The 72,089-nt window shown below is 40.6% G+C and overlaps 2 protein-coding genes across 3 annotated transcripts; both read left to right on the top strand.

The window, feature by feature from the left end:
- The first annotated feature begins 3,909 nt into the window (after positions 1–3,909).
- On the top strand, positions 3,910–7,220 carry LOC147889209 (SNF1-related protein kinase regulatory subunit beta-2-like). The gene is made up of 4 exons (XM_087391762.1): positions 3,910–4,897; positions 5,263–5,429; positions 5,602–5,764; positions 6,431–7,220. Exons 1-4 carry the CDS (start codon positions 4,607–4,609, stop codon positions 6,758–6,760), a joined length of 951 nt encoding a protein of 316 aa, XP_087247888.1. The 5' UTR covers positions 3,910–4,606; the 3' UTR covers positions 6,761–7,220.
- Positions 7,221–28,705: 21,485 nt separating this feature from the next.
- Positions 28,706–55,390, top strand: LOC147889208 (P-loop containing nucleoside triphosphate hydrolases superfamily protein). 2 transcript variants are annotated; one of them, XM_087392085.1, is made up of 11 exons: positions 28,706–29,307; positions 29,455–29,847; positions 38,879–38,979; positions 39,161–39,283; positions 50,215–50,302; positions 50,450–50,541; positions 51,827–51,931; positions 52,074–52,183; positions 52,393–52,480; positions 53,025–53,060; positions 54,918–55,390. In XM_087392085.1, the coding sequence occupies exons 1-11, from the start codon at positions 28,872–28,874 to the stop codon at positions 54,999–55,001; spliced, it is 1,656 nt and encodes a 551-aa protein (XP_087248211.1). In that variant the 5' UTR covers positions 28,706–28,871; the 3' UTR covers positions 55,002–55,390. The 2 variants fall into 2 exon arrangements, with proteins under 2 accessions (XP_087248211.1, XP_087248212.1); XM_087392086.1 differs by lacking the exon at positions 50,215–50,302 and having other exon boundaries at positions 39,161–39,287.
- Positions 55,391–72,089: the final 16,699 nt, after the last annotated feature.

Genomic DNA, 72,089 nt, shown 5'->3' with positions numbered 1-72,089 from the left:
TACCAAAGTTGTATGTGGTTTGGATATTATTTTCATGGTTGGGCAAGCGTATTTCCTTATTTTTTCCATACATCATGCATAACTACTAAAAAACATGCAAGGGTGCGCTACTACCATATTTGTATGTCTCTGATGGATAAGATACTTTGAAAATGCCTTAATGTGAGTACTATACATGTGATACTAAATGTTTATGTGTGTATGAGCATCATTTGCATGTTTGGGAATGCACATTTCCTTTTTTTCCCCATACATCATGCATACATGTCTTAAAAATGCATGGGTGGGCTATTACTATATATTTATGACTCCAATTGGGACGATACTTTGCAAAGGCATTAATGTGACTAATCTCAATTTTCTTCCGATTACTAATGCGGTTTGGATATAACCTACATGGCTAGGCATGCAAGTTTCCTTTTTTTTTTTCCAATACATAATGCATAATTATTAAAAAACATGCATGGGTGAGCTATCCTTATATGTGTATGTCTCCAATTGGTATGATACTTTGCAGAGGCCTTACTACTATGAGTAAGATCCATGCGATCCCAAATTTTGATGGGTTGGAATATAATTAGCATGGTTAGGCATGCATATTTTCTTAAATTTTCCATGTGTCATGCTGCTTAGCTGTTGAAAAACATGCATGGGTGGGCTATTGCCATATATGTAGGCCTTTGATGGGTATAATAGTTTGTAGAGACCTTAATGTGAGTAAGATCCATGTGCTCCCAAATATTAATGTAGTCTGGATATCTTTTACATGGTTGAGCATGTATATTTCCTTAGTTTTGTTTCATATATCAATTCCTTGTTTTCTTTCATACATCATACATATCTGTTTAAAATTATGCATGGATGGATTTCACCATATATGTATATTTTTTATGGGTACGATACTTTTCAATTCATTGAAATATTCATAAAAAAGCTTTATATATTGGAATTGCAAGTTGCAACTCCAAGCATCAATAAAAATTATGACTATTTCATCTATTAGAATAATGTTTGTATCTCTATACAAATGGGTTATTAAATGTACAAATAAGCTAGCAATGTACTTCATAAGTGATAAGTTTCAAACGTATTATTGTCATTAACATTTATGATAACATAAACATTTGTATGGCCAATGCCATGCACTATTGCTATATAAGTTCTAAGTTCTTTAAATTGTTAGATTGCAAATATCCCTCTATGTTTCTTATAGTGGTGAACCTTTCTGGTCACATTTTATTTTTGATACTCTACATGTTAACTGAGATTCTTTTCTAAATCCAATCTTATTCATAAAAGATATGATCAAAATAAGGATACATAACCACCACTGACATATGTGCATGCATATCTACATGTGCACATGTGTATGTGCATGCATAAACACACTCACACACATTTGCATGGATGCACACATTTATGCACGTGTGCATATGTGCATGTGCACACATAGGAAAACAACTATATCTCCTTAGAGAAGCTCTCCCAAGGGCACCTTAGGGTTTCCTTCTTATGTATTTAGGCTTAAAAGAAGGACCCTTTTATAGTTGAGGCCCTTTATAACTATATAGTCATTGATGTGCATGGATACCTTTAAAATACCTTGTTTATAGTCATGCATGTGCTTGGATAAGTTTTTAAATCCGTCATGTATGGATGACCCCCAAGTTTTTGAAACTCTACTTCCATACCAACACATGGATGGTATAGTGTTAGGATTCAGTCTTAAATATTTCCTTTGATGAAACATAAATAAGTGCCTAGCTACACAATCTCAAAGTATTTTTTGTGGCATGTGTGATAAATAATGTATATAGAAGTATGTGAAGCACATTGATGAGATGGACATGCAATTAGTGAGACTTTGAGATCTTTGCAAAGAGGCTTCACTTTTGAGTTATGCCAGCTATCCCATATCCATATATTTTATAGCGAATGTGATTGCATTTTTTTTAAATTTTATTTTTTGCACATGTGATTGCAAGTTGGGGGGTGCACACTCATGGATTATTTATAGATGATGTGAGTTTTGAAAGGATAAAAACAAGGGGGACAACATTGAATTATTGAATGCAAACAATTAAGGCATGATTGATAATGCTTGATGAGGCCAATCAAGTGTAATGCCTAATTAGGCATGAACAAGGTCTTGTAGATTGGGCGTTTTTTTAAATGCTTCTAGAATTCTCAAAATCTCGTGGTTGGAGCATTGACAATTACAATTAAGTGAAGGGGAGGACATGACAATATTGTATTTGATGATGCCTATCCAGTGAGGTGCATAATTAGGCATGAATAAAGTCTTGTAGATTGCACAATTGTTTTTTCATGCTTCCTAGAATATACAAAACAATGAGTCTCTTATGATTGGAGCAAGGAGAACTATGTGGAGATGAAACCGAGGACATGAAGTCAAGGATAAGTATGAGAGCTTAAGGTCAAAGGATAAGTATGAGAGCTTAAGGTCATAGGGCAAGGATTTAATTCATAGAAAATGATTGGGGAAATGAAACGTATGTAGGTGAAATAAAACCATGCAGGTCTAAGAATCCAATCACCTAGTAGAATTGAGGAAGGCAAAACATTAGATGGTAGTGCTTTATGGAAATGAGGATTATCTTAGCTATGGCTAATCAGTGCTTGCATTCTTGTATACCTTGTAGACACTGAACATATCCCATTTTTATATGCCTTTTTTCCTTCTTTTCACCTTTCTTTCTCATAATTATGTGGAACTCTCGGCAACCACTAAAAAACCGTGTCACAATCAAACTATCATTGATGAATATAAATCCTTATGCTGGTTGAAATTTTCACCATGAGAAGCATGAGGTGTAGATTCCAAGGAGAGCTTATGGAGAATCGTGGTGTAGTTGGCAATGAGGGATTAGAGATTATATATTGCAAATTGTATATTGACTGTGCTTATGACGTAGCACTATCAAAGGCTGAGCCCTTTGCACATGGGTAGGGTGTTGTAAAACTAGGAATAGGGCAATGAGTCATGGCAAAGAAGGCTCAATGTGCTCCCTTTCTAGGGTGTATAGGATCGTGGTCAAAATTCAATGCAATGTTGTGTATTGATTGATACTCAAGGGATTAGGCTCGGTGCTAGGGTTTTAGATAGCACTTAGTGAATGTTTAAGAAAATGGTGGATTTGGTGTGAAATGTGGGCATGCAGGAGAGGTGGAAGGAGGTAGTGAATGGAGACAGAGTCGGAATGATAATAAAAACGAGGGGCCCTAAGTCTAGAATGCTCACTGCTAAACTCGTCTCAAAGCCATTAGTGCATTTAACCCCCGCTCGACGTCAACCAATCAAAGCATCACACCTATTTTAGAAGCAAATCAATCCTAAAAATTTCGAATTTCTGCTTTACAAAATGAGAACGATTGCTAAGGCTGCCTAGAGGGCAGGCCAAAAAATTCCAATCGAAAAGTCACAAAGGAGTTTCAATACTTCATTGAAGCACTACCTCTGAGGAGGAGTGCTAAAATACTTGATTATGTGGAACCACTCGAAAATTTCAAACATGTATGTGTGTGCATGCACGCGCACACACACTTGTGAACACATGTAGGTTGCTGATATGATATTATGAGGGAGTTGGGGGGGGGTTCTAGGGGAAGAGGTGTATTGAGAGGCTCTTATCCGAAGTCTGATGATATGATATTATGTGGGGAGGGGGGCCGGGTTTCTAGGGGGAGAGGTGTATCGAGAGGCTCTTATCCGAAGACTGAAAATCGAAGAAGTTGGGAAGTGAAGGTTGTGGAAGAGGCGGGAGGTGGGCGAGAAGGGAAGGGAGTGCGTGTGGGAGCAAGGGGAAGAGACAATTAAATGCAAGGAGTGACGAGGGCAGAAAGAAAGAAGAGAAGAGATGAAACTTGAAAGGATTGAGGAGCTGACAAATTGAGTAGCCACGTCCCAACTCGTCTTATGCATTATCCACAACAAAAACGACCCAAACTTCAATATATTCTTCCCACAAGAACACTCTTTGGGTCAAGAAGATGAAGATGGAAATGGAGATGAAGAAGGTTGATGAGAGATGAAGATGGAAGGCATCTTCTTCTGCATAGTTTTCTTCTTCTTCTCTTCTTCATCTTCATAGCCTTTTTGTTCATCATCTTCATCTGCAGAGTCTTCTTGATCATCTTCATCTTCATAGTCTTCTTCCTCTTCTTCTATCTAGTGTTCTCCTTCTTCTTCTTCTTCTTCTTCTTCTTCTTCTTCAGAGTCTTCTTTTCATCTGCTTGCACGCATCCCAGCTCAAGAAACCCTTCTTCTTCTTCATCTTCACATCTTCGTCGTCCTCTTCACAGTCTTCTTTTTCATCTCTCCCAATATCTGCTTGCAAGCATCCCAGCTCAAGAAACCCATCAGCACAGCCTTTCATCCCACATGCACAATCTCCCTCCTCCTCCCGCCCCTTTTATCCCACATGCAACCTCCACTTCTTTGCAGATCCACAAGCATATTCCACATACAATCGGAAACCCTTTAGCTTTATACCCATTTGCAATCTCCACGCAGCTCCTCCTCCTTCATGCCCCAGAATCTGCCTCTTCGCAGCGTTAATTCTCACCTCAGAATTCGCAATCCGTGATGGGTAATGTCAGTGCCAAAGACGGTGTCCCTGAAGACGCAGCAGCAGCAGCAGCAGCAGAAGTCGATGGATCGGTAGTTTCCAATTCCACCCCAGATGTGCATTTCGTTTCCGCAAACGTTAATGTTCCCGTGCGCTATGAGCAGATCCCCAGTCACAGAGCTCATGCAATCCCCCCTTACGACAACGGCGGGCCCGACACCTATTTGGGCTCCTCCGATTCCATGGCCGTCACCCCATCCGGTAGTCCTGGCAGCGCGGCTCGCTCACCTTCGATGATTGTACCGCAGGTACCTTCGGATCTTTGAGAGGGGAGGTAGATAGCCAGACTCTCCTGAATTGCCGTCTGTGGAGGGCTCAAAAGAGAGATCCTGTAAACGAGAACGCGGGATCAGTTGTGCTACGCGGTTGCTCTTTCGTCGGAAGATTTTGGGGATATTCCCGCATTTTCCTACTTCTTGACGGAGAGTAAAATTGATATCGGAGAAAAGCCAGCTTCTCATGCTAGTAATAATTTTTTTCCATAGTATTCAACAATGCATCGCTCCTCCAATTTGGGTTTTGATAGGCGTAGGTTGTTGCGACAAGCAGCTTTTTCCTGATTTCTTGGTATCGAGACCATATGATTTGTTTTCTTCTCGACGATCCCTGGCAGATTCCCCAGTTCCCGGCATATCATGTGGATGAGCTAGGGCGATCATGGCCTAGTGAATCTAAGCAGAGTCACGATGACATGGAACCTAACATTGCTACCTTGATTGAATGGAGTCACGGTGGCAACGATGTCTCTGTAGCGGGATCTTGGGATAATTGGAGCACGAGGTGCCATCTCTTGTTCTCAGATATGTTCTTTGCTTGACATTAAAAGATGTTCTCATACGCAAGAAGAGGCTATCGTCTGGTTCTCGCATTCCATCATGGATGAAAAGCTTTTTTACATTACCAAAACTCGCAGGTTAGTTTTCTTATGTATCCTTACGTTGCATGCGACCAGGATTCCGTTACATAAATCAGGAAAAAACTTCACATTGGTGAAGTTTCTCCCATCAGGGGTGTATCATTACAAGTTCATCGTGAATGGCGAGTGGAGGCATTCACCAGATCTGCCCTGTACGTACGATGAACAGTTGAATGCCAGTAACGTCCTTGATGTACAGGTGAGTCTAGTCTCTCGAATATTATTGAATGCAAATAATTTCTTGTTTCTGTTACACATAGCATAGTAGAGATTCAAAGTTCACGTGGGCAAAACGGTGAAGTTATGACAATTTCAACCAGGCAAGTCCTGAACTCAAAGATCAAATATTAAACTCTGGTGTCTAATGACGCTTATTCCTTAGAGAATTCCCCTATTGTTTCGACTCTTTTCCTCAGTGACAACTTGAAACCAAAAGAAAGTCATAAGAAGAAAGAGTTCTTTGGGTCAGGAAGCGTCATATTTAGAGCAAGCTGGGAATTAAAACCACTGGCAAAGTGCTGGATGGTATTGCAGTACCTCAAATGCTTCCACTATCATGCGGAATCATGGGAATGTGCATCTGTGAGCATGTCAAAGAGTGTTAGGAGACGATGGAAATGGGTGAACAGGGACTTTAGCGTTGTGCTTAAAAAGATGCACGGAATATTTTTTTGGCATGTTACAGGTATCTTGCCGGTAGCTCATTTCAATAGAATGGCAATGAAAAGGTAGATAATTGAGTGTGCATTGACCTCAAAAGGTTGTCCCTCTTTGCATGTTACGAGGGTAGGTAGAAAATTGACTGTTGTGCATCACAATCTGATGGAAAGTATTCTAAAGGGGCTTTCTGTTCGGATGTTACCAGGATTATGTCCCAGAGAACATTGATGGAGTCGCAGAATTTGAGCCTCTGAGTTCACCTGAGACTAGCTACGATAACCTTTTTCCTAGTCCAGAAGACTATAGCAAGGATCCTCCATTACTGCCTTCTCAATTGCACCTTACGACACTCAATTTAACACCACCCAACTTAAATATCCCTGCCAGCACCTCGATTCGCCCACAGCATGTCATCTTGAACCATCTTTTTGTGGAGACGAAGAGGACCACATGTCCAGTGCTTGCTCTTGGCTTCACCCAACGCTTCCGCTCTAAATATGTCACCGTCATCCTGCACAAACCTCTTCACAGATAGGCCTGCTGCAAGAGAACTCTGTGAGTCTAAGCGACATGGTGCTCAGTATCAACTGTAAAATAGCATATGCCTGGCAAATCACATCTTCATGCCCTGCATTCTGATGTTGTGCATACTCTGATGGATCTTTTGAAAGCACAGTATTCAGCCAGTAGTGCTAATGTGAAGAAATACTCATATATTCTGAGAAATTTTGAACAGAAGCCTTTACAAACAGCGATATGTTCTGGGTTTGCAGCGTTTGTATTCTAATATTATTAGGAATCAAGCACACAATACCCCAATCCTGCCTGTTGAGTCTTTTCATCTTTAGGGATGACTGTTCCACACAAATTAAAAGACTTAGATTCTAGGATGTCAGTAGTATGTTTTTGACAACAGTTTCCCTCTTCATGCTCTGCATGTGGATCTGTACTGCCTTTCCTTTGCACACTCATGAGTATTGCCTTGTTCTGCACCCTTCTTCTGCACTTATTAATATACTCTCATGAGCTCATGATTTTTATAAAAAAAATTATTTGCAAGAAAGAGCACGTGATTTTAATAGACATTCTCCAAAATCTGAGGTAAAAACTTGTTAACTTGTTAAATATTTATGCAGGTCCTTTGCACTGTGCATGTCTGTCCCTCGCTTTCACACTTTTTGATATGCACTTATGTCCTGGTGATTTTGAATTGTGTGTCTGAAATTTGAAGCAAAGCCTTGTTAAAGACTGTTGCTGGAATTTTTGTACAGTCAGTTTTGGTTCTTTGATATATCTGAGCGTGTGAGTATAAGACACAGATGCTCTTTCCACTGCTTTTTCTGTTTATTGGTTACACTGGTATGCAAGTCAAACTTTAGGTTTAAACCCATTGCAAGAGAGCTCTTTCCTCTCCCAAAGATTTACTTCAAAGAGCTGAAGACTGCCCTCTCTTAATGTTGCAGTGATTTCAGTTTTGCCATGTAACCAGTGCATAGGGTCACAACAGCTAGAGCTGTGGCTTAAGTGGAGCACTAGGCTGAAATCGGATTGAGAAGATATTGATAACTAATTTAAAGCTTCTTGAGGGAATGAACTTGAAAATTGTAAGTACTATTTTAATGCTTCATGCTTTAGGTGAATGGTTGCCAACATCTAGAGAAAGGGTAATCAAATTTCAGGTGTGATTTATTCCCTACCCTAAATATTTTAAGCTCCTCTTTTTTTCCCTGAACCTATCCTTTTCGCAATCTTCCATCCCTTCTTTAACAGCGGTTTGTTTATGCTAACCTTGATGGTTGTCTGGTCAGAATTGGGACTCACAACTTTGAAGAAGTCATCTCAATGTATAGGTTGACTGTAACCAAAATATGTGCTTCTGATGCAAGTTATGAAGTCAGTAATGAAGTCTTATTTAGTTTGAGTACTCATAGCAACCCTAGGGTACGAGCCAATGAGCAAGAAACAGGTTTTTTGCCAGCAAAATGTAATAGTCAGACTTTGATATTTAACAAGGGAAGGAGGAAGAGGAGATCATGATGAGTTCTCCATAGCTTTGCAGATAATGAGTAAGTTTCCCATTGTATCTTAACGTAGAGAAATTATTGGGGCAATTGAAGAACATTACAAAGACATGATTATGGGAGCAATTGAAGATGTGGCCTATAAAATAGAACCAACCTCTCTTTGTACATAAGGTATAACTTAACCATCTTAACTGATAACTTGTTGAAAAGAGTGAAATTTGGTGAGGGAAATTGGTCTTCTTGGAGATGTCGGCAACAATCTATCCTTCTCCTTGTAGATGAAGCCCGAATGAAGTAGCATTATAAGGCTTTGGAAGAAATTTGATGAAGCTAAGAAATTTTCAAGCTAAACCACTTTGTGTATCTATTCTACCTAATACACACGGACCCAAAGAAGAAGAAGAAGAGCTACCACATTTTAGAAAGAAGGATGCCCTATACTTTTGTGGATCGTTTGATGATCTTTGAGGAGGCGGTAAATAGACAAATGAAGGTGGAAAGACGAGGCTTTGTGAGGGGTGGAGATGGAAGGTATGGAATCACTGAAACTTCTCGAGCTCACTGCTATAGATGGGTGGGTTCTTCTTGATGGTAGCGTGTCCCAACTTGTTATGATGGAATGTGCCTGACTGTTTTTGTAGCCTACTTTGTGGGTGTAGAATATAATGGGAAATGCTAGCAGGAGGGAGATCCATCAATCTCTATTCAATTCTCTTCCCTACACTTTGTACGTTATGCATTCTCTAAATTCTATCATTTTTGACACCGATGTTTTAGCACAATTATTTGGAATTTGATTATAGGAATGAGAGAACTTGCTAATGCTGCACTCAAAAAGTTCTTAAGCAATTTTATCTACATGAGTGCAAGCCAATGCCATGTCCTATGGAATGCAACAATCTCATACTACAAATTCTCATAGGTATAGATAGCTTATTTGAAGCTTGATCTATTTCACCATATTAAGGCCAAGCATCGCTTACTCAATTAATGTGCTTAGTTCATACAAAATACTAAAAAGACTCATCTCGTTAGAGCTAAAAGAGTCCTTAGATATTGGAAAGGTACATGGGGTTACGGATTATACAAGTTACAACTTTTGACTTTCATGGATACATTGATATTGTTTGGTTAGGAAGCATAAATGACATAAGATCTACTCAGTCTTTGGCAAAGCAAGTAACAAACAACAATGGACTTATCATCAACAGAAGTAGAATACAAAGGATCAACCAATGCTATGTGAAGGAGTTTGGTTCAAAAGTCTTTAATCAACAAGTGAAATTCTTTCCATATAAACTAAATGCAATATGATCAATTGGCTAATAACCCTGTGTTCCCATGCCATAATAGTAGCACATTATCAATTCATCCAATAAAAAGTCATCAATGAAATAATAGACCATCTTCTCTATCCAATAAGGAAATGGGTAGCAAATATATTCAAAGGTGGAGGTGAAGTTCATTATGTTTTTATAAATTAAAAAGAAAAATAGTAATCCAACATTTTGTGATCCTAACACTTTCAAATTGGTCATGGTGAGGTTAAAGACTTTAAGCACCAACTGGAACAGTCGACTGCCAATTGCCAGTTGCCACAGATGGTTCACAATTAGGGAAGCAAATATGAGCTATATTCTTGCTCGCAACTAGCTTGTAACTGTTTCACTGGAACTTTTAAATGTGAGATTGACTCTCCAGCAAAAGTCACCCATTGATGATGGAAGTTTGATCATGTGGTCATGTGGAGACTTTTGGTAAATGCTCAAAGGATTTGCCAATCCTCAAGTATTATAGGAAATGTTATAGGAAACATTCTCATAGAAATTTTTCAATAGGAGGGACATACTCGCAACAAAGGAGAGTATGAGCTACTATTATAGGAAATGGTTGTTAGCACTAGCCTTAAGGAAACGGTAATAAAATATTTTGGTTTTGCATTGATGCTATACTATTGAATGCCACATAGTTATTAGGACTGCCAGTAATGTAATTGTGTTGAGTTTCCCTAAGGGCATCATTAACATGCATTCTAGACCCACATAGTTATTTATAGTTTCCTCCTTTTCGTGTTGCAATGCACAACTTTGCTTTTGTGAGCACATATTGTCTCTCTTTGGAAAGGGGCAATACACCTTGTGCCTCTTTGTTTTTTGGGTTGCAATGTATGCCTTTGCACATTTTGTGGCCAAATTTGAGTGTAGCCTTCCTTTTGCAACCTTTGAGATTGCTTGACTTGTTTATCAATAATAAAAAGGGAAATGGCATTGTTTGAGGCATCCTATGGCCCTTTTAGTATTATAGCTAGTGAATATATACAACTTCACCCCTTAGGGTTAGCGTTTGTACCTATGCCCTGCATAATCCTCTCTAGACGAGTGCGGTTCATGCCATACCTAACAGTCCCTCTTAAATTGTTAGGTATAGCAATTCATGCCATACCTAACACTCCCCCTTAAATTGTGTTGGAGAACTAGAGGGTGCATGTACAAGATATCTTTTTGGATTTTTGGGTCCATATAGTAACAACAAAATTTGAAAAATAAAAATTGAAAATATCCGAATAATATGAGCATGAGCAATAGTGACTATGCAATGGAAGTCTATATATTGAGCACATCTTGAACAGTGCATATGATGCATTTTTGGCCTTGCAAGGTCTAGGAATATAGTTAATATTGCTGGCTAATTAGGTTTAATTTTTTGAAGTGAGCTCAATTGGTCAAGGGTTAGTGGTAGTTTCATTATATTGGACAATTTTTAGGGTTAGGTTCTTGTTTGTATTTTAGTGGTAGTTTAATTATATTTGACAATTTTTAGGGTTAGGTTCTTGTTTGTATTAGGGTGTATTGAGGGCATATATCTCTCCACGGCTGTGGTGTTCTCTCCATAGCCTCTTCTCTCCACGGCCGTGGTATTCTATGCCCTCTTCCTTCTTGGTGACGATGTTCTACACCCTCTTCCATCAATGGTGCCTGCCTTCTTTCTCCTTGACCTTCTCTTCTTCATGTTGGCCTTCCCGCTCCTTTTCTTTCACACCATTTAAGTGTTGCTAGTCCTAATTTAAATCTTGAATCCAAGTGTTTCTTGCTTGACATGGTAATGCTATGCACGCCGCTTGAGTCGAATGATTGTATAGTGGTTATTTTTGAAGAATATGGCAGCTTGTACATTTAATGGAGTGGTTTTTTCTCTATGTATAGACCTACGTGCTATGGTGCAACATTTATGATGTGTAGCATGTTGCACCATTATTGATGTAGCAGCAATGTATTTCAAATGTTTGGATTTGCATGCTACCTTTGCATCTTTCAAAATTCTTTTTTTGGGCTTGAATGCGCCATTAGCAGATTTCACACCGTATGTAGAGGTCACTGTGCAATTAATGCATAATCCTCCATGGCTCGTTCTAGTTTAGGTTTGAGTTTGGCTCCTTACAATCAAGCATCTTTTTGACATCCCTTTTTCATGGTTTCTAACACTTGGTGAATGATAGGCTGAAGAGGGCTTCTCTCGTGCTAATTTCAAAAATATTTCTTTACTTTACTATGTATATAGTTCTAGAGCTAGATACAATTAGAGTCTAATCATCCCTTCATCGGATGAGTAATATTTTTTGCTCTTTTGAATGCAATAGGGTGGAAGAAGTCATTATGAGGGTTGGTCATATCAAGCAGTTCATAGCTATTCTAATTCAACCTAGGTTGAGCACAAATCTCATTTGTGCATGTATTCCTCATTTGTATTAATGATCACTAATTATAAAATCCCCATGCTTGTGAATCCATCATTCATTCTAGCTTCCTAGCTGTATGTTTTCAAATGCAGCCTATCATTTCCATTTTGATATCAAGATGCCTGACTTAGAAGGTGTGCTTGCCTTGCGACCTTCAAAATTATGCTGCTTTTGCTATCTTTTGTCAATTTGGTAGCTTACTTGAAATTAATTTCTTTTCTTCTTTTTTATTGTGGCTTTGCATACAACTAGGGAGTGTAGCTAGTGATAGGTTGTGTGCTTGCTATTCTACTTTAGTGATTCTTAAGTTCTATATGATTCTGATACGAGTTCTTGCATTGATAGAGCAAAATTATACCAAGAGAGAAGAAATTCAAAGCTCATAGTTTCTTACCACTATGGAGTCGTCATGCTCGATCCTTCCTCTTTGTCAATGAGGTTGGATCCAAGGGTCTCCTATTGTCCGGATTGAGATGTGGAGGCTTCTTCTGCTACATCAGATAGGTTGGAGTAGATTGATTTGTTTGCATGTTTGATTCTGGCCTGTGTGAAATCAAGAACCTCTTTTGTTGAATCATCTCCTCCCAAAACCCCAAGCTCTTTCATAGTCATGTTAATCTCGTATCCACATAGGACACCAAGAGCTTCATTCTCCCGAAGACTAAACATAACCTCGATGTCATGGAGAAAAAGGTATTGTTCCCCATTAACAAGAAGGGGAGCAAGAAACCATATCATTGTTGCGGGGTCAATAGAGGTGGTGCCCAAGGTAGATGGAATTTCAAAAGTAGAAGGGGGTTCAGGAGGTCTTTGGAGCACTTCCAGGGCCAACGCAGCTTCCCACTCCTCAACTTCTTTATCAATGGGCTCTTCATTGTAGATGTTGGCCTCATCTATAGAAATAAGAGGATGGGCAATGGTAGGGATAGGGATAGGGCTTGAGGTCAAGGCCTCCTCTTCCATTTGTCCATCCTGGACAAGGAAAATAAAGGTCATTCTCTAGGAACCTATTTCCTATGTTTCTGATGACTCCACATGCTAGGAGGTCATTGGTGTCCACCTCCCTAAACCCTTGGGGTGTGAGGTGGGTTCAAAAGTGATCTAAACACCTCACAAAACTGGCATCTGGATTCAACAAGTACTTCAATTAATCAATTGGGACCCATCTTTTTGTAGACTCATCAAGTTGATATGCAAAACTCGCGATCTAGTCTCGGGGTCCCAAGTAGGTGCCTAGGACATCTATGCTCTTATCAAAGACTAAAAAGAACTCCTCCTCTCTATCAACTAATAGAGTATGGGAGATAAAGTCGTGAAAGGCAAACCTAGCAGAATCCATGGTAGCTTGGTAGCTAGGAGAACTATGGCTATAATAGTGCAGCTTTGAAATTAAAGTACCTTTATAACCTATATTTACCCAAATGTTCTAAATAGAAATAATAAAATGGACAAAACTTGACATTGACATGAAACAAAACCATTTAAAACATCAAAATAAGTTGCACCACTATGAATTGGAAAATGTATAAATCCACAATTGTTCCACCCCCACATTGTTTACCATCTTCAATATTGTAGCAGGGACAAAAGTGGCACTATGCATGTGCTTCCTTGCGCGCTTGCCTACCTTTTCACCATTTAAGGTAAAATGGGAGGACTCAGACATGCCATCCTCCATGAGCAATAGGTGTTCCCACACGTCTGCACGTCCCTAAGAGTCCAGTATGACTTGATGGTCTCACCTTAGGGCCGGTACTAGCGAAGCAAGAGGAAGCCGAGGTCGCAACGAAGCGAGCACCAATGGAGCAAGAGGAAGTAGAGGTCACAACAAAGCAAGCACGAAGAGAGCCCAACGCCACTCCAGCAAGCGGCCCCACGCAACTTGACCAGCAATCGCCTATCGGCAGCTATGGGTTGGCCAACAAGACAGCCATGGGGCTGGTAACAACGGAGCAAGAGGAAGCAGAGGTCACAACAATGAAGTGACCATGAAGAGAGCCCAGCGCCTAGGGCACCAACTCCCTTTAGTAAGAAAACCCATCAAAATCTTAATTATGAGATGAATTTAACAATATGCCATGAGTAGGAATTATTCAAATTAGCATGGTTGTGTTATACACTAAAAGAGCTTCAAATATGTCTTTACACCTTGAAATTTGGGTAACACATGAAAAAGTTGAATTAATTTGAAAGGAGATGGGTTTTCATATTTTAGTGTATTTTTTGTTTTACCCCCCCTCATCCAAAAGACCTCCCCCAAGGGCCTCACATATTATGAAAAATATGTACAAATCTTAAAATCTTGAATATTTTTCAAGGTATGTACCTTATATTTTGTGGGTGGGGGGACATTAAATTTTCATATTTTTCCCTTGCATATCTGAAATTTCTAAAGGAAATCCATGCATATTACATATGGACCTTGTCCCCCCATACCCTAGATTTTGAATGAGGGTAGTAACATATTACATATTGAATTGACGCCCCAAGGCCTAGCGCCACTCCAGCAAGCCACTCCATGCAACGTGACCAAAGTCAATTGCTTGCCCAGTACGAGGATCGCCAGTTGCTATAGGCATTCCTATGGTGATAGTATCGCCCCGAGCACTCAGATCCTCAAGACAAGGGCAAAAGTGTACAGAAGGAGCCCATCACGGTGGACGACCTCCCGGGCGATGAGATGGTCACAATTGGCCTCCACTTAGGAGCTCAAGCTATCCCGGCAACCCCCGCTGTGCCCCAAGTCTCAATGGGCTTTGCCCCTCTTCCTACTAAGAAAGGTCTATGAGGGGCTTATCTTCAGCTACTGCTGCTACTGGTATTTCTAGGTGCATTCTTGCCTGAGCCTCTCTACTACCTCAACCTCCTTTTTCTTTGTTTCCTCTTCCTACTTTTGCCATAGATTTACCTCTTGTTTCTAAGGAGCTTCTTGCCCTTGTTTCCTTTTTGGGCCTGGTCTTCCTAAGCTTGTTGGCTTTGCTTTGTTCTTCCCTCTTCTTCTTGGGCAAGGGCTTTGTGGATGTGAGACGTAGTGTTGTTAGAGCTGATGGTGAAGTCATCTACAAACTTTTATTGAACCGACGATTGGACGTGAAGCAAAGAGAAGCTGATTGGAGCTCCACCAAGCAAGCAAGCAAAGAGTTGCAAGGACAAAGGACATACGCTTTTTTTCCCATATTTTTGTTTTGCTTACTGTTGTATATGGGTTTTGTTCCTCTCATAGAAGTTTTCATATAGATCCAAGAAAAAATGTTATGGCAATATAAGGAAAATGGTAGATATGCATTTCCCATATTTTCGTTTTGCTTGCTTTTGTATATGGGTTTTCTTTGTAGAAGTATTCATATAGATCTAGGAAAGAATGTTATGCCAACTTAACAGATTAATTGAATTTGATGAAGAGTGATAGATCATTGTATGTTAAAGCTCCATGAAAAGGATAATAAAATATGATTGCCTATAAAACATATAGCATTATCAAGGTGAGCTAAGAGTACTGATGATTGAATAATCCAAGAAACTATGTTGTGGCAACTTAAGGCAATAATTGAATTTGATGAAGAGTGCTATGCCATTATATATTAAAGTATCACAAAAAGGAGAATAAAATATGATCACCTATATATTATATATCATTATCCAGGTGAGCTAAGAGTATTGATGATTAAATAATCCTTCTCCTTTAAATATTGAAAAAAAATACTTCTTTCAATTCTCAAAGGAAGCTAAGAAAATATTCAGGTAATATAAAATTGTTCAATTGAATTAAACTTAATTGGAGAAAAGTAAAGAGAAGAAAAACTATAGGGTTGGTTTAGATAACATGATGACATTCTTGCTAAGCAAGAGGGGGATACATGAATGTTAGCTAGAACTCTAGCTTTGAGCCTTGATAATTTATTTGTAATGTTGTGATGTAGAAAATGTCTTGCATGTATTTTCTAGTTGCAGAGAAAAATACATGCATGATCATTACTAGCTAACCAAGTTAAATAAAAAAATTTTGAAGTGTGAGTAGACAATGAGGTACATATACTCTTCTACTGGCCACAGAGTAGTACGTGTCACGTATTGCTACTCACATCATAAGGAAGTAGTCTGTTTGTTATTATTTCTTAATATCATACTTGTATGGGATGGTATAGATATTGAGGAGTATGACATATAATGCTTGGACCCATACCAAAGTAACATGAGTAATGAAGGATGCTATAAAGTAGTTTTTAATTGGTACATGGATAGAAATAAAAATTATATCTCATAAGTTCTAGATTGGCTAAACTCATTGTGTCTTGCCATCTTGATGATGATACCTGAACCATAATGCATTGTTGATCACAACCTGAAAAGAAATATTTATGTCAAATATTTGCTCAAGTTTAAGAACCATATGAGATATGATGCTCAGTAGATGCTTGAGCGATTCTTTCAAGCTTTTGCAGACCTCATCAGTTCTTACAATCAAACATGCAACTGAGGTTAGTTGTAATTCAAGCAAGAGGGATGTTATAAATTGTATTTTTGATGTCTATTGCTATGGATATTATTTTATTTTACTCAAGTGTGGCTATGGAAAACTATGTTATGGGAGCACACTAGACGTGATGGGTGTCCTAAGGGATACTTTGTGTGGTTTAGTTGGGGATGCCTAGCTAACCTGTGATGTGAGTTGGTCCTCAGTCTTATGGGTGATTCCATGCTAATATCGATGTCGCTAGTCTTATCAGTATTATGTTTGATTATTGTAAATTGAGCACAACTATATTGGGATCGATTGAATCAGTTATTCATTCAATTGATTGTTAATAACTAAAATAATTGGTGGCTTGACTACAGGTTATGGAACTCATGGTGAGGATTGGAATTAGTGTGAGAGTACCAATTGAGGAGTCGCATGGTGCATAGCATATGGCCATAGGCCAATTTTGTATTTCATTGATATTGTAAACCTTGGGCAATATTTTGTAATAAAAGGCATAAACCATTTTTGGATAGAGTGAGCCCAAAGTGGCTTTCTAAAAGTAATCCCCTACTTTGGGTAAAAGGATGCTTTTGGACATACTATTTTTGGCTCTTTGCCTTGGAATATGCAACTATAAATACTCTAGATGGGAAGCAAGAGCCACCATTTAGAGGGGGCAGATTGGACCCCATGCTGTGTTGCTCTCTATTTCATCTTTGTCTCTTGTTCCCTTTTCTTTATTTCATGGTTTTCTTTGTTCTTTTGATCATGATTTTAGTGACTCATAAATTTGTGGGCATGGCTAATCCTTGTTTTGGTAAAATACTAATTGTCTTATATCTTGATTTGACTCCATTTGTGGATTGAGGTGTTTGTTAGGATTGTAAGCATTTTGTAAAGATGACACCAATGGTTCCCACAAACGTAATGCACATGAAAATGTCACAAAGAATGTAGGCAGACCTCATTGCAAAAGCTTCTTTACATAACTTTTCTTTGTGATTTAGTATAGGTCCGAAGGCTCTCAAAGTCTCTATACCCTATCCTTGATTTTAGAATTCTTTCAACATTTGTGTTGTTCTTGATATCTCTAGCAATGATACTATGTTTTGTAGCATTCCTTTTCTTAATCATACCCATATATATTGCATTACTTGTTGTATCAAGACTTTGAATGATTTAAAAATATATTTGTAATGTTGTGATCAAAATTACAAGATTTATGCATTATTTTCCATTTAAGAATGCCTAAATATGTTATCTTAACATTGCTAGCAAATCTTGGAGATTCAAAGTATAGTTGGAAAGTTCAATGCTTCACTGTGTTTTGCCTTGGAAGACTCCTAGGGGCTTATGATTCTCTATCAGTGCCACATACGCTGCTTCTATGTCACAATCAATGATTTATTCAACAATTATTGAATTGTGTATTAATTTATCTATTTCAATATCATCTACTTCAGGAGTGATGCTATTATGTTGTTGTCATATTGGATCTTTGTATTGTGATTGGTTTACACTTTGTATAATACCACTCATTCTTAATAGTAACATTGTTGACTATGTACAATGGTGTTTTAATAAGTGCATCCCATGCTTTCATAAGAGTGTATGGGTAAACTTTTCCAATTTCACAAGTAGATTTGTATTCCACTTTCTTCTTGTCCTATCATTGTTGAATCTTCATCATCTCCAAAACTTGGCAAAATACATTGTACTTTTCTTGTATCTCCTAATACATTCACTATGCTTCTAGTTAAGCCAAATTGCCCTGCTGAAAGTCATTTCTCTAATTTGTGTAAATGCTATCCTTGGAGAAATTAAATGCTCTTCTATGTCATTTAACATATTGACATGACTTACCACATAATTTACTCTTATTTTGTGTAGGTGTGAAGTATTTTGGCAAAATAACTTTTTGTATTATGCTTTTACATTCTTACCAAATCCTATGTTCTTTTGCATTAAATATTTGATGTAAGGTTCCTATTTCCTTATCACCCATTCAAAATTTTCTTTTTTCACATATATTAAACACCATTATTTCATAAGCGAAACAACTATATGAAGACGTGTCTTTTATTTCTTTGATATATTTTTGCACATACTTTGAATAATCACCATACGTCGCTATGTGTTTTTGTTCATCTACATTTTCATCAATGGAAATCATGCACCTTTGCTTCTTTGTACTTATGGGTTTTTCAATCGCTCCATCCGCTTGTACATTACTTTCATGTGAAATTTTTGTTTGTGTTTGAAAGTCAACAAGCTCGCTTCCCCAACAATAATTTCATCCCTTTGCTTGTAGGATGTGCCTAACTTGATCAATGTCATTACTAGTGTTGCTACCAGTAGTTGCTTTCCATCTCCTTTATTGATCAAGTTCTTACATTTTTCTTTGTACTTAGAGATTAAATGTTTTGAGTATATCTCGAGGACAACGCTAAAAGGTGGTAATCTTTTCATTCTAGTGGATGGTTCAAAAGTTATGGTGTAATCTATGGTTTCCCCATCATTTCCTAGACTTTTACCACACATTGAGAACTTTGTCACACTTATACAATCACCTGTTTTAAAGACTTCCACAACACAAATATAATATAGGTAATTGATATAGATTTCAATGCATCCAATACCCACCCTATTAGCAAGATCACCATTCAAACATTTTGGATAAGTTACATTAAGTCCCCAAGTTATTCAAGACCTTTCCATCAAAAATACAATTTTTAATAGTAAGATCGATCTTCAAAACTTTATTTACCTTAATTGCAGCCAAGTCCTTCTCTTCCCCTACCCAATTCTCTACCTCATGTAAAGATGGAAATGGCATTGACTCTTTAGATCGAGTGCAAGGTGATCTTTTCTCTTTCACAATCACAACTCTAGGTTTCTTCTCATCTACAACCTATGTATCATACAAGCTTCTTTTCATTGAGGACCTAGTGTTCAGAGAACTCCTCACATCGAGAGGTGGTAAGTAAGTGAGAAGAGATGTCAAAAGAGAGGGGTTGTATTGTTTGCATTTATAGGAGAGGACTCATTGGATATGACATTTTCCTATTTCCATCATCAACAATTTTATCTATTCATGTGATAATAATCACTATCACTTGATGTTAATTAAAAGAAGATAAGCAACATGTTTAAGAAGGCATTAGTTGTTCACAGACTAGCAAAAATTATAGTACAATAATGTTAGAATAATAATTTTTAATTGTGAGACAAAGCTCAATTATTGATTTACCAACTACTATGAACTAGTAAACTGCAAACTAATTAAGTTAATAACCCAAAATTTTCATGCCACCCAAAATCCTCCAAGGCTATCAGCTCCTACAAATCCCTCTTTGACTCCACTTGTAAAAAGGCCTCCTGGTCCTACTCCGTAAAACCTATGTTAGATGGATCCCAAATGCTCTCTAAAGAACCGGACCTTGAGAGGCAACCTCGTCCAAAAAAATTGACCATCCAAGCAGTGGGGGGTTTAGGGGGGGTCAACCCCTCCCATCATGACTCAGGGATCGATGTGTCAATCTTGACCACCATAATACCTACTCCTCTCAAGTAAGAGTCCTTGTGCCCTAGCCTTTGTATCCTTAGGGAGCTGTCTTCAAGAGCCAAAGGATCTCACTAGGCCACTATCCCATTGTGCACATCCAATGTGTGTTCTCTACCCTAACATCCATCCATTCGCATCTTTGACATCTGCATGCCAAAGAATCAATTATCTCTTGAATTCCTCCCTGTAGGAAGGGCTGGCCCGAATGAGTCCCCCTAAAACTTTGCACCATGCCCTCATCAGGCTCCTCGTGAATGGGGATCCTCCACCTATGAGTGATGCCTTCGAGAAGATCCACCTATAAGTCTACTACCACTGGCACCCTGCCTAGGGGGTGATCTTGAGAAGTACCCTATAGAGGAGCTTCCAAGGCTCTATGCCTGGTGTGAGACCATGAACCACCAGCTTGCCTAGGAGGGACTGCTGACTTTACATCTATGGGTTTATGATGCTCAAACCACCACTCGACTATGGAGGATCACTATCTGCCAAGCCACTCTAGCCATGGTGTTCCATGTGCCATCCAAACCTACCCAGAGAAAGGTACGCACAAATCTCTTGAGCTATCTCATGTAGTCCCTATGGAAACACTAGTAGGATGCCATATATTAGGACATAGACCTGGTTCACCACCAATGTCTACCTACAAGGGAGAGTTTGGCAGAACTCCAATATAGAAGCTTGTGCCAAACGCTCTTAAGAACTAGGGCAATTTGATGCTCCATCGAGATATCCATCCCCATCTGACACCCTAGATATCCTGGAGTCTACCCCTGTGGGATCCACTTGAAGCCAAGGGTTGCCTCCTAGTCTCGGATCTCCTAGACCTCCTCTATGCCTATGAAGAAGGTGATGGATTTGGTCCACCTAGTGTGTGCTCTTGAGGCCTCATAATAAATGGCCAAGGTGCCCTTGACTATCACAAGGCTAGCCATTGATCCCTCCACAAACAAAGTTGTGTCATCTGCAAACTCTGCATCCAACAACTCTTCCTCCTGGTGGATCGGGAGTCGCATGCCGAAGAGACCAGTGGCACTGACTTGAATGCTTGCAACTATGTTTTGGATTTCACGGGTGATGACAAATCATTGCAGGTAGGAATCGTCAATTTTGGGGAAAGAGTTTAAATTGGATTGAGAATAGTTCTGAGCTAGATCCAGTGTTTGCTCTCCCAAAAAGATATTCTTAGTTCACACTATATAGGACCAAAACATAAGAGCTACTAGTCATGGAAGTAAGATTCCTTTAGTGTGGGGTAGTTGTTTAAGCAAGTATATGCATTCCAATTTTAGTATCTTCATATTGTACTATGAATTTTTAGTAGAACGTAATTTTTAGTAGATTCATGGGTAGGAAAGATTGATAGGCCCACTAAGGAAACTTTTAAACTTATGAGGAGAAAGAGAGAAAATGAGTAAGTCCCTCTCCTTAAGAAGCAGATCATACTGAGAGTGCTCTCAATGAAAGCAAGAACAAAAGAGGGAGAGAGAGAAATAGAGAGCCACACAAGTATTGGTGGGTGCAAAACCACCCTAATCTTCTTTTTCATTCATTTATATATGCATTTGAGTATTGTACATAACCGGGGTAAAGGCACAGTGACCTTTAACCCCCACAACCTCCCACTTAAAGGACAATGTGCCTTTAAGGGAGAACAACCAGTGAGCATACTATCCAATGCCCATTAATACACAACGATACTCAAACCGCTGACTGGGTAGACTCTTCGTCAGCATATCTGCAGGGTTATCATCTGTATGAACCTTGACAAGCTCTATGCGCTTTTCCTCAAGTACCTTGATGAAATGGTACCTGACCTCAATGTGTTTGGTCTTTGCATGAAAGACTGGATTTCGTGCTAGCTGAATAGCACTCATGGAATCACTATGCAATGTTGGTACACCTGTATGAATCCCCAAATCTCTCACTAGCCGATCAAGCCATATAGCCTCCTTGCAACCCTCTGTGGTTGCAACATACTCAGACTTTGTGGTAGATAAAGCAACGCACTTCTGTGCACGAGACATCCATGACACTGCACCACCTGCAAAGGTGAACACATAACTAGAAGTGGTTCTCCTACTATCCACATGCCGTGCACAATCTAAATCTGTGTACCCAAGTACACGCATGTCTCCTTTACCAAAGCAGATGCACATCTCCTTGGTACCCTTCATGTACCTCATGATGCACTTAACTTCCTCCCAATGCCTCTTTCCTGGATTAGCCATATACCAGCTAACAACTCCCACTGCAAATGCGATGTCTGGTCTAGTATCTATCATAGCATACATAAGACTCCCAACTGCTGATGCATAAGGAACCTTGGCCATCATGGCTCTCTCCTCATCTGCTTTGGGACTATCTGTATGACTCAGTTTCACATATGGAGGCAATGGAGTACTCACTGCCTTCCCCCCCTCCATATTGAAATGCTGCAATACTTTTGTAACATACTCCTTCTGTGAAAGCCAAAGGAGTTTCCTACTCCGATCACGTGTGATGCGCATACCAAGAATATGACCTGCAAGTCCCAAATCCTTCATATCAAAGGCCTCATGCAACTTGGCCTTTAATGCATCTAGCTCATAAGTATTCTTGCTAGCCAATAGCATATCATCCACGTATAGTGCCAGGATTATCAGGCTATTATCCTTAGCCCTTTTAATGTAGAGGCAGTGATCAATTTCACTCCTTCTAAAACCCTGGGACCGAATGAAAGCATCAAATTTTTTATACCATTTTCTAGGCGCTTGCTTAAGACCATAGAGACTCTTCTTTAGGTTACAAACTAAATGCTCTTTGCCCTTTTATTCAAAGCCTTCCGGCTGCACCATGTAAATTTCCTCATGCAAATCCCCATGCAAGAAAGCTGTCTTTACATCCATCTGCATAAGCTCCATATCCTCTGATGCCACTACTCCAAGCATGCATCTAAGTGTGGTCATCTTCACAACCGGAGAGAATATCTCATCAAAGTCCACACCCTTCTCTTGCTTGAACCCTTTAGCGACCAAACGGGCCTTGTACCTAGGCACATCATCACCTGTGACCTTCATCTTGTAGACCCATTTACATGGCAATGCTTTCTTTCCATGTGGCAAAGAAACCAAGTCCCAAGGCTTATTCTTCATAAGTGAACTCACCTTTGATTGCATAGCATACTCCCACTTGCGTTGATCCTCGTCCATCATAGCCTCTCTGTACCAAGAAGGCTCCCCGCAAGCAATAAGCATCACATAGTCTACCCCTGGAAACAAACCTATCAGGCGGTTTAGACACTCTAGATGATCTTCTCAAGGGCATTTCAGCTTGTTGTCCCACCTGCATATCAGCCACATCTTACTTTCCACCGGAGTGCGAATGATGAGCAACATAGAAGTTTTAGGACCTCCTGAGTCCACCAGAACTGATAGATCTGCAAATGGTTGCTCCAAACTTGAGTTCCAACACCCGGGCAGAAAAACGCAGAAACTGACACAGTGAGTCAGAAATCCAATGAAATGATCCCAGATTCAAGAATGAAGGTGTTTCCAAGCTCTTGAAGTGAAGTGGACATCAAAAGTAAGCAATAGTTGCCTCTACAAGTCAATACGGAGTCTCTGTCGTCGAAGAGAACATGGAAAAGCTTTAAAAACGACTTTTTCTTTGAAAACACTTAATAGGCTCTCAAAACCACTTCGCAAAACCAAAGTGACTTTTCCAAAGGTTCCTCCAAGGTCTCTGCACACTCGAATGCAAGTAAAGTCACCCACAAAGCTTCCCACAGAGCTTCTCCTTCCTCCCACAAAGCTACTGAGCTTCCAAGCATTCATGCACACTCAACTAGATCACCCGGGCTCTGATACCAGTTGAGAGTGCTCTCAACGGAAGCAAGAACGGAAGAGGGAGAGAGAGAAATAGAGAGCCACACAAGTTTTGGTGGGTGCAAAACCACCTAATCTTCTTTTTCATTCATTTATATATGCATTTGAGTATTGTACATAACTGGGGTAAAGGCACAGTGACCTTTAACCCCCACACATACTATAGTCTCCTCTATAGAGGAAAATATGAGTTTGATAAAGTATCACTTTCAAACACTCTTGTCCTCTAAAGTGATACCAAATGAGGAGGTTTAGAGAGCCATATAATTATGCCATGTGGCTAGAGATAAAGATGTGGAGAGATTTGATATGGCTTATCTTGAGAAGCCTTTAACTCTAGAAGAACTAAAGTAGGTAGTAAATGGTGGCTGATGGGGAAACACTAGGAGAGGATGGGCTGCCTGTGGAATTCTATAAAGCTTTTGGGACACTGTTGGGCTTTATTTGCTTTTACTATGGCAGGAAAGCATGCATAATGGAGCTCTACCTTCTCATGGTAATGAAGGAATTATCAAGCTCATACCTAAGGTGGGCTCCAAAGAAGAGCTCATAATTGGAGACCTATGCTTAATTGCAGTTACAACATCTTTGCTAAAGCTCTGGTCCTTAGAATACAAGGGAAGATGAAAGATTGGATCTTGGTAGAACAAAAAGGATTCATAAAGGGTCTCCATCTCCTTGAGACCATTATAAATATTTGGGAGGGGTGTGAATATGCTAATGAGACAAAACAAGACATCTGCTTTCTGAAGGTAGACTTTGACAAAGCTTATGACAGGCTAGAGTGGGACTTTCTTTTACTTTCTCTATAGGATATGGGCTTGGGGCCTAATTTTGTCTCCTTTGTTCAATTACATCCCTTTGAGATTTCCTTCCTAGATCTGGCTTTTGAGTAGCCAGCCAAGGGAGTCAGCACAGCAATTGCAAAAAGCAGAGGGGCAAAGGGACAACCTTGCCTAATCAACCTCCTCAAGGAAAAGGATGGCTCATTACTCCATTAAAATAGAATTTGGCTGAGGCATTTGTAAGCAATTTGTTAGTCATGTGTATAGCAAATCACCGGTCTTGATTCGTTAATTCCTATTGTGCTATTTTTTTGTAGCTATGGGCAATATTTATTAAAAGGTAGTATTATCAATGTGCCTACAAATACCAATGTCATACAGACTATACTTTCACGGCCAATAGATGACACAATGACAATAAGCATAGCAATAAAGTGTAAACTTGAGTACCAATCAATTTATACAAGTGGGTACATTCAACCATATCCTGTAATGAAAGCTTTGCATATTCTTACTCAAACACCACTGTACAAAAAGTACAAAGTTGAGATTTTAAATATATGGATCTCACAATATTGTCTAAAATATGAAATAAACAAAACAAGTCAAACATATAGCTACCAACAACAAGGTAGTGATGATAATATTGATAGCTTTAATGAAGATGCCACCGATGCTTGTACAGATACACTTGTACATTTTTCATAGACTCGAGTGAATTTTTTGACACTACATCTAATATTATAACAATAGCACCTTCACAAGAATATGATCCACTTAGATTTTTCAAAGATGAAAATTGTGAAGAATTAAACTTTTCAAAATTATTATATGGCAATGAGAGAGCAATAACAACAAAAGAGAAACTTAGATTGAAAATTTGTGTCTCTATCCAAATGTATTTTGAGAAGTAGCTCATATTTCTTCTATCGATTCAACTTTGAAATTTCTAGCAATTTCTTGTGCATTTGAATACCATATGGCAACGTGTATTTTGGTATTTTGTTTTTTTTAAATTTTTTCTTATAGCATTCATTGTAAATTTTGTGTGTACCTTTTCACTGCATGTTAATTGTATTTGTAATTCACTTTCAAGGAAATTTATCTCTTTTGAACAATGCTCTTCAATTGAAAAGTAAATGATAACCATTTGCAGCAAAAGCAAGTATGTATAGGAGTTTCTAAAATCTCTTTTAGGTAATTTATAATGGCTTGTTCATCACAATCATAGGTGATATTAAGAGAAGGCTCAATTTTTCAAGATATTGTTGTTAGATATAGGTTTGTTTTAGAGATTTTTATTTGTAAGTATTTTTTCTTTTTTAAGTATGTATTGTAAATGTTTATAACTATAGGTAGGGTGTCATGTTTAATTGTGAGTGTTCTTTTAAGAACATTTAGCATATTTGTAACTTAGAAAATTCTTGATTTTGCTGGAATAAAGAATTAAACCATTGTCAAGTCCATGATATACAGATCCTTTTATGTTGTGTTCGTTTGATGCTGCTCTTAGAAACACTTGGTGGCTTAACATTTCTATGTACATTTTCAAGGTTATTCTGTTCTTGCATAGTATCTATGCTCTAATAAGCTTCGTTTTGCTTCATGTCCAATCATCGGTCCAATAACTCTAGAGAGTTAGTAGATGACTTCACCATCTAGTCACCACCATCGTATGCTTAACTATGTCTACTAAGCTACCAAGAGGAATTGTCGATTGTTGTCGAAGAAATAACATGCATATAGTGCATATATTTGTCTGCATCATGTGTGCCTCTTGATTCTTGATTTAGTCCCATTGCTCTCTTCCAAGTTAAATAGCCTTGGTCTTCAACCTCAAAGAATCCTTGTTGCAACTTTTGTACAACTTCCATACTTGAAATCACACGATGCTACTTGACTTCAAACATCCTTCACTCTATAAAAATATGAACATGTTCTATCCTCATGCCCTTAAGATGAAGTCTCATATATGGTCGTGGCTCTCCATCTTCCTATCCAAAGATTGCTTCTACCAATTCATGGATAGCAGGCAGTGGAAATAAACACCCATAACTTTCTTACTTGAAGTTAGAATATAGTAACAACCACTCAAAATAATTGGTGCATACATTTTGAACAAGCTAGCATGGGCCGTTCTCATCAATCGTGACTGCAGCATTGATTTTTCAAAACATCTTTGATAACTTTTGCATATGAACTCAAAATGTAACAATCAAGTGGTCAAAATGATTGGGAATGATTGTCTCATGAAAATCATGTCTCTTGCCTCTGATACCAATTTTACCAAAATAGAGATTAATTATGTCCACAAATTCATGAGTCACTATAATCATGATCCAAAGAACAAAGTAAACCATGAAATGAGGAAAAGGGAACAAGAGACAGAGAAGAAAGAGAGAGCAACACATCATCCAATCTACCCCCTCTCGGTGGTGGCTTATCTAGAGTATTTATAATTGCATATTCCAAGGCAAAGAGCCAAAAATAGTACATCCAAAAGCATTCTTTTCCCAAAGTAGGGGATAACTTTTACAAACCCACTTTGGGCTCACTTTATCCAAAAAGGGTTTATGTCTTTTGTCACAAATATTGCCCAAGGTTTACAGTATCAATGAAATACAAAATTGGCCCATGGCCACATGCTATGCACCGTGCGACTCCTCGATGGGTACCCTCGCATCAATTCCAATTCTCATCAAAGTTCCATCACCTGTACTAAAGCCACCAACTTATTAGCTATTAACAATCAATTGTACGAATTACTGAATCAATTGATCCTAATATAATTGCACTCAAAGTACAATAATCAAACATAAAACCATTAGCACTAGCAACATCGGTATTAACATGGAATCACCCACAATATTGACCATCTAACATGGCAACTCACATGTTAGTTATGCATCCCCAACTAAAGCACACAAAGTATCCACTAGGACCCCTGCCGGGTTCGGCGTGCTCGCATGGAAGAGTTTGCCATAGTCACACTTGACTAATAATAAAACAATATCCATAGACAGAAACAATATCCATAGACAGAAATATTAGAAATACAATTCCTTAACATAGCAAGGAAAAACCCTACTTTGCATGCTTGGTATTCTGTTCACAACCTCCAACATACATTATCTCTAATCTTAAAAGGCCCATCATTAGTTGAAAATATTTTACATTATTTTTTTATCAAAGAGTTACAGAGCAGAGGTAGACAACATGAACATGGAATTATGTGGGTGAAAGATGCTCCTAACATTTGATAAAAATTTCTTCTATGAAATTATGAAAGAAATTCAAACACATAAGCACACGTCGACATGTACTAAAAGACATAATAAAATATGTTGATTTCAATATCTTGAACTTCCACTAAATGAAACAATGATACTTACCCCTTTGCAAGGGAAATATTGAAAAAATATCAAGGACTACATACAAAAATTGAACAAGAGACGAACAACTTCTCCTCTGAAGTTAATATCTCATTCAATGAATGGCTAACTCATGTACATACATACAAAAATTGAACAAGAGATGAACAACTTCCCCTCTGAAGTTAATATCTCATTCAACGAATGGCTAACTCACGTACATAGAGACTTGCAATTGTACTTACTCTCATTACGGTCACACAAAACAAAACCAACATTGATCCTCATATGAGACTAAGACATATTCACTACCATATTCAATAAGAGAATTAGCTTCTTATAACCATCAAACATGGACAAAGTGAAAACTTTAACGTTGAAAGAGACATCCAAAAAGAGAAGGAAAGCTTCAATGCCACTACCACATGGGAAAACAAAAGCAACTTTCCCCTCTCACGTAAGCTTCTTTAATGCCCTTAATACTTCCCCTTTCCCCTCTCACGTAAGCTTCTCTCCCTCCCCCCTCTTTAATGCTCCCCCTCACCCCCCTTACCCTTAATTAATACTCCCCCCTTAAGTTTAATTATCCTTTATGCCCCTCCCAACACCCCCCCTAACTAATTAATTGATTTTTCACGCCGGGACAGACCATTTCATTGCATACAAGGAAACATTTAGAAGCTTCCAAAGGCAAGCCTTAGTTATGGCTCTTCCCCAGTTTCTAGGGTTTTAGCAATGAGTGAGAAGACGATGTTGGAAGCTAGTCAGAAGAGTGATCTGCATTGCTTTCTGGGTTGAACAAATTTTAGGCAGATTTTTCGAAGAGATGTGCAAGCCATGACTGCAGCAGCAGTTTCGCTTTCCAAGTTTCGTTGTTTAGGCGAAGCGGTCGCGATTGCTGGAGCTGCATTCGGTAGACATCTATCCTTCCCGCCATTTGGGCCCAAGAAGATGGCTTTCCCATCCTCCCACCCCACTGGATTTCTTTGTGGATGGCACCGTAGCAGCTCCGATCGTTGCTCTCCTTCCGCAAGGCACGACCTGGGGAAAATGCTGAAGATTGGCGCCTCTCAAAGTCGTTGCACTGCACGTTCAGTTTCTTCGCCCATATGCAGTTTTCGGGCATTTGACTTCCGCCGGAGACAATTATACGCCACGTCAAGCATTCGAATTGGCAGGAAAACGTTAAGCAAGAGAAACGATAGAATGACTGTCAAACTAGGAGCGAAAAGCACGGCTTTAAGGAGTCGCGATTTCGAAGGGATTTCAGCAGGTATGACTTTCTACAGTTGCCGTCGAGGTATATAATCCTTTGAACAAGCTTAGTACTAAGCTCAAACGATGGTCCTTTCACATAATTTCCTTAGTTTTCAAACAAATAGCTTCTGCTGTCGTTCCAACACACAATTATTTTATGCAGGTAATCTACAACAAAAAGGAAAATCAACTAAGAGATCAGTTTCAGTTCGATCCTCCTTGAAAGTCAGAGCCGGAAGCTCTTCTGCGCAGAAACAGAGTTTAAAACCATCTATGACAACAACCAAGTCAACTTCCGCAGGCAGTGATTCCAAAAAGAGTCGAGATAGTAAGCTATCAACGAAAAGAACAAGTTCTGCACCCACTAATTTCAAGAAGGAAGAGAAGAAACCTTTCCAGTCACGAAAGAGAAGCGAGGAGGTCGTGGATTCTAAAGACAGTATCCAAGCCACGAATGCTGAAAAGCAGAAGAAAGGGAAAAGGATAATGCGGGTGGATCCTAAAGACAAAACTTCAAAACGACTTTCAGATGGGTACCCCCTACCAGGAGAAGAAGGTACCGATCCCCATTTTGGGTTGAACATATCTGAATGATATGCATTTTGGAAGAGCTTATATGTAAAATCACATTCCGTTATAATCGTTCAATTTTAACGGGGACGAGCTTTTTGCAAATTGTCAAATGTATTGCTGTTTTTTAGCATGAAAATGTGTTGGTATAAGAATGCATTATTGCTAATTTCCGTCAGCATGGCAAGGACGTTATTCACTTCCACCTTGCTCCTGATGATTAAACATAAATCACTGAGAGAACAACTCCAACATTTTGGAATATCCCTCTCACAGGACATGGTGGCAAGAGTCCCTATACCTATTGCATCTTGACCGCATAACTATAGGGACTGTACGAGCGAACGCTTCTCTGTAGTGTCGGGGGTGTTATTTGCCAAAAAACTCTAAGCACCTACTTCGTCATGGGTTGACTTCTCTCTATATCTTTGAGTGTCACTTGTTTTCAATAAGAACAGAGCTCCCTCAACCTTCCCATGGATTCATGACGTATCTTCTATGAGAGACTACGATTTCTTTTGGTTTTTGCAAGGTTTTCCCAAAGTCTATTGCTAAAGTTCTCAAATCTTGGCATGTGGCAGCTCGTTTTTTTGCTACCGTTCTTTCCAAAGGTCTTCATAAAAGGGTCCTATGACAAGTCAGCTAAAGAGTTGACTGTGTATTGTTTGCCTTCTATGGTTTCTTTAACTCATTTCAAAGGACTTGTGAGAGAAGAAGAAGATAGAAGAGAAGCACATAAAGAAGCAATTTTTCATTGAGCCCATTTTTTCAGCTGAGTCGGGTGATCCATAGTGCGGCACATCCCTGATCAATGTATTGATAATTTGAGTCATATCCTGATATCCGTGAGTCACTAACAATGGAAGCTGCCACTGTAGTTTCTTGGGCATCTCATCTATACGCGCCCCTCAGTCTCCAGTACTTGCATAACACAGAGGTTACATAGTCTCTGTGATGTCGTGTGGCCACAGTCTCATGTACTGTCTTTATCTGAGGCCTATGAGCTGAGGTCGTGAGCTGACCCATGTACTGTGTGGCAGAGGTGACTTGTAGGTGCCACTTCACTCTGGTGAACTATCCGGATGGTTCATCATTTTATTGCTGTTAAAGCTAACTTGCATGATAAGGCAAGTATTGGGTTCCAAGATTTAAAGAGTATCTTCAGCCCTTGGAGCAGCCTCTGTGCCTTCCCTCTTCTGGCCCTGATCAGCCTCAGTCCCTTGGCCATCAGTTCACCCATCTGTGGGAGAAGTACATGCAGCCCGTCAGCCGGGTGTTGGACAGCAAATGGAGCAAGGTTTGGGTATTGTTTCAGCAGCTCTTTTCAGTTATCTTTTACAGTTTGCACAGCTCACTTCTCAGCTCTATATTTCAGTCATCTCTCAGCTCTCTATAGAATCTATTATTCCTAGCTTTCACTCTCTCACTCACGCAGTAACCCTGCATCCCGATGGACAGCACAAGTCTCTTCCTTGCCTTGTAGAAGTGCCCTACATTGTTAGTGTGGACAGCATCAAGGTCTCGGTGTTGGTTGGCGTTGCCTCTTAGGTCTTTGGGTCTACAATACGTGTGCATAGTGTACTCTTCAAAAGCACGTTGCCATGCTCTCTCGAAGAGTGTTATTTGTGTTTCTTAGTTCTTTAAGTATAAAGCAAATTCTCCCTTGATTGGGACCCAATGGGTTGGCGACTCCATTCTCTCTTTACTCTTATCTACTTTCTCTCTCTATAGTGCATAACGCTAATTCCTCACTAAAGGTTTAAAGAAGGTCTTGCTGTGATTACACGATTAGATTATCGTTGCATGTTACATTGGTATCAGAGCTTCGGTTTGTATCTAGCTTGACTACCGCAAGTATATGGTTGTGTTTAGGTCCGGAAAGGACACACAATCAAGTGCAATGGAAGGGTCGTGCAAAGAAGTCAACATTAAAGACTATGAAGAGGAGAAAGGCAATAAAAAGGATACGCTTCCACCAAGTGCTCAAGAAGTGATCTTTTGGAGTAGAATCGGGTCCTTCTATAGCAACTCGAAGAACATTCATCCGAGCTAGAAGAAAGCAGAAGACAGCTAGACCAGAGAAAACAATGTCTGGAGGAAAAAGAAGTTAGAAAAGCCGCTGGCAGAAAGAGGAACCATCAGATTTTGAAAAACTGCTCTTAGTGATGCGTGAGGGACGTAGGAATGAGGAGGCACTACGACGTGTAGAGCTCGCCTAGGCAGAGAGGCAACAAAAGCTAGTTTGAGAGGCGATGCTTCTCCAACACAAATAGATGTTAGCCACTATGTAGGCAAGTTTGAGCGTAGCAACAGTCACCGCCACAGCTTTGTCATTGACAAAGTAACACCACTCACCCAGTTCACTCCAAATTTTGTTAAGTATGATGGTAAGTGTGACCATTTAGCTATTCTTCAATTCATTCATCAGTTTGTAGCTCGTTCTCTGTTAGCGCGGATTCAAGATGAGCAAGACAAAGTCCACCTAGAAGCCGCTCATCCTACCGGTGAGGCGGTTATTTGGTGACAACATTGGGCTAGTAAACATGCGAACCCAACAACTTTTAAGACGAATTTTGTTTGGGCAACGTTTGTTACCGACCTCAAAGTTCATTTTCTACTGCCACAATATATACTTAACCTAGAGGATGAATTTTCTCGTTTCTCTCATAATGGTTTGCTTGTGTTGATGTACAGTAACAAGGTCATCACTCTAGCGCAGTAGTTGGACGTCTCTGAGAGCCACAAGATGAAGCAATTCATTCGAGAATTGGGCACTAACATCCGGAACTTCAACTCGCCTGATTACGAGCGAACGCCGACTCTCGTCCAGAATCAAGAGATGATGTTGAACGGGGGAAAGTCAAGCAAGTCTAGAAGGGTTCCAAAGTCCCGCAGCAGTCAAACAACATAGCGGATGAAGATCAAAAGAAGGACAACCAGTACCAAAAGAAAGACGGCTAGGCTTTTGGTCAAAAGAGGAGTCCAAGACAAAGATGACTCCTGATGAAAAGGCTAAAGCGGCATTACAAAGGCTATCTATAGTCCGACGAACAGAAGCGGTACCACCAAGAACATCGTTGCTTTCATTGCCACCACATCGCTGGGCATGGCAAGAAGGACTGCCCTAAGTGGCTTGCCGAAAAGGTTGCGAAACGACCTGCTTCTTTCGTCGCCAATGTACTGGCTCTTCTTGCCCCGCCACCAGCCTCAGCTACAAATGCCATCTTGCCTATTTTGAATGCCGTCCCCACGGTGGTCTTTCAAGGTAAGAAGGAGGGCAATCTCTTAGACCAAAGAAGGCGCTCATTCAAGTGTATGGAAGAGCTAATGGGCATTAGTTCATTGTCCTATTTGATATGGGGAGTTTAGAAGATGTCATCTCCCCTCAGCTTGCCAAGATAGTGGGGTGCACTTTGGTGCCTCACGAGCTTGCAGTGCACAGGTTCACATCCGGCTTGCACACACACATCACGCATAAGGCAATCCATTTTACATTTTCAGTTCAAAAGGTCATTTTTACACGGGATTTCAATCTGACACCTTTGATGGGGTGCGGCATGATCCTTGGGATTCAGTGGTTCTGTGAGCATGTGGCGATGCCTGATTGGCGGCAGGACACCTTCACTATTATGGAAGGTTTACCTGAGCCCGCTGTGATATGCGGTGATCGGAGCATAATAGGGATTCCGTTAATATCTCATATTCAAGCAGGTCGTGTGAGAAAATGGGAAGCAAACAAGTGTGAGCAAGATGGATAGTGACCTGAATGTACTGAATGAAGTGAAGTACAATGAAAGAGATGAGGGTTTTGTCTAAGTGACAAAAGCCTATCTAATCACTAACCGTAGTTAGAGATTAGACTGTAGTTAGGGGGAAAAAACCTCTAAGAGGGAAAAGTGCCCTTAACTTGCTTATTACATTACATTGGCCACTGCCTAGAATATAATAATAATTCTAACACCCCCTGCAGTGCCAATGTGGTGTACAAGGTAGTGATCAATCACCAAAAGGAGATAAGTTTAGGGCACTGTGAAATGCCTCAAACTTCTCATGCGGAAGTGCTTTGGTGAAGATGTCTGCAACATTGTCATACATAGATCATACTGATCTTCCCTGCATGCAACTTCTCTCTGACATAATGATAATGAACCTCAATGTGCTTGGTGCAAGCATGAAACACATGATTCTTTGCCATTGCTATAACACTCTGACTATCAGTGAGAATTGGAGAAGGACCCTCCAATAAGAGACGAAGATCAACGAATAAATGTCGCAGCTAAACACACTGAACTGTCGCTGTGAAAGATGCCCTGTACTCAGCTTCACATGAGGAAGTAGCCATTGTAGATTGCTTCTTGCTCAGCCAAGAAATGCAAGCTTTGCCCAAAGAGAAATAATTACCACTGGTGGACTGCCTGGTATCATAGTCTCCAGCCTAATCCGAACCACACACGGCCCAATATTCAGTATGCAGTATCTCAGGTGAGTAGATATATGCACAGCCCAGAGACAACACATTGGCAGGTTGTAAAACGCATCTTCCATTATTTGCAAGGCACAAAGTCTTTTGGTTTGATGTTTCCCAGGGGGGGTGACTTGCAGATGCATGCTTACACTTGGCTATTTTCCCATCTTCGGAAGCGTCAATGCTAGTCGACGGACCACCAATCGACTCTACTGATGTTGTACAAAGAAATAAAAAGACTTTCTGAGTTTTTTGAACTTCCATCATGGAGACTAACTGTAGGCCTTGAGGCAAATCCTTTTCACCTCTGCACATCATTCATCATGAACTGATAAATGTGCTTGTTCCAATCAATGGCTGTATTCTTCTTAGAATGCATGATTTTCCTAGGGCTATATGGATGTGAGAAAGCTTGGTCATTTCAAAGTCCCCAGCTTCTCCGCATAGTCGTGAATTCGAAGCTTTCCATTTGCCATACTGATTGTATATGCAGAGTAAAATTGACTAGTTTTTAGTTTCAGGCTCTTCATAAGCTTGGAGTTAATAACATTGTGTGTTGATGTACAGTCAAACAACATAATAACATCAAGGTTAGCCACCTATCCTTTCATTTTAATTAACTCCGTATCGCTAAAGGTTGTATAGCCCATTGCTATGGGCTTAGATTGAAGGTTATCAGGTACACTATTCACTAACTTGAGCAACAGTATACACAATAACACCGGTATTGACCTTCTGAGAAGATCCAGCTAGATGAATTTCCATTGGGTTGGCTTTGGGACTTCTCTCCATTTCTATGTCACATTCAAAGACTACCCTCTCCGCCATTCAACGTTCCTTGTTTTGTGAATAATCTTTCAAACTAATGAGATTGAAGGCATTCAAAGCATAAGCCTTCTCTTCCCACTTTGTCTTTTTGTTCAAGAAGAGGATTTCGACCAAGTTTGGGCTGCCATTGGGGTTACTTCATTTTTCACTCCAACGATGGTAATTGGTTTTTGAAGAAGCTCCATTCGGCTTTTGCCTGCTTGGCTTGGCCACTAAGCTGTGGGTGGGTACTCATGCCACTAAGCTGTGGGTGGGTACTCATACTATGCCCCTACCTACACAAACCCACTTGGCTTGCCTCTAGCATTTGCATAGTTTACAGCTATTGCTTCATCTAGCGTGTTCGCATACTTAGCCCAAACTTCCATTTTAATTCTATCATTCAGTCCAACTCAATTTTTCTGTCATCCTGCTTCAACATGTATCCACTTGCTTGGTACTATTTCTTTTTGTTTTTCAATAGTATGCTTATTAAGAAATGAAATGTTTTCCTTCTGTTCAGTTACGGACAATGGGGACTAGGTCTAGCATTTGAGGGTGGACCCCCTTGCTTGGGGTTATGGGCATTAGTGACCCACAAGAGTGATGGCCTCTCTTTGAGAGGGACATCTAGAAACCACACCCCACCTGAGTACCCAAACATGGGACCAATCAAATGCACAGATTGCATACCGACCTAGGAACCATTCAAGAGAATGTTCCCTGAGCTTTGGGTGTGGGCCTGGCAGCATGCCAGACAAACAAATGAGCTCAGTATGGCTCAGTTATGACCTTAGAGTACGTCAATAGATAGTCTAAGCTGTTAGGAACCCGTGGGTGCGATCAGAATTAAATTCTGACAACTTTGAAATTTTAGGGTTTTTGGGAGTGACGTGGCAGCTGACACGTGGCAGACTGCCACATGGAATCTGAGCTGGCAGGTCAGTCCACGTGTCCCACACATGTGGCAGCATGCATGGCAAGTGGCAGGGCATGCAGGCCAAGTGTTTGGCCCCAAATCTGGTAGATTTAGGGCAAGTGGTGGGCTGTCCTCTTTGGGACTGCAGCCCACCAAAAATCTGGGACAAGTGTCCACCTTCCACTCTAGGTCTAAGGGGGGGGCTGAGCCTATAAAAGAAGGCCTCTCCCCTTCATTCCTCACATGAAAATTTCGTCACTTTTCTTCTCCCTCCTTTTGGATGATGCAACAGAACCTCTCCAGCTCCTTGGGTGCAGCCAGCTTCTCCCCAGGCCATTCTCTCACCTCAGCAGCACTTTCTCTCTCTACAACAGCACATTCTCTCTCTACAGTTCCAGCCCCTCCTCTCCAGAAATCTGCCCCCTCTCAGCTCTTCTGGAACAGCAGCAGCATCCTCTCTCCTTCACCTAGCCTGGAGCAGCCACAGCCCCTTTCTCTCTCCTGCTGCAGTCTTTCTCTCTCTTCTGCAGAATTTCTCTCTCTACTGTTCCAGCCCATTTCCCTTGCAGAAATCTGTTTCTGTGCACCTCTGGAACAGCAGCAGCTCCTCTCTTACATCTCCTCCCTTGGGATCAGCATAGGCACTCTCTCTCTACAGCTATCACTCCATAAAAGCTTTCTCTCTCTAGCCTACAGGCTGTTTTTCTAAGCTGTTCTCATTCCAGCCCCATTTCCACACTCTCCTCACCCAAGGTAGCTTCAGAGGCATCAAGGACTTCATCTACAAAAGGGCCAAGTCACGAAGGGAGCCTGTATTGTCAAGTTTATCTCATTTACAGCACTATTTCATGTTGTTTCTACTATCTTTCTAGAAACTAGTGTTTGTCTCTAATGTTGGATGTAAGTGGTGATTGTTGCAGGCTTCTTCCTTGTGGATTGGGCAAGCCAAGAGCTGAAACCTGAGCTTGGAGTCCTCCTTTTTGTTGTCTACCTTGTACATATGCTTTTGAGTCTTGTATCTAGGTCCTAGGTTTTCACTGAGTTCATCAGTTTGGAAGGTGCATTGCACCTTGGTCTTGTATCTCCATTTTCAAGAATAAAGTGAGCCTGGATAAGGGGGGGGCCCCGTCTTGGCCCCTCAATCATATTGCATTCTCCAATGATGTCACTTTGTGTTTAAGCTGTATAAGTCTTAATTCCAGCTTAATTGCAAACTCTTAAGTTCAAGTAGATGTGTTTGGCAACTCGCAATCATCTTATATGCAACACAACCAAAAACTCTGAAATGGTCCACTTAAGGCTTTCTTCCATGCCATGCCTCATAGGGAGTGATTGTCTTCAAAGCCTTTGTGGGAGCCCGATTCAAAATATAGTTGGCACACAAGAGGCCTTCAAGCCAAAACCTGTGAGGCAACTTCTCCCTTGTAAGCATGCATCTATCCATCTCCATAAGAGTGCGATTGTTCCGCTAGCTTTGCCATTCTGTTGAGGTGTAAGCCTCACTGTAAGCTGATGCGTGATGCCTTTCTCCTTCAAAAATGCCTCAAACTCATGAGACATATACTCCCCCCCTCGATCTGTGCGAAGTGTCTGCACCGTGAGTCCTGTCTCATTCTCAACCATAGCCACAAAGTGTTTGAAATGCATAAACACTTCTGATTTTGCCTTAAGACCATAGACCCAAATGTAGTTGGTGAAGTCATCTATGAATGTAACGTAATAAAGATAACCCCCAAAAGTAGGTGTCCTCATGGGACCACAGACATCACTGTGAATAAGCTGTAATTTACGTGTAGCTTTCACTGCACCATTCTTCTTGAAAGGAAATCTATGCATCTTGCCAAGGATGCAACCCTCACATGCATGAGGAGGAGGTGACTCTAAAGGAGGCAATGCATCAACCATATCATGCCTCTGAAGTGTCATTAAGTTGCCATAGCTCATGTGTCCATACCTGGCATGCCATAACTCCTCATTCTGCATTGCAGCGGTGGGAGTGCTAATTGAAAATGCATGATTGTATCTTTTCTCATATAAATCAAGCTGAAAAAGACCCGATACAAAGTGCTAGATAACATCAAAGCATAGTCATTCTCTTTGTCTCTGACTGCACACTTAGCATCATCAAATACAACTTGAAATCCTCCTCTATTAAGAGTTGACATTGAAAGCAAATTCTTCTTTATGCCTAACACATAGAGAACATCTGAAATTCTAAAATCTATGCCATCAGTGGATGTGAGAATAATGTCCCCCACTCCACACATTGAATAAGAAGAATTATTTGCACAAGTCACCTTCTTTTTGGTAGGTGGAGGATGCAAAGATGCAAAAAGACTCTTCTTGGAAGTGACGTGTTTTGAAGCACCACTGTCAAAATACCAAGTATTCAGTGTCTCATTGACATTGAAAGAGCATGCATCCTTTGAAGGATCATAGCTGCAAGTCAAAGAAGCATAAGGGTCATCATCATTAGTGGTTCTGAACTACCCACTGAAAACTCCTATGGACTCTCATGGGCTGCATTTTAATGGGATCATCATGAAGACCCTCTATAAGCTTGAAAGATTGAACAAATGGAATATTTATTGTAGTTTTGAAAAATGATTTCAAGATATTAACTCACTTTGACGACTAGGAAAGTGATGGCATAGGAAAGTTGAAACAACTGTTTCATTTTTTGTGTATTTTCTAACATTCAAGTTTGACTAGTTATTTGGTCTAATATGCACTACAGATTTATGCTGAAAATAATGAATCCTTGTGAGGTAGCTTTCTTGTGTGTTATTTGTGATCTCACAGATTCTATTTGTATTATGCGTGCAGTTGTAGAAGAGGAAACTGCGGACAACTCAGGCCTCTCCAAAAGTGCGCAGTTTAGAGCTATTGAACCAGCCCCAAAACTGTTGCTACATATTGAGAGACATGTACAATCTCTTTGCATTTCCCTTTTGATTACTAAATGCAGTGTTACAAATATTATAGTAAGATTTGAATGAATTTCTTTTTGGTACCCATGTAAATAACCTCCTTTTGGTTGCAAACTAACGGCACCATTAGATTTTAATTTTTGCTCATGGATCTTTGTTATATAATCTGCTTTTACAGATGCTTGGTCGAAGACGTCAAAATGAGTGGCAGAAAGCTGGTTATGATGTAAAAATAACGCCGGCTCCTCTGGATAATGCTCCTCATGAAAAAAAGAATGAGAGACAGCCCATTCAAGAGGAAGTAGGTTTGTGTTTCTACTTCCTCAACTTCAAGCAGCAAAAATATGAGTATGTTAATTAATCTAGGTTAACTTTATACATCAAGCTAATTCAAGGTAAATGTAGAGTTACTTTATATATTGTTTTAGAGGGATGTTTGTATTTTGTAAAAAACGGGCTATGTTTATTTTCAAGTACAAAAACCAAGATCCTAAAAATGGAAATTTAATGCCTGCTGGGACCTTCTGGTTACAACCTCTACAAGGGTTGATGGTGCCATTTTGTACAATGTCTCCATTATGAAAGGATATACCTACAAAGCTAAAACTCCTTCAAACGTCTGTTGGATCATGCATATAGTCCTTCCATAATCAGACAAAGCGCCCTTTATATTTGTGTTGGGCGTTGTTACTGACCACATTGAGCATGTAGCCTCTGTTCACTATAGTGAGGCTCTCTGAGTTGAGTTGAGGTCAAAAGAGTGCTTCTTTAAGCTGGAGGGAGTTATCCCTTGTATTTTGGTAGGGCTCTCCATTATATTGGCCGATGTTGCATTCTCCATTTTTATCTGTGGGATCTTGCTTTTTGCTTTGTCATTATATCGTCAAAGGTTGGAGATGTAGTTCGAAACAACAGTTGCTAGACAATATCAACAGAGTTAAGTAGTAAGTACACAGAGACCTAGCTTATTGCAGGAAGAGATGCACCTTCTTATTCATGGAATAACATTAAACTAAAATACATCCAAAGGCAGATGAAGGAGGGTCAGATAAAACATGCAAAAGTTTGTAATGTCTGAATTTTTGTAGAAGACTTTTCATAAAGGACTTTTAAGAGTGATTATGGACAGATGTCCAATGTAGCATACTGATGGACAGACATATCAAGGACTCCCATCAGTGTGTGCTTCAATATCTTGCCTCCATGGTGATGAACTTGCAGTTAGTGAAAAGAACAATTGGGTGAAGAATTGCAAAAAAAGCAGCAGCACTAGCTCGTCAATGGCGGAGTCGTAGCGTCTGAACCAGAGAGCAAGTTTATGATTTTGTGCGAATTTTCTCCTGCAACATACAAGTATGTACACATTCAAGTTGTTGCTTTGATAAGCAAAGGGGTTTGTGGGCAGAACTTTGAAGTTTGAAGGAAGAAACTTCATGGATGGAAATCAGACTGACAGAAATCCAACAGACGGAATGGTATTTTTTCCATCAATGAAAAACAGCAGTTAGCAGAAAATCAGCTTTGCAAGGTTATGTCTGCAAACAAGCACGTTTTTGAGAAGCATCTGGAGTAATATTCAAGGACAAATTTGCTAAGGAAGATTTCTCTGTTGTGTTTTGCTCGGGGGTTGTAGAAGGAAGTGCAAGATTCAGCCATTTTACCTTCAGCTACATGTAATAGCAAGACCAGGGAGTAATTTTTTTCCTCTAGTTTTTTGGTAATAAGAAGAAATGTAAGTTTTGATTTGTTGCGACAGAAAAGAACACATGAAGAGATTAAGCTATAGAGAAACGATAGGGTTTGCAGTGGAGCGATAAAAAATAGACGATACTCAGACACAACTGAAGAACGGAACTCAGAAAACATAGTGCCTGTTTGGTAATATGAAAAACTGAATACAAGAACCTCAAGCCGTCGTGTCTCAAGGACCGTGGCTGAGGTGAATGAGAAAGATGATTCCATGTAGAGAAACAGCAGAAAAGATAGCAGCAGAGGGAGCGAAACGCAGTCTTCCGTGTAGCTCGATGATGACGAAGATGATGAAGAGCTGGAGCTGCCCTAGAGGTAGGAGAGGATGGCAGCAGATGAAGAGGAGAAATGTGGAAGCTTGTCAGGCAGCAGTCAGGAGCAGCAGCTGGAGGTTCAGGGCTAGATCTGAAGGAGAGGAATAGAGAGACAGAGGAGTTGGGGCAGAACTGGAGCAGAGGAGTAGATCTGGAGTAGGAGGGGCTGCAGCAAAGGATGGAGGAAGTGAGGAGCAGCTGTAGGTCCAGTCCACTGAGAGTGAGGGGGTAGGGAGTCTTTTATAGGCCTGACCTAGGAGGTCGGCCAGCTGGTCGGTGGGGTGGCCAATTGGTCAGCGAGCTGGTCGGCCAGGTCTGGGTTGGCCAAACCAGTTGGTCGGCCTGATTCTGGCCGACAGCATGGCCTTGCTGGCTGCTGGTTTGTTTGCCCCTAAATTGGGGATTGTAGTTGCTTAACACCCCCTCTCAATTGCCAATTTGGAGGGGTAGACATTGTGTGCTTGGAGCTTCGTGCAGAGATGTCGACGGTGGCTATCCCTGCGAAATGCCCAAGAGATGCAATGCAAAAATGCAGAGAAGGTCACAAGAGGAGTGCCCTTGCAAGGGAATTGTTCACTTCCTCAAGTGCCTTAGTTACATGTATGATCATCAGAAATAAGAACACTGTGAAGCGCGAGAGAATAAGCCACCCCCTCTCACCGCCGAAAGGTGGAGGGAAAAGCAAAGGTAAAGAGCAAATATGTTGTAGCAGCACTGATAATCCAGAGATGGTGGGATTCCGCCAAAGGAAGAGGTCGTAGCTGAACAGTGAGCCAGTGTGTGCCCGATCTTGGACCTCGGGAGAGAGGAGTCTACCCCACCTCCATGCTGGACAAGATTCGAAACAACAGTCATCAAGACACATCTGAACAGAAAGGGTCCCGCCTAGGGAGAACTTGTAGATCCTGGAAGTCGATGCCGATGGTGGTAGAGGTGAAGGATCATGACCTCCTTGTTCGAAGGAATGAGGAGGGAGGGATGGGAGTAGAAGATGGAGGTTAGAAAGGGAGGGATGGGAGTAGAAGATGGAGTTTAGAAAGGGAGGGAGGGATGGGAGTAGAAGATGGAGTTCTCTCCCATAGTGCGCAGCGGAATGAAGAGGAAACTGATATGTTCATAGGAGTGATGCTCCCCGTACCTATGGCCTCCATGAAGAAGCAGGATCTTTAGATCCCTAGAGATCTGGGGTCTTTAGATCACCATGGCTCTGATACCATATAGAGAAACGATAGGGTTTGCAGTGGAGCGATCAAAAATAGATGATACTCAGACACAACTGAAGAACGGAACTTAGAAAACATAGTGCCTGTTTGGTAATATGAAAAACTGAATACAAGAACCTCAAGCCGTTGTGTCTTAAGGACCATGGCTGAGGTGAATCAGAAAGATGATTCCATGCAGAGAAACAGTAGAAAAGATTGCAGCAGAGGGAGCTAAACGCAGTCCTCCGTGTAGCTCGATGATGACGAAGATGATGAAGAGCTGGAGCTGCCCTAGAGGTAGGAGAGGATGGCAGATGAAGAGGAGAAATGTGGAAGCTTGTCAGGCAGCAGTCAGGAGCAGATCTGGAGCAGCAGCTGGAGGTTCAGGGCTAGATCTGAGGAGAGGAATAGAGAGAGAGAGGAGTTGGGGCAGAACTGGAGCAGAGGAGTAGATCTGGAGCAGGAGGGTGGAGGAGGTGAGGAGCAGCTGCAGGTCCAGTCCACTGAGAGTAAGGGGGTAGGGAGTCTTTTATAGGCCTGACCTAGGAGGTCGGCCAGCTGGTCGGCCAGCTGGTCGGTGGGCTGGCCAACTGGTCGGCCAGGTCTGGGTTGGCCAGACCAGCTGGTCGGCCTGATTCTGGCCGACAGCATGGCCCTGCTGGCTGCTGGTTTGTTTGCCCCTAAATTGGGGATTGTAGTTGCTTAACATAAGCCTCGTGTGAGTTTTAATAGATAATAGCGAGTTCTAGAGAGCTCCAATACTTTACTGAGGCTGGTCGTGAGCTGGAGGCTTTACATCTCAGCTCCAATAGGGGTTAGTTCTTGAGAATTGTAATGGAACTTCTCAAGAATTTCATTATAGACAAGTCAACCAGCCAGAGATAAAGTTAGTTGAAGCACCATGGTTTGCCACCAATGTGGAATTTGATACTCGGGCTATATTTAAAAAGGCACTCAGATTTGGATATCAGAAGAGCTCCCTCTGAATCAGCTTAAACAAACAGCCACAGAACTCACCAAAGATAGCTAAGGAGGCGGGCAAAGTTCAAACTTATCAGGAATTCAAATCTAATCCGAAAGAGTCTCAGTCTTAAATTGATGCAATGAAAGCCATATTATGTTAGTCTTAGAAAATAGTCATGCCATTATAATAATGGTGGAAATGCTTCATGCTCTTCCATTTTGGGAATCTGATATACAAGCTACTTATTGGTTGTTAGAAATGAACCAAACTGAGGGTATGCACAGCGGAAGACTGATATAATAGCCCAGGAGCTCACACTGTGGTGGTGTGGGTGGCATCACAAACTTCCTTAATGTGCTTCACATATATGTGCAGATCAGCAAATAGACAATTCTCGAGAGAGATATAGGACCAAGAAAATATTTCTGTCCAATGACAAAATACAACAGTGGGCCAAGGTCCCACCAAACCCTTGTCCTTTGTCCTCACCAAAAGATGCTGTCTTACTACATCCGAGACAAGATCCCTGAGTCTGCGTGCTCCCTGATGAGCGTATGTAGACCTTAGTCTCCGTGTCTAATCCCCCAATGCACCTTGCAGCCCTGAGTGTCAGCCTAGGTGTGCAGTTTGAAGAACGAGACTTTTCGAGAATGCAAATGTGTGCAATTCATGCAGAATTTGAATGCCAATTGGCCCTTTAATGGGGAAGGGCGCACTCGTGAGAGTACTTGTTTCTATTTTGACCTACATGCAAGGTGTGTGAGAGACGGCGAATGAATGCAAGGTGAATGAGAATTGCTACGTGAGATTCACAATGAAAGGGTGATGTCCTTTCATTAATGTCCCTTTAGATCACTCAAGTTCCATCTTCCCATTTACACCTACCCTTAGCCTATGACCCATGTATCTACCATTCAATGCACCTTAATGCACTCTTCCCTTCCTATTGCCCCTAGAACCTAGACACGTGTGTGCACATTTTTATTAATAGAATAAGTATCACATGTCCAAATTTGATGCCGTTTGAAGCAATGGCTCCAACTCGACTAGTCCTATCTACTCAGATGATCCACCATCATAACAAATCGGTCAGTGTCCATCATAAATACAAATACATGTTACACCATTGGCGTATAATATATAATAATGTTTTAATGTCTACTAATCACGGATTAGTGATTTCTCTTGTCACGACACTCCCTCCTGCTTGAATGGGCAGAAGTCCTCTTCTAGATCCTCTCTTGTATCTTTCTCTTGTGTACGCTTCTCTTTTACTTCTGCATTTGCATCTCCTCTTCATAATCTGCAAATAATCTTCTCTTGGTAGTACACGATCTCTTTTGAATCAAAACTTAAATCTCATCTTCAAGTTCTGGTTCCTCTTGATGCTGAATATTCAAACTGTAGAAGTACCACTGCAGTGCCTCTTCAATATCTCTTCATACTCAGAACTCTCTTTTGAATACCAAGCTGCTGAAATCTCTTTATAGTAACTTGCTCAATAAGCTGAAACATATTTTGAACAAGTGGTTGGTATTCAAAAGATGTTCTCTCACCCTCAATGTGTTATTGAACTAGGTAGACCTTGGCCATAGTTGATTTTGTGATGGAGAACTACTTAGTCTATAGAAACTATACACCTTCAATCTCTTTTTCCAACTCTTCTATTTCAGCCCTATTCATCCTATCAGACGCTCTACACTCCCTCCTTAACAGAATTGGTTTTGGCAATTTTGGCTAATAGAGATACGTGTGTGCACATTTTTATTAATAGAATAAGTATTACATGTCCAAATTTGATGCCGTTTGAAGCAGTGGCTCTAGCTCGACTAGTCCTATCTATTTAGATGATCCACCACCATAACAAATCGGTCGGTGTCCATCATAAATACAAATACATGTTACACCATTGGTGTATAATATGTCATAATGTTTTAATCATAGTTACCAGGGAATGGAAACGTTCCGAAAATTCGGGTGTCAGAACGGGAACGTTCTGAGAAGGGGGAACGAGAATCGGAACGCCACGTCATACATGACACGTCATCATATGGCTTAAAACTATGTTAGAAATGAAGGAAACTAACATTTTACAGCTTTAAACTTTATATACAAGCTCTAAAATACCCATTTGAAACTTTCAAAGAGCCAAATAAATAAATAAATAAATAAAATAAAATAATTTTTTTGGACGTTACGGGGCCGTTCTGGTTCTGCCCTGCTTCTTGGAACGGCGTTCTAGATGTTTCGGATGTTGGAATGCCGTACCCTGGTAACTATGGTTTTAATGTCTACTAATCACGGATTAGTGATTTCTCTTGTCATGACATGCAGCCTTTCTTCAAGCTTTGTCTATAGTACACAGACTGCCTTGGTCCTCCTGGATGTAGGCCCCAAGTCTGCTGCTTCTCTGCTCCAAATCTACTCCCTGAAGGCTGCCTTGGTGGATGCGTAAATGAGGCCTTGGGGCCTCCCTTTTATAGCGCTGGGATGCTGACACGTCCCCGCACTCCTGAAACCTCTGATCTGCAAAACAACCACACACCACGTGAGATCTGAGCAGGCTGCTCACCACCCCAACCATGATCCAGGATGTATTGTCTCATAGAGATCCTTTAAAATGGCCCATGTCTTCACTAACGTGTCAGTCATCTGGAAATGAGGAATTACTGAGTTTGCCGTTGTCCTTATGATCAAGGCCAGGGCTTGGGCATCTATATCCTTCCATGCTTCGAGGTCATCTGCATCTACCGGTGCAAGTATCCTCCCCTTGTTGTCCAGCACATCCTCCGGCTTAGCATCCGTTCCCGTTTTCAGCTTTCACAATTTTCGAGTCACTAAATGACTCTGGATCTTTACCTTCTAGATAGGATAGTTGGTCCCTTCCAGTTTCCCTAACTCTCCAAAGTTAGGATGGTGAAAGGGGGAACTAGGAGGGAAGAGTAGTGGATGGAGAAGCTTTTGCTTTCGAAATTGACGTTTCTGCTACTATCACACAACAAATCCAAAAACTAACACCATCGTCTATAGACAAGAACCCTTTGTAGACCTCCAATCGTGGAAGTCGATTCCCTAGAGCCTAGAATCAAGGTCGTCCTTCTGCAAGGTCCTTGCCTTCAAGTTCCCACACTTGTGAGCCTCCTATGTGGGCTCTGATATCGTGTTAGAAAATCAACCAAACAAAGCGTATGCATAGCGAAGACTGATAGAATAGCCTAGGAGCTCACACAGTGGTGGTGTCGGTGGAAGCACAACCTTCCTTCCTTAATGTGCTTGACGTATTTGTGCAGATCAGCAAATAGACAATGCTCAAGAGAGATATAGCACCAACAAAATATTTCCGTCCAATGGACACAATATAACTTTGGTCCAAAGTCCCACCAAACCGTGGTCCTTTGTCCTCACCAAAAGATGCTGCCTTACTACCTTCGAGAGACTCCTAGATCCCTAAGCCTGCATGTTACCTGATGAGGGTATGTAGACCTTAGTTTCCGTGTTCGATCTCATGCACCTTGCTGCCATGAGTGTCAGCCTACTAGGTGTGCAGCCTTTTTTCAAGCTTTGTCTGCAGTACACAGATTGCCTTGGTCCGCGCCTTGGTCCTCCTGGATGTAGGTCCCAAGTCTGCTGCTCGTCTGCTCCAAATCTGCTCCTTGAAGGCTACCTTGGTCGGGGCCTCCCTTTTATAGGGTCGGGATGCCAAAAAAAAACCCAACCCAGAGTGGGTTTGTACCGACCCCTCTAGACGACTTGCTCTCTGCTCCCCACCAACCTGTGGCGCTCAGAAAACTAGGCCTTCTCGCCCTTGCTTCTATGCAGGGGTCCAATCCCCTGGTCTGTCCATAACGTGGCTTGGTTGTAACTTGTGTTATGTTAGCCATAATCACGGAAGCCATGGCGTGATCAAGGTGAGGCGAGAAACCAAGAGGGCTTGACAGTGCAATGGTGGACAAAAGAATGTTTGTAATTCTTGTAGGTTTGTAGCATCTGGCATTCCAATATGGCCCTTACCTTTTCAGGATCCATGTGAATCCTTTCTTGGGATATAATTCTTTTGCAAAGAATTCACATTTGGCTTCTTTTACAAAAAGAGAATTATCTCTAAGCAATTGGAACACTTTCCTCAAATGTTCAAGATGTTTTTTCCTTGTTTTACTATTAGATGAGGATATCATCTGGGAATACTACATCGTACCTTCATATGGGATGAACCTCAAAAGAATAGCTTTGAGAAATTAAGAGTGGCTATAGCGTTTGCTTCTGTCTTATAGGTATTGGATCCCAATGAACCATTCGTGGTTGAAACAGACGAATTGAGAAAAAGAAGCCGAATCTATCACGCACTCTCCATTGGAAGAGGCTTCGAAAGAGAATCATGAGCGACAAGCTGCAGCTGGAGACGATGTTCGTGTTTCAGCCAGCTTCAAAGGTCATCGTAGGCCCAAGCAGTCGTTTCAGCCAGCCAAGCACCACAAGTCGTTGCTGCCGCTCAGCACCAAGCTCACGGGCCTTCAAACTCTAGCTCGAGCTCCTATTGTAGGTCGTAAGTCTTGCCTCCACTGGCTATCGTTTTCAGTGGAAAATGCTTGTAGCTGTTGAGTAAGAGATTGGCTTTTTGTGTTGGGGGTTTTGGTGTGTGATACGAGGAGACCTTGGGCTGCTACTTCACTCTCTGATCCCAAATGAGATCCTTGTTTTTTGAGCTTTGTTTCTGAATTGGATCACAGTTTTTTAAGGGATAGCTTGGCTTTTGTTATCATTAACACATCCCGAATGTGGTATGTGGATGATCACATTGTTGCTCTGATGGGTAAAAAATCTTCATGGCTCACAAGTAACTAGCCTTGATCTTTGATTACCTAGTATATTGATGGGTATTTAAACCCATAGGATCGCTATTCAGGGTACTTGAATCTTTAGAATTCCTAAAGACAGGTAAATGTCCAAAGTTGTCTCCTAGGTATTTTGGACCATTCATGATACTTAAGAGAATTGAAGAACTTGCTTACAAATTAGCCTTACCAGAGGGATGGAGAGTACATCCAGTTTTTCATGTAAGTAGGCTGAAAAGGAAATTAGGAGATGATGATAATCTCATTGGAAATGAAGTCCTAGTTGAACTCATTGAACCTGCTACTTTACCACATGAACTGGGAAGAATTTTAGACAGACAAGAAAGAAGAGCGCGACATACAATATGGCAAGAATGTATAGTTAAGTGGAAAGATAGACATGAAGATTAAGGTCTTTGGAAAGGACACTTCGTATCCAAAGAGGGTCCACATGGCATGCTGGGCATGGGGGAGACCTCTAGAGAGAGGGCTCCACATGGAAAGTAGGAGAGAGAGAAAAAGTGAAGGAACAAGGTGGCGGAGGGGAACTATTCGAAGACGGGGGCTTTGAGGGAGCACTCAGATCACGGTTGAGTGGAAAAGATTTGCAAAAAAGCCCTCTATGATGTTATTGAGGTCGTAATAGGTTGGTTGGCTCCAACCATCCCTTCTAGCCTTGTCCATGGCTGACCCAACTCGTGGCTGCCCCGCCATGATTTCACGCCTGCTTCCAGGCCTGTTGTAGGCCATGAACCTACAAACCTGTCCAACGCAGGTGCCTTTGACTTGGGATTACCCCACCTGCTTGCTGCTCTAGATTTGCCTCCTACTATGCTAGATCTAGGCGCTGAAGACCTCGCCATCTATTTACGTACAGTTGCGTCATCTGTTGCAGCCTTCAATTGGTCCCAGAGATGGGGAGGTGATCTTTCCAATATTGGTCCCGTAGGTCTTTTTGGTCTTCCATAGATGTTACTAGAGCTCTCTCTCTCTCTCTCTCTCTCTCTCTCTCTCTCTCTCTCTCTCTCCCCCCTTTGCACGGATGGAAATGTCTATTCTCCAAGGTGTGTGTGTGGGGGGAGGGAACCGTGGCTTTGAGTGAAGATCTCACGCTCTTGGAAACACCCTGTAGGATCTTAGACAAGGTCTTGAGCTTGCACATTCATGACATCCGTTGTTTAAGAGTGGAGCATCATGGATATAAATTTCATCTTGTGGGAGGCTGCTAATTACGCACGAGAGAAGTTGCAATCCCTTGCAGTCCTCTTGGATTTGGAAAAGGTGTAAATGGGGTGGATTGTTCCTTTCTAGAAGGAATGTTGCAAAGACTAGGCTTCTTAACATGATGTATTAGTGGATCTCAAACAGCTTTAGTAGGCTACTCATTGTAGGCTACATAGGAGAGGCCTTTTCATCCACGCTTAATGTCATAGGAGGCAGGGCTGATAAGGATGTGCCTCTTCATTTTTGAAGACAAGGAATTTTGTACTTGAAATCTTGCGGATGACACTATCCTCGTTGTGGAGGGCTCAACAGCTAGCGTGGAGGGGGTAGATTCCTCTGGAGACAAACTACTTAGCTTCTAGTGCTAGTATTTTAAGTTGGTGGAAAATTTCCACTAGATATAAAGGGCTCTCTCACTTGGTGGAAGCCTTTTTGTTCGATGGGTCCCTAGCCCCTTGGCTCTTTTACTGAAAATTGTCATATTTTATGTATAGTTTACGTAGAAAATTTTCAATCTCTAAAGTTTAAAAAAGTAAAATAATAGTAATGATCATCATCCGTTATTCTTTTTCCTTTCGCTTTTATATATCGTAACTTGTAAGGTTGGATATAGTAATAATCATCATCCGTTATTCTTTTTCCTTTCGCTTTTATATATCGTAACTTGTAAGGTTGGATATATTCTACTCTTGTGAGGGATGTATATAGGCATGATCATATATTTGGAAAGATATCAAAGTGTTTATGTGCATGTAAAATGAAGCGGTTCTTGACAGTACAATAATGGGCTATGTAATTCTGTATTGTCTTAACACAGAATAATGTTTTTCTTTACAGAATATAGTAGAGAAATTTATTATTTTGCTTCAAACCCTAGATCCTGTTATGTATTGTGTCAAAGGGTTGGAGATTATTTGTCTAACTAAGTAATGGTTGCTTGATTACAGGTTTTCAGGCATAAGTTAAGATTTGCAGCTGCTGCAAAAATATCCTCCTCTTTTCCACCTGTAGATCTTCCTGAAGTGGCATTTGCAGGTGCTCTACATAATTATATCCAATCCTATAGGACTTTTTTTTATCAGATGGTTTGAAGATTAATTTTGAGTCTCTTTGGTTTTTGATTAAGCTTTTGCTATCGACTTTAGCTGGTCATATTTCATAAAGTTGGTTTTTTGTCCTTAGGAAGGTCAAATGTTGGAAAATCATCGCTTATCAATGCTCTCACAAGGCAATGGGGCGTTGCACGGACTTCCGACAAGCCTGGGTTGACCCAGGTACTGTATTGTTTATTATTTTTTGCAATATCTTTGAAATTCAATGAAAAAGAAATATCATGAGTTCATAGGAGTGGCTCTTGAAATATAGATGTGATGTCCACACGAAGTATAGATGTGATGTCCAGGTCACAATTGAGAAGTTCCTTGTTATTCTTGAATCTGTGTTTGCGAGCAAAGCAAATAAATATAAGAATAGATGTGGAAACCACAAAGGCATCAAGGTCCAATCGGAAGAAACCCAGCAAGTAGTCTAATGACTTTAAAATGGGGCACCTAATTCGATAGGAGCATTGTGATAATCCAATCTCGAACCAAGCTTCTCGAAGGGTGAGAGACCAAACTCTTTTCCTTTCAAAGTATCCCTGTGCTTTGTAGTGGTGTTCGGTTGAAAGCTATCAAATTTGTCTTCCATGAAAGAAATGATTTTTCTAGCTGGTTGAGATGGAAGGGGATCAGCTGAATCCATTTCACTCGGCAGGATACCTACTCCCATCTTTTCCCATTAGGTTACTTTTTGTTTGAAGCATTTGACACATCACTCTTTGTGTTTTGTTTCTGAAATTTTCCTTCACCATTCACTGCTTATTGGCATTAGAAGTGTTAAAAAAATCAGAGACTCTTTGCTCCTCTTGGTACCGCAACCCAGCAAACTCATGAAATGCAATGGAAGTACCTTTGAGTGAAACATTCAGTGCTGTACAAAAACATTACATACAATGGAGCCAAGTTGGGTTGACGAACTTCTTGTCTTCTATGGTTTGACCATGCTAGCAAGCATATAGGCTCCTCTTTGTTGTATTGAAAATCATGTAAGCTTTTGGATGTTAAAGACAGCTTTGGTATGAAGACATTATATAAATGAGCTATTTTGTTCTCGCCATGTGGACTTTTTGCAAAGTGTTGAAGATTTTGAATGATTAGCTCATAATGTTAAAAGAGTTACCTTTATTTCCAACATTGACCTTCAAAAGTTTTACATCAACCCCGGATATGTCATTCTTTGCTTATGGGAATAGTCACCAAGTGTCGTCTTGGAGCACATGTTGCAGAATGGGATCCAACATGTTGCAGCCAATATTTATGTGCATAGAGGTTATGATATATACTCGGCCAATTCTATTGAGGGGTCATTGTATGATGTTTACAAGAATTGTGTTTATTGAAGCAAACAAAAGTATTAAGTGTTTCCTATGGCTTTATGGTTCCTTTCATCTTCAGAAAGGATCTAGGTGAAGTGCATTTCAAATACACAACTAAGAGTTTTGTTTTCCCCATCACACAGAGCATCAATTTTTTCCGGCTTGGAGGTCGAATATGTTTAGTTGACCTTCCAGGATATGGCTTTGCATATGCCAAAGAGGAGAAAAAAGATGCGTGGGAAGAACTTGTGAGTTTGTTCATCTGTGAGCTTTAACAAGAATTGTTATTTGTTCGTAGCTGCAACAAGAACCATGAAACTTGACCATTCTTTTGACACAGTAGAATTTTCATCTGTTTTTTGCTTGTGTATGCTTGATGCTCCTTTTTAGGTGAAAGAATTTGTGAGCACGAGAGCTGGGTTGAAAAGGGTTTGCATTTTAATAGATGCCAAATGGGGCGTGAAGCCTAGAGATAAGGAGCTCATCGAACTTATGGAAAGGTACATCAAGAATGCTCCCTAAACAGAGTCTGCTGGTTTTACTTTTATTGTCAGTGTTTTCCTGATGGACAAGGTACTTACAGTATTCCTTACAATTTCTTGGGTCTTCATGCCTACCATTCTATTATTGTGAACATACTCAAATAGAGGGCATGGTTGTCAATTGCGAAGTCTTGCACTGACCTCAAGATTTGTATGGGTGTGTTCAGTGCCAGTACAAAGTATCAGATAGTGTTGACAAAAAGTGATACCGTTTTTCCCATAGACCTTGCTCGCCGTGTCACACAGATTCAGGAGGTATACATGCTTTTTTTATTTTGCTGATTTTGTTTTGTGTTGTTTTCAAGTGTAAGTATTTGATATCCCTTATTCTTTGCATTTTAAGAAACTGACTTGCTAATTGGGTATGAGTATTTATGTAGATCGTCAGTAACTCCTTACCTGCCATGTAATTTTCATGCAATGATCATAAAAATGGTCATAGAGGAGAGAGAAGCAATGGTATCTTGTAAGGCTGATCCCTGTTGCTCTGACGTGGGTGCTCATATGGGAGAGAAGCACTCTAGGAACACATGATTGTTTAAGGAGACATTATTTTTAAAATATTGCAAGAGTAGTAAATTGTGTGTCGATAATCTTGATGTCCTTTGTTCATTGTTCACGTACTAGTCATAATGTTAGAGGCTTGAGCTTCTTTTTTTGGATCATTTTGTGCCACCATTGTATACATGCTGTGTATAGGTTTTATCATCTTCATTTTATTAACCTTGTCAATATTTTGTTTGAACTTGTTTTTTCCACATGATGCTACTGTCTAATTAAACTGCTTATGTTCCCGCAGGTTTTCAAAGATCACAAATCTTTGGTTTTGCCATTGGTACATTTCTTATCTACTTTGTGCTAAATTTTTAATGAATTTTCATGCTTTCGAGCATTTCTGTTGTGCAATGTTCGGCACAAGTTTGTGTGTGTGTATGAGAGAGGAATTGTGTGTGTGTATGTGTGTGTGTGAGAGAGAGAGAGAGAGAGAGAGAGAGAGAGAGAGAGAGATCATCGTCTTCTTGAGACAAAGGACTATCAAATTAGTCTCTCTTACAGGCCACCATGGGCTGATGTGCCAAGGAATCACATCGTGCTAATTTTAAATCCAACTTCTTTCCTTAGTGTGTACCAGTGTAGAGAGAGAGATGCGCAGACAGAAAATGAATTGTGCTGAAGAGAGAGAGTAGAAAAAGTAATATATATTTGTCCAAAGCTGGACCAAACCATGTACACAATGTGTCACCATCTATTAGCAGGTGCTGCCTAGATGTGGACCCCTGTGGCTCCCAAAATTTGTTCACCTCCTTGTGGCACCTTCAAAACACTTCAGTCTGCGTTGCTCTCATAGAGCTTCTGTGAGCTTCGTTGTGGTGCTCCGTGAACACTCTTTGCTGCTGCTCTTCCTGAAGAAGACTGCTAAAATTCGGAGTATGCAATGTGATTGACACTCGCTCAACTGAAAACTGTGTTATCATAACTGGGAACGATTGCTCTGCTCACACTTACAAGTTAACACATGAAATAACAAAACAGCAAGGGATGGCGGCTGGCTGACACAGTAAGAGACCCAAAAAGCCTTTTTGTATTGACTCAGACTGACAGGCTCACCTCGACTGAGTTTGTTTCCCTGAAAGAATCTTAACAAGAGAAATCGATGCTGCTAACGACCCTACTGATCACATACCAGCTCTAGTACATAATACTGTCATTTACGAGAGTCAACTCTAAATACAGCCAGCATAAAGCAACAGGCCATCATGGGGTGAGATATTGAGGTGTGAATGAATGGGGAGAAGGTGGGGAACCCTTTTCATGTGAGAAGCATGTGATACTCTGACATGTCAGACAATGAGACCATGCGTGGGCCCCAACTCTAAATTGTCAGGTACATGATATATCTTCGACAAAGTAGACCATTTGGCTTGTCCCATGCTAGTAAAGCGATAGCGTTCTTTGATAGGGGGCCTTTATCCCATTGGGAAAACTCCTAAAATCAGGATTAGGACAAGGTAAGGGACTGGGCCCTTCTCTCCAATTATGCGTGAAGTAAAATTACGTTGCCTATGGAAAATAGGAGACAGTGACTTCCCAAATGATGAGTCTATACTCAATCAAATGTGTCTAGTGTGTTTTTCGCATCTCAACCTCTTGATGATTCCTCCTAGGTGTGAAGTGCTAGGCCTAACACATCCACTGTCCCATTTGTGCTTGTGACTAGCATTTAAATGGCCTGTAGAGCATGCAAGGTTTCTGAAGCAGGAGCACCATACTTATTGCCTAGTTGTCTTTTCTCTACCATGCATGAAAGCCAGCTGGCTCATTTTTTAATGGTCACAACCTACATTAGGACGGATTTTTATTATTATTATCAACATGATCTGGGATCTGAAAATGGGGGTTTACGTAACTGTTTTGAAGTTAAGAACATCTGCGACCACCCTCATATTACAACTTCCAATTTAAAACATCCTGTGTGCTATACTGTAATGCTATCATATTGTTTGTCGTCATTGGACATGGCATTCGTCCACAAAGATATGATGAGTAGAATTCCAATCTTGGCAATGTTATGCACTTTATTCACTGCAGATGATGCATTGTGATTTCGTTATATCTGCGAACTTTTAGGAAATGTAAATGTACCTCATCAAAATTTCTGACAGAAGAAATAAATACTGTATCTGGAACACAGATGATGGTGAGCTCCAAAACTGGAGAGGGACTAGGGCTTCTACGAGCTAACCTAGCCAAACTCGCCAAAGCCAGTCTAATCTAAGATTCGTTTACGAAAGGATGTTCAGCTTCATCAGAAAGATAGAGAAGCTTCTTTTTGTAAGACGGCATTTTTTGGAATTCGCCCAACTTGCTTAAAGGGATTATTATAGTCCAAAGAGTTCACAGTTGGGCATGGCAAAACCTTGATGTCCGGGCAAGCATATTATCATGATCACCTTATCTGCGTTTGTATCCAGGTTTGAGTCAAAGCTCAACCACTACTGCAAGGCTGTGTAAAAGCCAACCTCTGATGAGCTTCGTTCTTTTCTTGAAGCAGAAGCTGTTGCATCCTTTTGCCAAGCGCTTTGTTTATGTCCTTGTGGTGGATGGATATTTGTCTGATGTATAAATGATGTGAATGGGAATTAGAAAGCTGTATCCATTTGGCAAGCTGTTCTTTGTGTTTCTTTGGGTGGGCGGATTATTGTCTGCAACATAATTCTGATTCAAGTGAATATTATAATAGCGTTTGATAAAGTTCGTCTATAACATATGAATTACATGGAAGGTAGCTAGTCCCTGCTATGCGTGATAGAGTTTATGGTTTTCAACCTTTGAGTGACTCTTATGAAATTGAAACTGCACTATGTTGTGTTTCTAGAGGATGAATTTGGGCATGTGCCTGGACTCATCTAGGTATATGAATTTCATGGAAGGTGGTGGTTTCATTAGGGGAGATTTGGGGTCTCAAAAGGGCCTTGTAAGGAATGGATTAAGTTAATTGGAAGTGAATCTACTATGGTAACCCATGGGCTAAAGAGCCCCATAGTGGTACCTTTACTTTGAAATAGAGCAACCTTGGCCTGTGGATGGAGGTGGATGGTGGATAGATCAAGGGCCTAGGATGTCTTTGATGGATGGTGGACGGCCTTTGGTGGGCTCCAAGATGCAAAATTTGACTTTGGGAAGGCCTAATTAAGAGGGAGAAGGCGCTTTTAATGTGGACCCTTGATCTAAATCTAAGATCAAGGGCTAGGATGGAAGCGTCTGTTTGGAGGGCTAGGATGCAAGCGGCTTTTGGATGGTGGAGATGAAGATTTGAAATGAATGAACCAGATTCAAGCGCCTATTTGAACGTCCTAGATTTAAGCGCATTTTGAACTAACCTCCTCCCTTGATTCCCTTGCCAATTAATGGCCCAGATTGAAGTGCATTCTGCACTCATCTCCTCCCTTGGATCTCCATCTTGATCAAGGGCTTATATTGACTTATCTTCTCTTTTGATCTCATCCATTGGATCTTGGTCTTGATCAAGGGTTGATATTTGGTCCCCCTATCCTTTGATGCTATCCCTTAGATCTACCGCTTGATCTAATGGCTGGGAGTGCTCTACCTCAAATTTGAATGTATCCCTTGGATTAGAGATTGGATCAAGGGCTAGGAGTAAAGACCATGGATCCAAACAATGGGTTAGAGGTCTCCTCACCCTTAAATGCTTTTGTCAACCTCAACATGGCATTGCCCTACAAAAAGGAGCACTCCCATTGGTACACCTCAAATCCCACACTAACCCCTTGAAATTAGGAAACACTAATTGGGGTTCCTTTGAAGACCCCAATTCTTCCTTATGGTTTTAGCACAAAATGATGTAGCTCCAAAGATTTTCGTTTCAATCATCAAAATCAAGGTTGCTTGAAAATTTTCATGTCTAAACTGATTGTTCATAAAATAAGCTGTGTTGTGTGCTAAATCTTGAACTAAGAATGACAAAAAAAAAAAAGCATAGAACAAAGATAATGGGCACATGAGATCTATGGTTATGGATTTTGACTATGGTCAGCTGTGAGGATATGTAGGCCAAGGCATTAATTATTGGTCTCAAATGTATTGGAAAGTCCATGCAATACTCATGTGGGCGATCCCATTGCTAGAAGCAGGGCGTGTTAGTACAAGGTGTCACAATTTGTGACATATTCCTTTCTTAATACATTAGACTTATAGATGGTTTGATGAATGGACACTTGTGAAAGGGTATGCCCTTTCGACGGGACACTTCTTATGAGGCACAACCTTTCCCAAGAGACATCCTATTCAAGACTCACTACCATTGTAATATACCCTCTCATTAAGGGTCACACCCTTCACAAGGGGTACACACCTCTTCATGCACACACACTTTGGAGTACACCTTTTCATGTGTGACTCTTCATTGTCTATATAAGAGGCCCAATTGTATAGATGACACACCACAGACACCCGAGCGATACAAATATTCCTTGTTCTCTGCTATTTCAGTCTCTTTCTTGTCCCTTAGCACATTTTTAAATATCATTATCTAGGATTCTTAGAGTGGTATTAGAGCAAATTTTGCTGCGGCTTGCAAGAAATGCCCCACCTTCTAGCTCTTATTTGATATCTTTACTTCCGCTAGAAGGAGATCCACGGACGTTGTGCATGGGAGAGATGGAGAAGATGAGCATAAATCTTTTTATCGCTAACCCCACCTTAGTCATTAATGGCCTCTCTATCTATCTCACATCACTGGTTGATGCGAATGGACATGATAATTCTTGTGTCTTTTCAAACCAAGGGACACGTCCTTTTTTGCCAATGGACGCGTCTTTTCAACGAAGAGCCTTGACTCTTAACCCAAGGGACACGTCATTTGATTGTGGAAAAGATGCACCTTTCTTATGGGACACTCCTCTTTAAAAAGAGAGATACCCTTTCATGAAAAGGCCCACCTATTTCCAAGGGTCATACCCCTTAGGATAGGTACATCCTTTGGGCCCAAGCACCCACTTATAAAAAGAGTCTGAGCCCCCTTTGCCCAAAGTCTAAACCTAGGTTACCCAAGGGTTCATGTAACCCACCCTTTAATTTTTAGCAACCACCTACCTCACTAGAGGTGAAATTAAATCGTGAAATCCCGTCTGCCTTCTCCCTTCCAAGTCCATCGTGTGTAAATATTTTTGCCATTTTCTTGCAAGCAGTATGTGCCCTTTGTCAGGCCTCCATCTTGCATATTTTGAATCATTTTGCAATAGTTGGGTCTCTTTGTTCATCACCATACCTGCTTGCAACGAGCAGCTCTTGCTTCTCTTCCATTACGATTCAGACCAGCCTGGCCTTGTTGGTTCATCTTGCTACTTTTACATGTGAGTAGCAACACTTTGTTTTCCTTCCAATTTTGACTAGTGAGGCCTGCTCCTTTGGTTAGGCCACACAAGCGCCTTCTGCAGATTTAACGCAAGATATTGCGACAGGTTCCACGCATTTGCCCTCTTCTACAAATCTCCTCTGCTAGCGTCCAAATCTACCTCCAAATCCTCGCTTGATCAAAATCATCGATCCATTTTGGAGCCTTCGCATCGTGAGTCTTTTGTGTCACGTGTCCTACCAACTTGAATCACATCTTATACCTTTTGCGTGAGACACCTCAACTTCACTACTTCCTTAACACCGACTAGGTTGTGTTTCACGAGACACGCAGATACCTAGAACACAGTGTCCCACGTGTTCGTTGCCTATCTTTAGAGAGACTTTTACCCCTCATCTTTAGCATCTCCAAGGTACTCTCCTCCTACTCCTTCCAGATATTCTCCTGAGCAGGCTTTCCCTTATAATAATATTTTCATTTTGAAGGCACTCCCTCTCTTCGATATCGTCCTCTTTCAACACTAGCTTTTTTCTCTTCCAGATCGGTGGACACTGCAACCAACTCCTATCCTCTCAAGAGCAGTAACACCCACTTTGGCATCACCGGTGTTACCTCCTTCAGGACCTCCTCTGCTCAATTTCCACAGGTGGTTCCATCTTGCCTTCCTTGCCCCATCCAGCATGAGCAATGGAGTAGTTCGAACCTTCCTCAAGATATGGTACAAACTAGAGCACAATCCCGTCGTGCTTTCCTCATAGGGACCTCAGACATGTCGAACCGCTCGTGTCCAACCTTTCCAGGGATTAGCGAATTGAATCCTAAAAAGTCTCGTGAAGCGACTCTACATGTTGAAGCACTACTTCAACTCCAAATTTCTCAACTTCAGGGCTAAAATTTTCGACATGGTCCAGAAAGTCCAACAACTCCAGGATTCTCGAAATACCACACACACAAAGGATGACGAGACACCACCCGACGACTATGTGGACCCGATTCGACTAGAGGTAGAAAACATTGAACTCATGCCCTTTACTATTTACTTCAAGCTTCAAACACAAAGACTTGACAGAAAACTAGCGGAAGCCTACACTAGTCAACAAATCGTTGAACAGTTGAAAAGTGGCTCACCAAAATGCGCATGTATTTTGACCACATCTCCAGTTCACCACATTGGTGCTTGAGATCGATGGTTTGAGTGATGATGATTGCCTCCATGCTTTCATCTCAGGCTTCAATCCCTCGTTATGCATTGATGTCCTCAAAGCAAACATCACCACGAGTTGGCGCTATTACTTACGCAGAGTGCGTTTCAATTTTCTAGATTATAGGGAAGCAAGGTTCTAACAAATCACATAACTCTACATCAACCAAGGATTCTTGTTCTCAGAATAACTCAAAAGTTCAGAAAACAATCGGATAATCAAGGTTCTCGATAGTCTCAACAAATCTCAAAAGTCTTATGTTGGATTCCAACATAAGCACTACTCTAAGGATCATGCCTCTTCCTCTTTGCAAAGCAACGATTGTCATCAGCAACACAAAGATGCGACCTCACGTAAGAAGAATGGCCCTGGCACAAAAAGACTTCGTACCATCTACTCTAGCGGCCATAGATGGTTCGATTGTTCAAAACGACCCAAGCAAAATTCAAACATGGAACCTCGCACTTCCCAGTCTAAAGATGCTATTTCTACACAAGATAAGGCAAATCTGTTCGAGTGGCGAATACCATTCACATGAGCCGTGCTAGCAACCCCGAACCTTCCTTGGCCACTCAAGTACTTTGCATCCAAGGATTGATTTGCGGAACAATGGTTACTATCCTCATCGATAGTGGTTCTTCTCTCAACTTTCTAGCTAGTTCCACGGTCGAAAGACGTTGGTTGGCCACTAGTCCTAGTTTTCAGGACTCTTCGATCAAACTTGCTAATGGAACCACCTTCTTGTGCACCTTCTTGTGCAACACCAGGGTGAGAAACCTGTCCTTTTGCATCCAACAATGTATGGAGAAGTTGGATTTTGACATCATGCCTCTTTCCCGATACAATGTCATCCTCGGATAACAATGGCTCTACAACTATGATCCATTAATCAATTTTCGAAGCCATACAACCTAGTTTGTCCACCAGGAAAAACTTATCGAGTTAACTGGTTCTAAGGACGCTCCTTCAACACCAGTTGCCTCCACCTTACAAGTTAAGAAGTGGGTTTGTAAAGTCAAGTTAAGATTGCGCTTTTGTTGGTTGCGACTGTTAAGGAGACACCGAAAAAGGATCCTCCTGCCAACCCTTTTTCCAACCTTTCATAGACATTTTTCCACAGGAATTGCTAGAGCAGTTACCACCACGACGACTAGTGGATCATCCAATAGAGCTTATTCCAGGAAGTAATCCGCCCTCCCTTCACACAAAACAAAGAAATCCAAAGACAGGTGATGAAGTACTGGACAAACGTCACATTCGGCCTAGTCGAAGCCTTTTTGGTCTTCCTTTACTACTTGTGGAAAGGAAGAATAAGCCTATGCACCTTTGCATCGGCTATCGAGCCCTTAACAAGCTCACTATTAAAAACAAGTACTCGTTGCCTCGCATTGATGACCTCTTGATCAACTTCTCCATCCAACACACTTTTCAAAGATCGATCTTCGCTCGGGTTATCATCAAATTCGCATACGAGAAGGTGATGAGTACAGACAACTTTCGAACAAAGTATGGACACTATGCCTTTTGGGTTAAACAATGCCCTGTCCACACTCATGACATTAATGAACGATATCTTCAGGCCTTTCCAAGACAAGTTCATCATCGTTTACCTAGATGACATCCTTGTTTTTAACAGATCCTTAAATGAGCACAAACAACATCTTCACCAAGTTTTCGAAGTTCTCCATGCCGATTCTCTCTACATCAATGTTGAGAGAAGTGAGTTCTTGAAAACCCAACTCAAAGATTTGAGACATGTTAGTTTAGCCCTAGGCATCTCTCTGGACCCCAAGAAGGTCGAGGTAATCTGAAATTGGCCTATTGCAAATAATGTTGATGATATCCGCTCTTTTCTCGGTTTAACAAACTTTTACCATACAAAGGTCTATCAATTTTTCGAGATTGCAGCTTCGATGTACGTATTATTGAAAAGCATGGCGGTACTCCAGTAGCTTTCCAAAACAAAGTATAGTTTCCAACAACTCAAGCAAGCACTCACTACCACACCTGTTATGGGTATTGCTGACCCAAACCGACCTTTTGAGGTCATGATTGATGCTTTCCACATCGCTATAGGAGCAGTCTTGATGCAAGAATGTAGAGTTATTGCTTTTGATAGCTATAAACATTCCGATATTCAAACCAGACACCCGGTTTATGATAAGGAGTTTCTTGCCATTGTCATGCTTTACCGCTCATGGAAACATTATCTCATGGGAGGCAACTTGGTTGTAAAGACAGATATCACTTTTTGAAGTATATCTTCACTTAGCCAATAATGAACGATCGTCAAGCACATTGGGTAGAGTTTCTGGCCAATTTTCATATGATCATTGAGTACATTCCAAGACTATGCAATGTGGTTGCATATGCTCTTAGCAGGTTGCCTCTAGCTTTTGCTATGGTGATCTCTACACTATCTGTGGATGGTCCAAATTCTTTCAAAGGGAAGTATCTCTAGGGTAAAGACTTCAGCACAATAGTACAAGTTATTTCCAAAGATCAACCTTCTATGTCGGAACAAAAGATTTTCTCATCCTATTCTTATGCGGACGACCTTGTTTATTATCAAGATCGTGCCTGTGTACCACACAACAAGGATGTTTGACATCTTTTGTTAAAAGAGCATCATTTAGTTCCTTATGCTACACATCTTGGCATCAGTAAGAATTACAAGTTACTCTGTGCAACATACTATTGGCCTCATATGAAAAGTGACGTCATCAAGATGGTTACCTCTTGCTTATCTTGTCAACATATGAACGCAAGTTGACGACTTCCAACAGCTGGGCTTCTTCAGCCTCTTCCTATTCCAACTGATAGTGGGAAAGCATTTCCATGGATTTATTACGACACTATCACGATCTTCTAGAGGTAACACTCAGATTATAGTAACTGTAGAGATCGATTGTCTAAGATGGCACACTTTGTTGCTTGCAAGAGAAGTGCCAGGCTCCAGAGGTCGCCAAACTCTTCAGACACCATGGATTACCCAAGAATATCATCTCCGATAGAGATCCTAAGTTTACCAATCATTTATGGATTTCTCTTTTTGAATCCTTGGGTACAGCTCTATTGTTTAATCAGCCTACCATCCAGAATGAGATGGCCAGACTGAAAGAGTCAACCAAAGTTTTAGAAGAAATGGTCCGACATTATATTCAATCACGCTTGTCATCTTGGGAAGAATATGTGCCGCTCCTCTAGTTTGCTTATAATAACTCTTTCCATAGCCATCAACATGACTCCATTCCAAGTAGCTTCTAGACACACTCCAGTCAACACAACTCCATTCAGTCACACTTGTCAGCTTGGGAAGAGTATCTACCACTCCTCGAGTTTATTTATAATAACTCTTTCCATAGTGCCATCAACACGAATCCATTCCAAGGAGCTTATAGACACACTCTGATTGTACCAACAAAATCTACTTCAATATCGAGTGGCCCTAGCTGATCAACTAGTCCAAGAAATGCCAGACATTCTACTCTACCTCATGGATCATATGCAAAAAGTGCAAGAATGGTATGAATGGTTTGCCAACAAATGCAGACATCATCTTGAATTTGAAACTGATGAAATGGTGTTGTTATTTGTAGCTCCACATCGCTAGAAAATAGTCAAGTCTCTGTTTCCTAAGTTATGACCAAGGTACTAGGAACCATTCCAGATCATCAAGAAACATCCACCTTTAAGTTACAAATTGGAATTACCAACGTCGTGGGGTAAAATCCATCCTACATTTCATATTTCTTGGTTAAAAACATATATTCCAAGGTGATGAAGTAGTTCCTCTTGTAGTCGATTATGTTCCTGAAATTGAAGATGATTATATTCTCCTTATTCCTGAGCGTATTCTGGAACATCGACAGCAAGAGACTCAACATCGACTCATCACGAAATTCCTTGTAATTTGGCGAGATCTGGATGACTCCGATGCTACTTGGCAATCTGATGACTCCGATGCTACTTGGCAATCTGACGAAGACTTGCAGCATTACCCTGGCATATATAGCAATATTTTTAGAATGTACCATGATTATTTCTATACTGGTTTATTATCTCCACCAGGGTCTTATTTTGAGTGGGAGCGGATGTCACGATCTGTGACGTATTCCTTTCTTAATACCTTAGACTTATGGATGGTTTGATGAATGGACACTTGTGGAAGGTTATGCCTTTTTGAAGGGATACTTCCTATGGGGCACAATCTTCTCAAGAGACACATCCTATTGAAGAGACACTACCATTGTAATGTACCCTCTCATTAAGGGTCACACCCGTCACAAGGGGTACACACCTCTTCATGCACATACACTTTGGTATACATAGCTTTTCATGTGTGACTCTTCACTCTCTATATAAGAGAGGGCCAACTGTATGGATGACACACTATAGACACTCAAGCAATACAAATATTCCTTGTTCTCTACTATTTCAGTCTCTTTCTTGCTCCTTAGCACATTTCTAAATATTATAAATCTAGGATTTCTCCCATTTTTGCAAGTTGGGCCTATTAGTAGAATGAGCCACCACATGTACAAGTAATCAAGCCTCGAGATTTCAAGGCTCTAAATGCAAATAAAGTGTCTGTTAGCGTAAGCTCCAACTTTAAGCTATTACTCTTTATTGTTTTCCATACGTCTAATTGGGGCAACATTATATGCCAAAATTGTGACCAATCACATCACATTAGTTAATTGCATGAGGATGGGTTTGAGGCAGATGTGTTTTGATTGGTCAGAGATAGATTGAATTATGTTTATTTTCCTATGCTTCAACATTTAACTCATGGGTTATTGGGGTGGGTACTTGCCCTATTTGAACTAGTCACACTTATGTCATGTATAGCTTGGCTTTAAAAAAAAGGATGTTTTGTTTCTTGGGACCTACAACATCATATGCTATGACTAGACGTGATGGCATGCATGGTTTGTGTTCGTAATTGTGGAGCCTAATTACCGATGTGAGTAATAAGGTGTTTTTTGTTGTAGTTTTAGAAGTAATCTTATAAAGATCCTATTGGACCACATAGAAGGATGCCCAATAGAGGAGGATGGAGAATTTCCCCTCTACGAACATTGAATGATGAGACTAGAATAGGGCATTGAGGCTAGTTCTTAAAATTTTATTACGTGTACGTGCTTATATTTAGAAGGTCACAATTAAGAGGGTGCATCATGTTTCTTTACCAGCCTTACATGATGATGGTATGTCATTTAGGTAGAAAGATATTCTTATGTGTATATGTGTTTATTTAAATCAGTGTGGGTCTAGGTATGTGATGTGAATATAGAGATATTTGTGAATGTGTATGCTTGAGTTTATATATGACGAGAAGCTGCAAAATCATATGTCCACCTGCCTACCATTTCAAGATACAGCTCTAGAGGGATGTTGTGTTACTCTAGATTGTCCTATTCTATGTTTTGGTGGTGAATAATTGCCTCAGAGAACTTTTGACATTGAAAATGAGAGCCTGATTATAGATACAGGTTTGGGTAATAACTTGCTATGTATGAGTAGGGTCATCATGCCAAAAAGGACTATAAGGGATTGAAGTGCTAGCATTATCCAAGTGCTCTTATGTGCATGAAAGAGTTCTTTTATGAGTCAATGTGTGAACATGCCGGGAGATGCATGTATTGTATCCTTTAAATGTTTAAAGTTTTCTTTATTAAAAAAAAGGTCTTTCATGTGTACATGTTTGGGGTGTGTTAATGGATAGTGGTAGGAGTGCGTGCGTGCGTGCACATGTGTGTGTGTGTGTGTGTGTGTGTGAGAGAGAGAGAGAGAGAGAGAGAGAGAGAGAGAGAGAGAGAGAGAGAGAGAGAGAGAAGATATGATGAAATGTATTAAAGTCCATGCAAGATCCTTCAGAATCTATGGGACTGGCAATCACTAGTAACTAGTAGTGGTCCCTTGCATCTCTTGAAAGAAAATATTACAAGCTCGCTACATAGTGAGTACTTGTTGTGCTAGTTTGGGTGGTAGTCGTAGTACCTTGGTTGCAATGTTCAAAACCTATTTTAAGTAGCTTTCTAGCTTTTTGACTGGCTACTCAAGTAGATTTTTCATATCATCTTTGCTGATCCCATAGCTTTCTCTAATGTGTGTGTAGGCTCTACATCTTAGGAGTACATACTGCTCATTTTCTACCTCCCCTATGGGGTAGATTTTGCAGGTCCTTTCCTCTTAGGGAATCGTGGGCCTTACCCATCTGTGGCATCGGATCTAGTCGATTGGCTAATGTCTCAGTAAACAAGGGTTGTTTTTGGTTAAATTGTTCCCCAAAAGGCAAAATAGATTGAAAGTGGGGGATTGGAGACCAATCGCTATGCTCAATATGTCGTACAAGATTGTAGCAAAGCTATGGCACTTCTCATCAAGGAGTTGTGTAGATTGATTGTGGATAAGGAATAGTGTGGATATGTCAAGGGGAGGGACATCTTTGAGAACATCCTAAATGTCAGTATGACTTGGGAGAACATGCTAAATGTCAGTATGACCTTGGGGAACATCTTTGGGGAGGGACGTCTACATTCTAAGTGTCTGTATGACCTTAGATTATGCCTATTCATCTGGGCAGAAATGGATTCTGTTTGGTCTAGACTTAGACAACGTATCCTATCACATTCGTTGGGACTACATCCTTGCTGTCTTGTAGAAATTGGGATTTGGAGATATGATTTCTTGGATGGTTGCTATGATTTTTGGGAATGCCACTTTGCATGAATGTCAGCTGACACGTTCTATTTGTTAGGGCTGCCCAATTGCACCCTTGTTATTTGCCATTGGTTTGGTCCTGCTCCTTAATATTCTCAAGAAGGCTCATATCTCTGGTGATTTGCATGGTGTTAACTTGCCTTCGTGCCTATAGGTAAGTTCCCAAATGCTCGCTGATGACCTTATGACATTTTGTAAGGAAGATTCAAGGTGTGTCAGTTGTAGTTGGCAGAATTCCTATGGGTTGAGAACATCATTGGATGCTCATCACTTGTTTGTTGGAACAACATGCCAGTGCTTGGTGAGGTAATCAAATATTGGGTGCTCCCTTAGGTTTGCTACTAACAGTGCATTAGAGGTTTGTTTGGTTCAAAGAGAAAATTAAATCCAAGTTGAGGAATTGGTATGGATTGGGCCTAGGTTGGAATGCCAGAGCATTGGTGGTTAAGCATGTCCTCTTTGTGTTGACTAATTACGAGGCAAATGTTTGGAATTTCAAAAATCCTAGTGGGGAGAAACTGAAAGGTGTTTCCGAGCTTTTATGTGGGCTAAGGACAATGGAAAGAGGAAAATGCATTATATCCCTTGGGAGGAAATAAAAGTTCAAAAGTAGTTAGGATGTCTTGGGATCCCAGATCCTCAAATGAAGAATGTTGCACTGATGGGAAAATGGCTTCCAAAGTTCTTTGGGGAGCCATCCCTGTGGGTTGAGCTTGTGATACGGTTCATCAAAAATGCAAAAGCTATAAGAGTGGGGTGATGGGAGAACCTGAAATGGTACGAGCGCCTCTTCTCAAACTTTCCTTTGAAAATTTGTGGTTTAGATCTAATTTCTATCTAGTAAGTGTTTGGCAGTCAGTTATAGGTATATGTATTTGGAAAGGGTCGGGGTGGGGCTAAGAGGAGATGCAAGCCTATTGGAGTGCATTTGGTGGAGTAAGGCACACCTAGCTCAAGGGACCTCTCTGGATTGGTCAGACAAGGAAAGAGCTAAAGGTATTTGTAATAAGGGATTGGTGTATTAGGTCCATATTTGCGATTATGGCAAAGGTAATTGGATGGCTGCTGGTGACATTAGTTGCAAATTCTTGTTCAATGTGAGAGGGACTCATACATAGTATTTTGGGTCACTTGCTTGAGGGATGGCCAACTAATCGTGTTTCAAATAAGAAAGCTAGAGATATGGAGTGCAAAATTGTGGAATCCTCACTAAAGCAGGTAGCTGTGAAGAAGTTTTAATGGATGGAAGTGTTGTGGGGGCTCCGCTAGTCCTCGACATGGTGGAGAAAACAATTTCAAGACATCTGGCAAAGTTGTAAGTGTGGCAAGATAAGCTTCTTGCTATGGAAAGTCATCCATCTATGGCTCCCCGTCCGGGTGAGGTTGGCAAAACATGTGCTAATAAATCCCTTGTGTCCTCTTTGAAGTCACTCTCATGAGAGTGTTTTACATTTGATTTGGAGATGCCTAATTAGTAAGGTTGTGTGGGTTAGAGTGGAGGTGGCAATTAGAGCAATTGGGCTAATGTCCAAGTTTCATCTTGGTGGTAACTGGAACTTAGTTATGCTGGGGGCTGCTGTGGGCCTTCCCTCTTTAGCTAATGTGGATTACCCCTTTTCACTTTGCATTATGACCTAGGGAATTAATGATGTGGCACAATAGAGTGCCTTTGATGATTTGGTAGATTCTATTGCATGAAAAAAATTTGACCACACCTTGGGTACGGGTGTACCTAGGATCACCCTATCTGCCACATGCAAGCTTACCATGTGGCCTTATCTTTTGAGAAGGAAAGGTGTGAAAGAGAATCTACTACTCCAACATCAACCCGCTCCATTGCCTATCAAGATTCCATTAAGGAATACTCCTTTGTCAGTGTAGCCCGTAGTCCATCAGCATTGCGTGTGGTTCTTGTTTGTTGACTGCTTGCTTGTTAGTCTTTGTTTTTGCATCCTTTTCTTGTCATTATACTAGTCCTGGGGTCATGGCAGTTTTGTCTGTGTTGCTTGTACTTCTTATTGTCTTGCTTATTGCATGGTCTTGCTTGTACTAGTCTCGGAGTCATGGTAGTTTTGTCTTTGTTGCTTGTCTTTCTTGTTATCTTGCTTATTCCTTTGTCAATGTAGTCCATAGTCCATCAACACCATGTTTGCTTCTTGTTTATTGACTGCTTGCTTGTTGAATCTTTGTTTTTTCATCCTTTTCTTGTCATTACACTAGTGCCAGGGTTGTTGCTTGTACTTCTTGTTGTCTTGCTTATTGCATGGTCCACACCTATGTTGTTGTTATTGTAGTTGTCTTGTTGTCCTTGGATGCTTGTAGTTGTTTAGTGCAAGACTGGCTGAGCGTTGATGGCAATCGGGGCTTTGATGATCATAGATTGTCTACTATAGTAGAATTTTGTATTGCCTTGTTTGTGTTTTGTGTGCTACTTGCTATCGTTTCATTTGTCCCATGTAGCATCATGGTCGCTTGTAAAATGCTATGTTGCCTTAGTGTAGGTTGGTTGGTGTTCGTGTGGCTACACCTTTGTTGTTGAGTCATCGTGGTAGGCAGCCTAGAGTGATGTTTTCCTTTTGTGATCATGAAGCCATGCATCACAATTGTAAATGTTGATTTAAGATGTGTTTAAGGATTGCTTTTTAAAAAGCAAGTTTCTTTAAATATGGATTATTTTTGTGGGTGTCATGGCCACACTTTATTCTCCTAATCCACCACTTGTCACGTTTGACGACTCGTGTGAAGCTCCTATGCACTATGTATTTGTGCTCCAATTCATAACTCCAGTTTGGAAGAAGTTCCTACATGATTTTATTTTGCTGATTATAATGGCATTTAAGTTCTTCGGACTCCAGCACATGAATTTCTACTCATGTGGATCATAATGGTGACCATTGATGAGTTTGCATAGACCTTGGAGTGTGGAAGGGCTATGTAGGGCAAATCATAACTCTAATAACTCTAAAGGAAATCTCTATATCGGTGGTCCTGGCAACCTTATTGTTGCATTGGGTGTGGTAAGACATATTTGCTTAATGTTCTTGCAAGTACCATGAATTCTTAGTACTGAAGGCTATAAGGTGTGCAATTTTCCAGCTTGTTCACTAAGCTTGTGCTTCTGATAAAATGCAAGGATTTTTGGACAAATGTGTTTGTACAAAGTGGCAAGATGCTTAGCAATAAAATAAGCAACACTCGTATGGCCATTTGGTGAGTCTCTCAAGTTGCTGAGCATAATTTATGTGTATGTTTGTATGTGCATGTGAGAGAGACAGAGTGAGAGGAGAGGATCAAGGATTTTCATGGGCTCTTGATTTGTGACATTGTGAGCATTGTTATCATATGCCCACCTCACCCAAGATGACCCCTTGATAGCAACTCTAGCTATGTACGAGACCATCTAAAGGCCATATTACAACAAATGAGGTTGTAAAAGAGGCATAGGTGTAGCCTCGTGAGTCAAGCAGTGCACAAGAATGAGCATGTTGCATGCTCAATGGAAAATTGGATTGTGAGAAAGAAGATCAAGATAGCAAGGGGAATCTTGCATAAATGGACTTTATATAAATTGTTTGATAACCAAATCTAGAATTGTGAATCTTGAACAAAATGGCCACAACCAAGAAGAAAATCGATTGAGTATTAGACAACGTAGTCTAAGTGTCGTATTTACATCTTCCACGACGTTAGGTCAAGGCTGGTATCATGAATCTATGTTATGAATATTTAACAAGAAGCATAAGAGGATAAAATTGATGGGCTTGTATGTAGAGAGTAACAGCTTGTTCCAATAGAACCTCCAGTGGCTAGTTGAAGAATCTTCACTTCATTAGCGTACACTTTGAAATGTCGGGTAGTTGTACAAAGACATCATAATAATAGTGGGGCACTTTTTCAAGAATCACAAATGATGGCAAATTTGGTTATAGTTAAATTTCATTGTAGCTTGGAAAAGTGCAAAACACTCAGTTGAATAAGAAATTACTATCCCCTTTGTTCGTACTTGTGCTTGCAGAAAACTTAGGACAAGCCAACGGGTGTCAGACTATAGATGCCATGGGCTTACAGCATGTGCATGATTCATGTCAATATAAGTGTTTAGTTTTTAAAGATTTGAAAATTGATGCAACCACGAATCTAATAAACAAAATCCACAGCTTAATGGTAGGCGATTCCACTCAAGGAATTGAAAGAATTGGAGAAAAAACATTGATGGAAAAAGCAAATTCTGTATAAAGGCAGAGAAAAAAAGAAAAGGGAGGGATGAGGGCACAAGGAAAAGCCGATGATGCGAAGGGGTGCAGGATGCAGATAATATAATGAATCCTTGGCAGATTATCTTGAAAGAAGTTGGTTATGGCATCACCAGCATTTAATAGTATTTATGAAATTGGGATTTGTAATTTAGAATAGATTTGGGATTTTGTAGGAAATCGTAGATTTCTTCTCTAAAGGTTAGTTGTCATTTTGTGGAGCACCGTTGCTCTTCTTTCGAGAGTATGCATCCAAAATCTAGAGCATGTTCTAAAAGCTAGAAAATTTTGCTCTTTCTCCATGGCAGGAGATCCTTGTGGATCTACTAGAAGTAGGGAGGGAAAATGCGCAAAGAAAAGAGGTTGTATAGGTCACCATACTCTATGCTCAACAAAGAGAGGACTTTGAACATAAATAAGTAGCTAAGATTTGAGATAACTCTTGCTGAGGATAGCGGTTGAGTTTTTAAAATAGGGTGATGGATATGCCATTCCCATACAATAAGCAACGACGTTTGTAACCACATTTTCTCATGATTATCATAGCTACATGGATATTTTGATGACACCTTCTTTGATCAAGTGCGAGGTAAGTCACTTCTTCCAAGATTCATGCTAGACATGGTTCCAAGACATAGCAGCTAGATGTTTGTTCATTTGGATTATTCAAGACTCTAATATATGCGATGTTATCAAACTGACATCCTTCCCTTGACATGCCTTTTGCTTTGAATGTACTTTTCCATGTTTGCAGAAAGTGAAAGATATACATGATGGGTGCGTGCAAGATAGTGATTTCTCGACTTGTAATACAAATATGAGTAGCGATATTTAGTTAGCTTGTATGTATCTTATCCATTCATGAGACATATTCATGATGCTAGTCGATGCTAATATTCTTGATTCTCTAAAATCTTGATGCATAGGGAGGGTCCATTCCCTTAGATTTATAATTCTTTGGAGAAAGAAGCGCACTGCCTCCGCACCCACACTGTGTGGTTATAATAATTATATTATATCATTATAGAATTTATTTTCATTGCTTTCCTTGCCCTAGATATGCTTGATTCAATCTAAATTCTTATAACATTCCTATCTTTTTATGTATGTTCTCGATGAGAGGGAAGATTCAAAATCAACAGCAAACATAACCAAGTTGAATGCAAGATCAAAGGATGACAATTCATATGGTTATAGTCAATGTCACAATATTATATAGGTTACAACCAAGGATGAATTATTAACTCTTGTGAGCATAGCCTTAATCATATATTTGTTGGGATTCTCTCCCAAAAGGCACAAATCCTTGCGCATTACTAAGTTAATAATAAAACATCACCATTGACATTTGCAAGGAGGCCCAAGTCCTAATGGACCTTGTGTCATGTCTCATGTCTAGATTTTTACTCTCTTTTTTTTGCTTTTCATTAAATGGTAGGATTCAAGTGCAATTTCAAGTTGACTAGTTACATGATCCACGGCAAAAATGGGACTCTAAAGTATAGGGAGCAAGCAATGAATGAATGAATGCCAATGACTATGAAATATAGGCATCGATCAAAATGAATGAGTGCCAAGGATGAACAAGGGATGTGAAAATGGATTTGATTTGTGGCCATCTCTAGTGCATTGTGCTACTCAAAGGCTATTTAAACATCTGTAATCTCCTATTTTTTCATGAATGTTATTGTCTATTTCCCCCCCTTGTTTGCGCTTTGTTTGATGGCATAATTAGCCTTCTACTCTAGTCTAAAGGCATCCTACCCAACCTAGATGTGAAAATGGATTTAATTTATGGCAGTGCATTG

This window comes from Dipteris shenzhenensis, chromosome 20 (assembly GCF_047967505.1).
Source record: "Dipteris shenzhenensis isolate YYH24624 ecotype China chromosome 20, Dip_SZ_1.0, whole genome shotgun sequence".
NCBI lineage: Eukaryota > Viridiplantae > Streptophyta > Polypodiopsida > Gleicheniales > Dipteridaceae > Dipteris > Dipteris shenzhenensis.
The sequence above is the reverse complement of the archived record's forward strand: the minus strand, read 5'-3'. Positions and strand labels throughout refer to the sequence as shown.

Excerpts from the sequence above, each read along its gene's own strand:
- LOC147889209 (XM_087391762.1), top strand. The coding sequence starts at position 4,607 with ATGGGTAATGTCAGTGCCAAAGACGGTGTCCCTGAAGACGCAGCAGCA. Across the intron at positions 4,898-5,262 it reads CTTCGATGATTGTACCGCAG|ATTCCCCAGTTCCCGGCATA; the intron begins GTACCTTCGGAT and ends GATCCCTGGCAG. Across the intron at positions 5,430-5,601 it reads TGGGATAATTGGAGCACGAG|GATTCCGTTACATAAATCAG; the intron begins GTGCCATCTCTT and ends GCATGCGACCAG.
- LOC147889208 (XM_087392085.1), top strand. The coding sequence starts at position 28,872 with ATGACTGCAGCAGCAGTTTCGCTTTCCAAGTTTCGTTGTTTAGGCGAA. Across the intron at positions 38,980-39,160 it reads TGCTACATATTGAGAGACAT|ATGCTTGGTCGAAGACGTCA; the intron begins GTACAATCTCTT and ends CTGCTTTTACAG. Across the intron at positions 50,542-51,826 it reads ACAAGCCTGGGTTGACCCAG|AGCATCAATTTTTTCCGGCT; the intron begins GTACTGTATTGT and ends CCCATCACACAG.